The 72,089-nt window shown below is 44.1% G+C and overlaps 2 protein-coding genes across 3 annotated transcripts in view; one reads left to right on the top strand and one right to left on the bottom strand.

Annotated features, from left to right (window-relative positions):
* The window catches only part of NIT2 (nitrilase family member 2), a 21,636-nt gene extending 18,063 nt beyond the window's left edge, over positions 1 to 3,573 (top strand). The window contains exons 10-11 of one of the 2 annotated variants that reach the window (XR_012715037.1): positions 834 to 1,681; positions 1,723 to 3,573. Coding sequence is in view for 1 of the 2 variants with exons in the window: in XM_075263688.1 (XP_075119789.1) it covers positions 834 to 922 (89 nt within the window). In the remaining variant the exon portion in view is untranslated. Of the gene's footprint in view, positions 1 to 833 lie in introns of both variants that reach the window. The other variant, XM_075263688.1, reaches the window with a different exon arrangement.
* A 12,133-nt stretch (positions 3,574 to 15,706) lies between these two features.
* LOC142193625 (arylsulfatase H-like) lies at positions 15,707 to 67,935 on the bottom strand. The gene is made up of 8 exons (XM_075262614.1): positions 67,897 to 67,935; positions 44,306 to 44,434; positions 40,943 to 41,366; positions 33,892 to 34,028; positions 32,536 to 32,670; positions 30,083 to 30,245; positions 24,287 to 24,408; positions 15,707 to 16,056 (listed from the first exon to the last, which is right to left on the bottom strand). The coding sequence occupies exons 1-8, from the start codon at positions 67,922 to 67,924 to the stop codon at positions 15,707 to 15,709; spliced, it is 1,488 nt and encodes a 495-aa protein (XP_075118715.1). The 5' UTR covers positions 67,925 to 67,935.
* Between the last annotated feature and the right edge of the window lie 4,154 nt (positions 67,936 to 72,089).

Genomic DNA, 72,089 nt, shown 5'->3' with positions numbered 1-72,089 from the left:
GAGGCCTGGCAGGATCGTGGAGAGGTAAGTAACAGTGTTTATGTTTTTTTACCTCCCCCGGTCCGCCAATCATTATACTTGGGGGTCCGAAAAGACCCCCGAGTATAATGATAGCAGCGGTAGCGGCTGTCACCGGGCCCCTAATGTCCTGGGCCCTGTGGCAGCTGCCTCTGCTGCTATGGCGGTAGTTACGCCACTGTAAGTAAGACGTTTCCTCCCTATATACTCCTGTATCTCATTGGTAACATGAGTAACAGGCAGGGCATTCTTGGTAATAGAAGAACTTTTGCATCTTTCTAGGGTGACTACCCTACTGTATATATAGATATATTATAACAATCGACAATAGACATCCCTCCAAGGATTTGTCTGCTCCATATATGTTTTATTGTTGCATCAAGATCCATAAGACATCACTTCTGCCCCCTTGCACACACTTCTCTCCGGGTCTTACTGTTGGGGACTACTACAAGATATTCCCTTATCACGTAAGTAAGAAAATTATGATAAGAAGTTCATTCCTTACGGTTACCTGAAATTTAATATACAACTACTACTTATGGCTCACAATGTTATAATACAACATATGTGTCACAGACTAATTCTTGGAGTGCTCTACTGCCTTTATAACTTTTACTGGATGTCTGATTCTCTAGGCACACACTCTCCTTAATGTGTACGATTATCCCCTGACCCTGGTCTATAGTCTCTCACTCTGCCAAATCAGAATCCCTGCGCTATGCTGAGGAGGTCCAAAAGACCGAAACAGCGCTGTCCATAGCTGGGACATCTCGTTATATGTCACAGTAATGAATCTCTTTTCTGTTTTTTAGATTTGCAGTATCTGGCAGAGATTCGTCAGCAAATACCTATCCACACACAACGCCGCCATGATCTCTACAGTGTGGAAGAGAAGAAGTAGAACTATTCCTGGCGGTCTGCTCTCTATGTTCTCCACAGACAGCACACAGTCCCATTGATTTGAAAGGGTATGTGTAGTCACGCGAAATACAGTTTTTGGTTTTTTTTATGGACCAGACATGTCTATTGAAGTCTAGTTAAAAAGAAATAATTGATCCATTTTTCACAGATGTGCCATGGGCAGAGTGAGGAAATTTTTTTTTTTTTAAGACTGACCTTCCCTACACCAGTCTTAATAAATTACCGGGAGATGCAACTGAGATATTAAGATGATTTAACCTCTTAATTCTGGCACATATCGAGAGGTCTCGAAATCTACTCCAGTCACAAACTGGCATACATTTCAGGTATATCTCACACCAGTTTTCAGGTGTTAGTAAATCTGTCAGACCAATGCGTCGCCAACCCAGCCCGCCTTAATCTGACCCACTTTTCTAAAAAGTGTCAAGCGGGTTGGAAAATGGAGAAAATGTTACATTATGGCATAAACAGCCATGAGGCAAAATCCACTACTTTTGACCCAGATAACTGGCAGGATTTTTTTTTGTTTTGTTTTTGTAGTAATTTCCCACAAAGGCCTCCCTAAAATCAAAAGGACTGTGTGCCGTCTGTAGAGAACCTGCGTAGCTCATGTCCGTAATTTACAGACTTCTTAATCAGGTCAAATTCATTATCGCTATACTGATATTAACGAGGATGATTTGTTTGTTATTTGTGGAACTGAATGGTATATTCACAAGGCTATAGATTTTACTTCAATGTTACAGTCGTCTATTTCTTGTTTAAAAGGGTCATGCACAGGACTCCTGGTCTATACAGGTTATGTGTGCTACATACAGTGTCAGGCTGAGCCACCGAGTACCAGAGGATCATTTGACTGGTGCAGGCTCGAACACAATAACGTTCCAGCAGAAGACACCCAAATGTAACTATATTGTTTATTTAGTAGATGTTACTAGAGGGTTGCCCCCACAATCATTTTATCTGGTGGGTCCAGGAAAGTTTAGTCTGCACATAGTATACATCCTGACTACATTGCTCATGTTATTCCACTGACTACTGCTATATTTTTTAATGGCGGTATTTTTATACTGAGCATTGGATATTGAAGAGCTTCTGGGGGGGGGGGTAGAGTATTGTTGAATATATGACAAGTCCACAGTAAGATTTCTCCCCTAAACCACCCTAAGGGCTAGTTCACACGGCACGGATTTTGACGCGGAATCCGCCTCAAAAATCGGCCTCCTTATAATAGAGTCCTATGTAAACCGCTAGCGTTCTTTTTTTCCTCTAGCGTTTTTTTTCTGCTAGTGGAAAAAAGAAGCGACATAACCTTTCTTCAGGCAGATTCCGCCTGCAAAAACCAACGTGAGTCAATTGCAGGCAGAAAAACCGCTAGCGGTTTTTGGCAAAAAAACACTTCAAAAGTTTTTTTCAAGGTGTGATACTGGAGGAAAAAAGCCAAAACTAAAAACGCTCCAAAAACCGCCTCATGTCAAAAAACGCTTCAAAAAACCATTTCCTAATTCCTGAAGCTGATTTTTTTTCCTGACCAAATTCCTCGACACCTAACTACGTGTGAACTAGCGCTTAGATTGTTATTTATAGAACAGTTACGCAAGTACAGTTTCTTCATTTTTCTTCTACATACAGATATCTATGGCATACTTTGGGTTTGTGCATTCATGATAAGATGTGTCTGTAGTAGATTCTTGAGAAATGATCAGAAGTCTCAAAAAGTTCTCGGATTTGCCTCCACTTGATCGGTGTGGGGAAAGGGATCAACACTGTATAGGTCCTGTCGACACTTAAAGGGGTATTCCCATGTACATAATTATTTTTTAATTTGTAGATAATTAAAAGTTAAACATTTTTGCAAATATAAGTAATTAAATATTTTGCAGCGGTTTAAAGATTTTCTCTAAATATCTTGTGGTCACAGTCTGTTGTTTTGATTGCTTGCCATGGATACGACCATGAACGCAGAAACTTTCTAAGGTCAGAAAATCAGCCATGATGTCCTTATTGTGGCCGGATATCTTCTCATACATGTAGTGTCCCTGCCTGATAACCCAGGTACAATAAGAAAATCATAGCTGGGTTCCTGACAAGTCCCAGACCATAGAAAGTTTCTGCATTAGTGGTCGTATTCACTGGCAACCAATCAAGACAACAGACTGTCACCACTAAGATGGTTAGAGGAAATCTTTAAATCGTTGCAGAATTTTTAATTACTTATATTTGCAAAACTGTCTAACTTTTAATTCTCTACCAATATAGATATGATTATGTTGATGGGAATAAACCTTTAAGTCTGAAGATCGGTTGTGGTGTCAGAGGTGGGATTACTTGTGATCGTAGAGTGTTGACATATTCTAGGGATACACCGACACTTTATGAGATGGCAATACCCCATTTGGGGAAGTCTTTTTAAAGACGTTTTCCTTTACATCACTCTCTGTGAAGAATTCTGGTCCGTTCTAATTTCCCAGCTCCTTTTTGATTTACTGACCTATCTTGCCACGACTCTACGGGCACAATCTACACTTTCCTGGTGCACTAGTTTTTGGGGCATATTCCCTGCAGTCTGTATACTTGCCTGTTACACAGTTTTATTCTTATGGAAATCATGGTCAGAATTATTTTTTTTTAATAAAGTATACCATTAAATTATATTGTATTGTCGTCTGTGTTAAATGTATTTACAGACTTCTTACAACTGCCATAGGATATTTTCTTGCCGCTTCTTTTGGATCCTGGATTCTTCTCCCATTGAATTAAACAGCATTCATACAGCTGAAAAAAAAAAAAAAAGCCTCCTGTCCTATCTTGAGACAACATAAACCCTCCAAATCCTATGAAGCCAATGAGAAGCTGATTTACATTACCAGCTGCCATAAAACTCCAAAAGAAGCACCAAAAAAACTCACTAGATATGAAAAATTGCATTAAAAATGGAGCTAACTTTGCAGGTGCTTTTTCAGATCACCATGAGGTTAAGGTCCTATGTCATGGAAACGCATTTTTGGCTGTTGTGGAAATGCAAAGTGAATAGGATTTTGGATAATCTCTCCCACACATCTGGGTATAAAAAGCTGCGGAAAAACTGCTATTTCAAAAACGCATGCAATTTTGCCAAATGCAGCATATTAATTTTAACTGCACAATTGTAAGTGTTCCCTATAGATTTAATAGGGGAAAGAAAAAAAGAAGAGAAACACACAACAAAACTTAATGAAAAATGTTTTTGAAAAAAAAGCGGGGTCATCCAATAGATCTATCCCTGTAACCTGGTGAATAACCCACCTAACCCCAGTCCAGAAAGGGCGCAGGAGGGGACATCCCCACCAAATGTAGGCCATCGTGCCTTGATCAGATAGACATCTCCAGCACCTATCGGATGTGGAGGGATAAATAGCATTGAGGAGATCCGGAACTCTATACCATCTGGAGAGGATTTTATAGTTCGTCTCCTGAGCTCTGCAAGATATTGAGAACTTATGGCACGCAGTGAAGGCTGATGACCAGCAAGGATCCTTTTTGTCAGTGATACATAATGCAGTATAATCAAGTTAAGGAGAAGTCAGGGTATGCATTACATAGAAGGCATAGCAATAAGTAGAAAAAAAATCACCATGTAGGACAAAGATATATACATGAGCACGTTTGCAGTATACAGCTTATGACAAAAGCATAATGTCGATGGTCAGCATATCATAAGATAAACCTATATGACATAATATGCATAATATAAACGACCGTGGTTGGTAGCTGCCTCTGTTGCAATAGTGATGGGTAGTGAGGTAGCACAGAGCAGGGTCATAGTATAATACAGTATGGTAAACAGGCAGAGTGATACGACATGTTCTTAGTATGGGGAAACCTCCAGAATGCCAGTGTTAGGGCCTGCAAAAGATGCCAAATGTAGGTAAAGAAGCCAATGTAATAGAGTACACCCAGGGAGCCAGTCGGCTGCTTGGCGTGTGATGATAGCTGCAATTGTAGAGTGTAAGCACATGTCAGCGGTGTAGCGTGCGTCCTATTTGAAGGGCCGCGACATCATCTGTGCGCACTGCGCATGCGCACTAGTAGAACTCCCAACCTTAACCTCAGCTGCCAGGAGCGTTACGGAGACTGCGTAGCAGCAAGAAATAGAGTAAAGAAGTATGCCACAACAAATAGGCTATATAGGACAAAGTGAATAGGTAGAGAACGCTTTTTATATGGACAAATGTAGATGCTGTGGAGAATATCAACGTGGCTCCGTATAGTAAAGTTAAATTGAATAAGGAAAGAATAGAATGGATATAAATAGAATAAAATATCGGGATGAAATAATAGAGAATAAAGAGTGGAAACTAGAAATGAATGAGAAATAAGAAAGAAAGATAAAAAGTAAAGAATAAAAAATAAAGAATAAATGAAGGGAAGTAGGAAATGAAGAATAAAAAATAAAAGTCAAATAAAAAATAAAATAAAAAAATAAGTCAAACACACTTACTAGATACGTAGAAAATAACACCATTGATGCTCCTACCATGCAGGACTTGACAAAACAGGAGCCTATAACACCAGTCATTTATATCTTACCAAAGATACATAAACGACTCCAAGTCCCCCTTGGGCACCCCATCGTGGCCTCCAGTGACTCTGTCCTGTCCACTTTATCAATTTTTGTTGAAAAAAATCTTGACCCCACACATTAGAAATACCAGATCCTTTTTACTTGTAACCTCAGTCTTCCTTACACACATCAGGAGCATAGGCCCTATACCCAATGATGCACTGCTTGTTACATTAGTTGCATTCAAATCATTCGTGCGGGCAGTGCGCAGCAAGCACACGGAGTGCATTGTAGTCTATGGGGTCCGTGTGCTTTGACAGCACATTGTTTGCAATTGCGGTTGTATTCCGTCTGGGGGGTGTCCATGCAGAATACAAGCGCTGGTGTGAACCAACCGTTAGTGATGGCTTTCTTTTAGCTTTTCTGTATGTAAATCCCATTTTTGAAGAGTCCTGTTTATCACTCATTAAAAGGGCTCTATCAGCAAAACCATGCTGATAGAGCCCCACATATGCGTGCATAGCCTTTAAAAAGGCTATTCAGGCACCGTAAAAGTTATATTAAACTACCCCCCCGTTTTAAAATAATAACCTAAAAAAGAATGTGCTCTACTTACCGAACGTGCACGCTGGGCGGGCATTCAGGGTGTGTCTTCATCTTCTTCCCCGCCTCTTCTTCCTCCGATGTTGTCGGGTCCCGTCCTCCTCCGGCGCTTGCTCGCGGACACTGATAAAAAAAATAAATAGCCTGGGCGCATCCGCAGTAGCCGTAGTAGAAGCCGCGTGCTACTGCGCATGCGCCCAAGCTATTTTTTTTATCACTGTCCGCGAGCAAGCGCCGGAGGACGACGGAGGAAGACATCGGAGGAAGAAGAGGCGGGGAAGAAGCTGAAGACACACCCTGAATGCCCGCCCAGGGTGCATGTTCCGTAAGTAGAGCACATTCTTTTTTAGGTTATTATTTTAAAACGGAGGGGGGGGGGGGTAGTGTAATATAACATTTACGGTGCCTGAATAGCCTTTTTAAAGGCTATTCACGCATATGTGGGGCTCTATCAGCATGATTTTGCTGATAGAGCCCCTTTAAGTCAATGCCTCAGAGACTGCAAGAAGTTATAAAAGTCAGAGGTGGTGCAACAAAGTACTAGTGATGTATTGGAGCGTTATTTTGTTTGTTTGTTTTTATGATTCCATAATTTTTTCCTCAGAATTCAGTGATTCCATAATTTATTCCCTTTGCTTGTTCTAACAATCTAACTGTTACTGGCTACCACAATTATTTTTCTTGATTTCTTTTAGTGTTTCTTAAAGCCAGAAAGTTTCCATATGAAATTCCTTTAGTTTTTTTTCATGGCTGTGATCTGCTTTTTTTTTTCTACAAAATTAAACAACTGAAGGAACATCTTTAAGGACTGGTGATTCCATAATTTTTACCAGTGGTTGTAGTTGTATCCATTTACCATATTGTTCAGGATCAGCCACTAGATGGCGATCCAGCAAAGCTAAAACAATGGAAGAATTTTATATGGACATATTAATAATAGATACGGTATATATTTAATAATGTATAATAAAGTTATATAACCCTATCTACAAATTATATATCATCCCCAATGTTTCTTTTTAATTTACAAAGGTTGTCCTGCAAAAATAAATATTTTTTAAATAGTCCAGAAGAGGTGAAACAAATCCGATCATAGATCTGTAGCCAAGTCATTGTGACAATAAAAAGAGTGATGCTAAAATCTGTGATAGGATTCTGTGCTGCAATACAAAAACACCACATCTTATTATGTACAGTGTTGGCCAAAAGTATTGGCACCCCTGCAATTCTGTCAGATAATTCTCATTTTCTTCCAGAAAATGATTGCAATCACAAATTCTTTGGAATTATTATCTTCATTTAATTTGTCTTCAATGGAAAACCATAAAAAGAATTGTCAAAAAGCCAAATTGGATATAATTCCACACCAATACAAAAGTATTGGCACTGTTTGAAAAATCATGTGATGCTTCTCTAATTTGTGTAATTAACAGTACCTGTTACTTACCTGAGGCACCTAACAGGTGGTGGCAATAACTAAATCACATTTGCAGCCAGATGAAATGGATTAAAGTTGTCTCAACCTCTGTCCTGTGTCCTTGTGTGTACCACATTGAGCATGGAGAAAAGAAAGAAGACCAAAGAACTGTCTGAGGACTTGAAAAGCAAAATTGTGAAGAAGCATGAGCAATCTCAAGGCTACAAGTCCATCTCCAAAGACCTGAATGTTCCTGTGTCTACCGTGCGCAGTGTCATCAACAATTTTAAAGCCCATGGCACTGTGGCTAACCTCCCTAGATGTGGACAGAAAAGAAAAATTGACGAGAGATTTCAACGCAAGATTGTGCGGATGGTGGATAAAGAACCTTGACTAACATCCAAACAAGTTCAAGCTGCCCTGCAGTCCGAGGGTACCACAGTGTCACCCCGTACTATCTGTCGGCGTCTGAATGAAAAGGGACTGTATGGTAGGAGACCCAGGAAGACCCCACTTCTTACCCAGGGACATAAAAAAGCCAGGCTGGAGTTTGCCAAAACTTACCTGAGAAAGCCAAAAACGTTTTGGAAGAATGTTCTCTGGTCAGATGAGACAAAAGTAGGAAAAGGCATCAACATAGAGTTTACAGGAAAAAAAAGAGGCCTTCAAAGAAAAGAACACTGTCCCTACAGTCAAACATGGCGGAGGTTCCCTGATGTCTTGGGGTTGCTTTGTTGCCTCTGGCACTGGACTGCTTGACCGTGTGCATGGCATTATGAAGTCTGAAGACTACCAACAAATGTTGCAGCATAATGTAGGGCCCAGTGTGAGAAAGCTGGGTCTCCCTCAGAGGTCATGGGTCTTCCAGCAGGACAATGACCCAAAACACACTTCAAAAAGCACTAGAAAATGGTTTGAGAGAAAGCACCGGAGACTTGTAAAGTGGCAGCAATGAGTCCAGCCCTGAGTCCCATAGAACACCTGTGGGGGAGAGATCTCTTGATGGCAGTTTGGAGAAGGCCCCCTTCACATCTCAGGGGGGACCTGGAGCAGTTTGCCAAAGAAGAATGGTCTAAAATTCCAGCAGAGCATTGTAAGAAACTCATTGATGGTTACCGGATGCGGTTGTGCGCAGTTATTGTGTCTAAAGGTTGTGCTACCAAGTATTAGGCTGAGGGGGCCAATACTTCTGTCTGGCCCAGCGGTTTGGACGTGATTGAGGAACAAACATCCAGGATCATTGGAATCATAAACAGAACCTTGTCATTGGTGAAGCTGGGACATATCCATATGACAGGCAGGATTGGATTGGCACCAGGTGAATCCCCTCGCTGTATCTTAGTGTCCTGTTTATCACTTGGTTTAACATTATTTACTTTTTTCCCATAGGTATCTGAACCAACAACGCAGAACATACAGGGCTGTGACTCTACTGACTGAGCACAAGCTCTATTGGTTTGCTTTTTCTACTGGTTTTCTAGTTTTTTTTTTTTTTTTTTTTTTTTTTTTTTATACCCAGTTGTAATAGAATTGTACTACCCTACACAATGTATTGGTATATATAGAGATATCTCTGTATGACAGTACATTGTATACTTAATATATTCTATATAAAAAAACAAAAAAACTTGAGTCTTCAGTAGATGATACCTTTTTTAATGGCTAACTCATAATGATGACACCACACCTAGAGATGCTTAGAGGAATTACACGCAAATTACATCCACTACTGCAAAAAGACCACCGTCTAAAATCCATATTTCCAGACCCCCCTCTCCTGTGCTACAGACAGCCACCAAACCTCAGGAATATGGTTGTTAGCAGCTCACTGTCACCTCCAACTAACACAGGAACATTTCCATGCGGACAGAAAAGGTGCAAGACCTGCCCGCACATACTGACCACTGACAGGATAGAGATACCAAACTCTAACAGGGAATATAAAATCCCAGGTACATTCACCTGTAACACACCTAATGTAGTGTAATTAATAATATGCACCAAATGTTTCATTGAAAATCTGTATGTTGGAGAGACGGGTCAGAAGCTCAGAATGAGACTGAACGCACATCGCCATTCAATTAGAGAACTTAGAATGGACCTTCCCGTGCCAAAACATTTCTGCAATGAAGATCATAATATCACCAATGACATGAAAATTTTGGTTCTAAGGGCCCCTTCACATGGCGTAAGCACTCGGCTCATTCCGAGCCGTACACGCGAGTGCTTCTAAACACTTCCCATTCACTTCAATGGGAGCGCTCGTAAAGCCGGCTTTACGCGCGCTCCCATTGAAGTGAATGGGAAGTGTTTAGAAACGCTCGCGTGTACAGCTCGGAATGAGCCGAGCGCTTACGCCGTGTGAAGGGGCCCTAAGAGGGAATTTTAAATCCAGGAAGAACAGACGGATTTATGAGTACAGGCTGATGACCTTATTACTCTTCCCCCCTCCCTCCTAAAATTCTACTCCTAGTGTCCTTTTGTACATATATATGCATCCTTCAGAAATTGTTTTTAGATATATCTGAAGAAGAAGCCGAGAGCTTTGAAACGTTATATTCTGTCATCATTATGAGTTAGCCTTTAAAAAAGGTATCATCTACTGAAGACTCAAGTTTTTTGTTTTTTTATATCTCCTACCCACTGGCTAACACAGTGCAAAAACAAACATTTTCCTTATAATATATTCTAAGCATACAATGGTTTCTTTATATATCATATGTATGGAGGGAAAAAAAGTTTGGGATGAGAAAAATGTACTAATGTAACACTGTCATTTTATATTTCCCATACACCTTAAAAGCCTACTCCCACTTTTACTACGACTTGCCATTCGCGAATCACCCTGTGAAGGGGTCTCCCAGGTTGACCTCTCTGCAGGCCACAGAACTATCAGAGGCGAGGGCTAGGACGTAACCTATTGCTAGGAAAAAATTAAGTTAGTTCCAGATTAAGAATTTGGAAATGAGTGTCAGAAGATATTTACTTGTAATTGTATAGTAGGCTCTAAGAATGAAGATTACTGGTAGATCCTAAGGACCACAGTCCAACATTGGTGCCAGGTCATACTATAAGATTGATGGGACTACCCAATGATCTCTAGAATGATGGCCCTCATCACTATAACTGGGAGATAGTGGAGTAGATAGCGCGGGAAGGTGGCTGAGGGGGTGGCAGCCCCAGGCCTACTGACTCTGTGAGGCCCATGGGGCTGACATTAATACATGCTTTACTTTTAACTAGATTGGTGTCTGCAGACACCGCCTCCTGAAACTGTCTTGTGAACCGCAGATACATGATGTCTACTTCTCAGCACAGGCTGGTACGATAACATCACAGCATCACACCTCCTGACGTCTTGTGCATGAACAGGAAGGAGATGGAGGCTCCATTCACCAAAAGATCTCAGTTGTGGGTATTTTAATAGTAACAGGGGGACATAAGGAGGGAGAATTCTAACTATAAGGGAGAGTCCATTAAGTGGCATTATGACAAAAGCGGGGCTCGCTTATATAAGGGCTATTGGGGGTATTATACCTGCAAAGGATTTTATTCGTATATAAATGGTCGTTAAGGGGCATCATTTATATAAAGGGTCATTAGGAGCGCTGTATTTATGTCAGGAGTAATCAGGGGCATAATGTAAGGGGGCAATTCATTTAATTAAAGTGGCACTTAGGCTTTATTAAAGATAAGGCCCCACATAGTGGGCCACAGCAAAAGAGCGCTGTAGAAAAAAACGGTAACACATCGTGATTTTTCTCACAATGCTTTTCACAGGAGGTCTCTTCTTCAGACTTTCTGCTTCCATTATAGTTATAGGGAAGCTGCCAGTGTTTCCATAGGTATAATTGACATTCTGCGATTTCCAAAACCGTTCAGGTGTCCAGTGCACGTATTTTTCTGCAATGTGTGGATGGGATTTGCTGGTATCCCATCCACTTTGCAGGAACTGTAAAAAGCAGTGTATTTTTTGCCATGTTTCTGTTATGTGAGGCCTGACCTTAAGGAGTTTTCCAGCTTATTTTTATTGATGTTCTTGTAATGTCCCGGTACTGCTAGTCCAATTCGCTCTACTGCAGACCGAGATAGCATGGACATTTTCATATAAGGTAAATATTTTCCTCCCCCTTCATTCCTTCTATATATTTCTATTCTTCCAGAGCCAGCACACAGGGGGTCTATTAATGCGCCATCTTGTGGATGTTTTTGTGAACTGCACCTGCCTATACTTTGCCATTGTAATTTGAGTTGTTACTGTAAAGGGAGTGTCCATTATGATTAGCTGACCTCCAGGACCAATCAGGCTCCCTTGACTGGCCTGGAGGGAGAGTTGAGTGACCACCCCTCTAGAGGGGGTTGGGGACGTTTTTGGCTGAGTTCTTTTGTGTGGGGCTACAAGTCTAAGACAGGAGACAGCTAGCAGACTGAGCACATGGAGCATGGATGATGGCTGCCCACTATCAGGGTACACCAAGCAGAGATGCCTTCTCCTCTGTCCTCAAGGCCCTTCTCAGAGAGTGTTTTCCTCTGAAGCTCTAATCTTACAAGCGCTGAAGTTGATGGACTTGTCTTATCCGTACATCTGGGACCTCACACGTATATCTCTATCCAAGTAAGTCCTTGGGACAAATCTATAGTAAGAAACCCATAGCTAGTCTGGCAGAAATTGAGGGTCTCCCGCTGCCGAATTGTATCTGCTCTTCTATATACGTGTACCCAGTTTGTTGAGGACTAACCCCCTGGATACAGGCCATCTTTACAAGTATATACAAGTTAACTGCCAAGCAACTGCTATCCAAAGCATTCTGCCCCATCCTCTGCTAATTGGACACTACCTACAAAGATCGCTGTATTGTATGTGAAGAAGTCCTCCATATGTACATTTGTATTACTTTGTCCTGCTAGTAAAAAGAAAAGCAACGATTACCCCCGAAGCCTGGTTGTCTGTTGTCATTGTCAGATATCACGCAGGGGAGGGTAGTCGGGGACATCAAAAAGGAGAGTTTGTGCACATTTGGGACCCAGGATTAATCCCCTGAAAGTCGGCTACATCGGATATTACCTGTGATACCAGCCCTGGCCCTCCTGAGTGTTGCATTCTATCTTCTGAATAGATCATCAATAAGAGATAAGTGCCTCCCCACTGACCAGCTGTATGAAGGGGCTATGGTGCCTGTTTATATCACACGCTGTCTGTTTATAGTGACCGTGTGATGTAATTACAGTCTTGTCACATAGAAGTGTATAGGACCAGGCTGTAGTTACATTACATGGCCACAACGAAATGAATGACACTATGTTAACAGAGAAGCAATCACGGAGCTTATACAGGTACCACGGTTCATTCAAACAGCTGATCCTGGGGTCCCCGGTATTCGAACCCCAATAATTCACCCCTCCCCCCTGCTGAACCTCTAGCTACACATTTGCCTGGAGGAAAAATCAAAGGGGTATGTGTATGAATGCAAGTCAGTAAGGTATGAGGTCAGTGGCGTAACTAGGAATGGTGGGGCCCCCCCTTCTTGACCGACACCAAAGACCTTGATCAACCAACCCCCAACGCATTCCTGCGCGCTCTATTATGCCCCATAGTGGCCCCTGCACACACCATTATGCCCCATAATGACCACCCATGAACAATAATTGGAGACCCTGAAGCTAACCGCTTTTTAATGCGTATAGGTTTCTGTTTGGGGAGTGTCCAAACAGACTCCATGAACGGAAACCTGAACGCAGATGTGAACTGGGCCTAAACATCACATTATAAAATACAGTTCTAGTATGTATAATGGTAGACATGTATAGAAACAAATACAGATAGATAGATAGATAGATAGATAGACAGAAAGACATTGATATGCTGTATATACACACACATATACACATCTATTCACACACATACAGTGGGGCAAAAAAGTATTTAGTCAGTCACCAATAGTGCAAGTTCCACCACTTAAAAAGATGAGAGGCGTCTGTAATTTACATCATAGGTAGACCTCAACTATGAGAGACAAAATGAGAAAACAAATCCAGAAAATCACATTGTCTGATTTTGTAAGAATTTATTTGCAAATTATGGTGGAAAATAAGTATTTGGTCAGTAACAAAATTTCATCTCAATACTTTGTTATAGATCCTTTGTTGGCAATGACAGAGGTCAAACGTTTTCTGTAAGTCTTCACAAGGTTGGCACACACTGTTGTTGGTATGTTGGCCCATTCCTCCATGCAGATCTCCTCTAGAACAGTGATGTTTTGGGGCTGTCGCTTGGCAACACGGACTTTCAACTCCCTCCAAAGGTTTTCTATAGGGTTGAGATCTGGAGACTGGCTAGGCCACTCCAGGACCTTGAAATGCTTCTTACAAAGCCACTCCTTTGTTGCCCCGGCGGTGTGCTTTGGATCATTGTCATGTTGAAAGACCCAGCCACGTTTCATCTTCAATGCCCTTGCTGATGGAAGGAGGTTTGCACTCAAAATCTCACGATATATGGCCCCATTCATTCTTTCATGTACCCGGATCAGTCGTCCTGGCCCCTTTGCAGAGAAACAGCCCCAAAGCATGATGTTTCCACCCCCATGCTTTATAGTAGGTATGGTGTTTGATGGATGCAACTCAGTATTCTTTTTCCTCCAAACACATAAAGTTGTGTTTCTACCAAACAGTTCCAGTTTGGTTTCATCAGACCATAGGACATTCTCCCAATACTCTTCTGGATCATCCAAATGCTCTCTAGCAAACTTCAGACGGGCCCGGACATGTACTGGCTTAAGCAGTGGGACACGTCTGGCACTGCAGGATCTGAGTCCCTGGCGGCGTAGTGTGTTACTGATGGTAGGCTTTGTTACATTGGTCCCAGCTCTCTGCAGTTCATTCACTAGGTCCCCCCGCGTTGTTCTGGGATTTTTGCTCACCGTTCTTGTGATCATTTTGACCCCACGGGGTGAGATTTTGCGTGGAGCCCCAGATCGAGGGAGATTATCAGTGGTCTTGTATGTCTTCCATTTTCTAATTATTGCTCCCACAGTTGATTTCTTCAATCCAAGCTGGTTGCCTATTGCAGATTCAGTCTTCCCAGCCTGGTGCAGGACTACAATTTTGTTTCTGGTGTCCTTTGACAGCTCTTTGGTCTTCACCATAGTGGAGTTTGGAGTCTGACTGTTTGAGGGTGTGCACAGGTGTCTTTTTATACTGATAACAAGTTTAAACAGGTGCCATTACTACAGGTAATGAGTGGAGGAAAGAGGAGACTCTTAAAGAAGAAGTTACAGGTCTGTGAGAGCCAGAAATCTTGATTGCTTGTAGGTGACCAAATACTTATTTTCCACCATAATTTGCAAATAAATTCTTACAAAATCAGACAATGTGATTTTCTGGATTTGTTTTCTCATTTTGTCTCTCATAGTTGAGGTCTACCTATGATGTAAATTACAGACGCCTCTCATCTTTTTAAGTGGTGGAACTTGCACTATTGGTGACTGACTAAATACTTTTTTGCCCCACTGTACATTCATATACAACATTTACACACACCTATCTACACACATACAGGACTCACACAGTATATAAGACACTTAATGTAAATACATATACACATCTATACATATTTTATCCAAAAATATACTTACATTTGACTGCATGGCTGGGTGCCCAGGACATGGAGGAAACTTCTGTGCAGCTATGTCTGGCAGTGAAGAGAGCACCTAAACGCACAGGACTTCTCCTCTAGCACTCTGATACTGAGTAGGGGGAGGGGCGGCGGGGAGGGGCTGCTGTGTGCAGAAGCTTTTACAAGAAGCGATCGGCAGCCCCTGCATCTAGCAGTGATTTCTCAGCTGACGATCTTCTCCTTGTGGTAGGGAAAGTATGGAGCTCCTGAGGGTGTGGGGGCCCTTGGCAATTGGCCCCAGTTGGCCCCAACTCCCCCACCCCCAACGCCGGCCCTGGGGCCTGTTACTGGCTGGATTAAGGAAAAAAAAACCTGCAGGGGTAGCGGCTGTCACCGGGCCCCTAATGTCCCAGTCTCTGTGGCAGCCGCTACCACTGTTACCCCTGTAGTTACGCCACTGGAGGTTTAAACTGCGTGCAAATAAATACAAGAAAGACTAAAAATAAATATTTTTATAATTTTTTTTTAATGTTTTCACAGTTTGTATCGCCAGAATAATTTGTAAGTCAAACCCAAACCACATTATATTTCATATGGATAATTGTTTATTGCACCAACAGAATGGAAAGGTCCCACAGCACGGCTGCAGCCAAGGTTTCCAGCAATTGTTTAAGCCATACAGCTGCCGGGGCACCACATGTAGAGATGCATTATGGCGTGCTACAGCTTCTTGTACGGTTTGCAGCACCTCACCGTATAGTCCTGAATCATTAGGGAGAGGATTCTTCTCTGAAGGATCATTGGAGAGATTATAGAGTAGAGGAGGAACATGGTAGATTACTTTTTCCCCACTACAGGAACACAACTTAGAACCATAACATGCTCCAGCCCCTTCTGGGAACTTCGGAGAAATATAATGAACCTTCCAAACAATGTCACCTGATGATGAGAAAAATAGGTTATTACATTAAGTCAACAGTTGCTATTATTGGATCTTCATTGTTTATCTCTATGCAAAAATCTCTCCTGGTTGTATGATGGGCACACAGGAGCATGGTATGTTACAGGACACAACTCTGATACCCGTATTGTACTGCAGCCAGTCCTGCAGCTAAGTCCATTACATGACCAGTACAGGATTTAATTCACTGGAAATAACTATAGAAGTTTCCACTGTATGCAGGGCCGGTTTTAGACAAAGTGTGGCCCTGGGCAAAATTAAAAGTGGAGCTCCCCATATCCTTACATACCAACACCGTCATATTCAGTCATTTCAGAAGTCAGACCCCCGAGTATAATAACCGGAGCCCCAGGGGAGGTGAGGGAGCTCACCTCTCCGGGATCCAATGTTACTCCTAGGAGGCTTCAGGCCCATATGGTAATGTCCCATACGTCACATGGTCTGGGATATTACCATATAGCCCCAAAGCCTGTGATAGTAGTAATAGCCTGTTACTGCTAGCACAGGCTTTGGGCCTGTATGGCAACAGGCTGTTACTGCTAGAAAAGGCTTTGGGCCTGTATGGTAATTTCCCAGACCACGTGATGTCTGGGCATTACCATATAGACCCGAAGCCTGCTAGGATTAACATCGGATCCCGGAGAGGTGAGAAACAGTGTTATGTTCCCTCACCTCCTCTGGGGCTCCGATTATTATACTCGGGGGTCTGAAAAGACCCCCCGAGTATAATAATAGTTCTTGGGTGTGCAACCGTGTGGTATAATAGAGCTTGAAGGGTCTAGTGTGTTCCCTGTAACCTCTATTATGCCCCACAGAGGCCCCCTGCAACCTCTATTATGCCCCACAGTCTATTGTGCCACTGTGGGGTATAATATAGGCTGCAGGGGCCGCTTTGGGTTAAATAGGGGTTGGATGCGTGGAGAAGTGAGGAGTCAAAGATGTCTGTGTTGCAAACTTTACAGAGTGAAGTCACAGCTGGAAGAAGTGGTCATGGCGTTCCAAAGGGAAGAGACGGGAAATGTGGGAAGACGTCTCCTGTGAGTATTACTGCACAAAATATTACTACACTTTATTTTATTGTAATGTTACCGCTAGCACACCCAACAGTCCTCCCCTGCTGTCTGAGGCGGACGATCAAGAGATGAACTACACCCCCAATACGGTCTTTTGATCATCCGCTTCAGGCAGCAGAGAGGCTAGGTTCACCACTAGGCATAATAGAGGTTACAGGGGCCACAGTGGACCCTTCAAGCTCTATTATGCCCCACAGTTGCACACCCATGATCTATTATTATACTTGAGTTTTTTTTCAGATCCCCGAGTATAATAATCGGAGCCCCAGGGGAGGTGAGGGAACATAATAAACAATGTTACTCACCTCTCCGGAATCCAATGTGAATCCTAGCAGGCTTTGGGCCTATATGGTAATGTCCCAGATGTCACGTGGTCTGGGATATTACCATATAGGCGTAAAGCCTGTGCTGGCAGTACCATACGGATCCAAAGCCTGTGATAGCAGTAAAAGCCTGTTGCCATACAGGCCCAAAGCCTGTGCTAGCAGTAACAGGCTATTACAGACGTCTAAACCAACGCAGGAGAGGGCGGCTTGGGTTTTTTTAAGAGCGGCCTTCTCCTGCGTTACTTTAGACAAAAAAAAGTTTTAAAAAAATGCCGGGGCTCCCCCCCCCCCCCCTCTGGAGCACCACCTGGGCGGTCGCCTCACCTCGCCTCATTAGAGGTGCGGCGCTGCTTCTATACAAGGCTCAGACAGTACACAACCTCCACACTGTGACTACCTCCTTTACATTGTACAGTGAATCAAAGACAATTGCCGAGCACTGCACAGACTTCTAACCTAAAAAACATCACATCAATTAAAGGGTTTTCTGGCCCCAAATTGATTCATTTATACTGATAATCTATCTACAGGACAGATCGTCGGTATGTCAGTATGTAATCTGTCAGGGTTCAACCCCCGAACCCCACACATATCAGCTGTACTAACAGCTTCCGGGTGCCAGACGCTGCTAGTGGACAGGATGCTGCACCACTGCTATTCAAGTAATAGGAGTGGAGCTGCTATTACCCAGAACCACCACTATACAGTGGATGGCGCTACTGTGCCAGTCCTATTTCTTCAATAGTAGCAGTGCTGCATCCTGTCCACTGGCAGCTTTCAGGATGGACCGCGACAGATCACATACTGATGTCCTGTCCTGTGGATCCTGTGGACAGGTCATCAGTATTAAAAATCAGTTTGTGGCTAGAAAACTCCTTTTAAAATAGTGATTTAATAATACTCTTTCCTTCACTCAGGAATAACAGCTCCCTTTTTTGCCCATATGTAATAGAAATCACCACCTTTTGAATTATGAGTTATTATAGTGCCCCCTTATAAATAATAGCCCCTGCTTATGAATAATAGTTCCACCTTAGTAATAATAGTTTGTTCTTATAAATAATGCTCCCCCCATCAGAAATAGTTTCCCCTTATAAGTAATAGTTCCTTCTTACAAATACCCCCCTCCCCTTATAAATAATAATTTCCTCATCCTCATAATAATCCCTCTTTATTAACTATAATTCCCCAGCTGCTATAGTTCCCCTAGCCTTATTAATACTAGACCCTCGTAGGTCCCTTATTAATAACAATTCTCCCACTGGCCTTAGTAATAATAGCGCCTCAAAAAAATATAGCTTTATTAATAATAGATTCTCTTTATAAAACTTAATAAGGCTGAGGGAACTATTATTAATAAGCAGGGGCTAATAGTTCCCCTAGCTTTAGGCCTGGTTCACATCTACATTCGGTATTCCATTTGGTGAGTTTGCTTGGGGACTCCCGAACGGAATACTGAACGCATTAACAAGTGGTGAGCTTATGAAACCACACAGATCCCATAGACTATAATGGGGTCTGTGTGTTTTCCGCACGCTGTCCGCATGAGAGGCAGGGCCAGTTTTAGGCGAAGTGGGGCCCCGGGCAAAATTAAAAGTGGGGTCCCAAATGTTTAAATATTGTACCTACTACATAATCATATTGTTAATTTGATGTACTGCACTGCCCATTACTGCTGTTTACTAGAGTGTTGCTAAGGTCTTTAACCCCTTCCCGACATCCACCGTACTAGTACGGCGGGCGCCGGGTTTCTACTGTTTTACACAATAGACAACCAGCTCTAACGCCTCCGGTCGGTGTCTGCACCAATCGGAGGCATTAATCCCTCCAAGGCCTCGGTCAAAGCTGACCGAAGCACCATTTTCCCGTGCACAGGCCAGAGTATACCCTCAGGCCAGACTATACCCAGGTTTAAAGTGGCCTAGGCTAGATTATACCCCAGGTATACTTTGGCCTAGGCCAAATTATACCCCGGGGTATAAAATAGCCTAGGCCAAAGTATACCCCTCCAGGCCAGATTATACCCCCGGGGTTAAATTGGCCTAGGCTAGATTATACCCCGGGTATATTTTGGCCTAGGCCAAACTATTCCCCGGGATGTAAAATAGCCTAGGCCAAACTGTAACAGCATGTCCTGGTCCTCCTCCGTCCCTCCTCCATGTCTCTGCCAGCCACCATTTATCGCTTCTCTGGCTGCAACCTTTGAATTTTATGCAGTTTCCTATCTCCCTGGGGCTTCCAGGGCGCCTGATCAGTGCATGACACATCATGCACTGATCAAGTGAATCATAAACATTCGCCCCATGAAAAACCACCTTTACAAGTTTACGTTCCAGATGTTATAACTTTTCTTATAATATTAGCATTCAAGTTTTTCTGGTTAAGGTGTTATAATATTAGCATTCAAGTTTTTCCGGTTAAGGTATAATAATATTAGCATTCAAGTCTTTCTGGTTAAGGTATTATAATATTAGCATTCAAGTTTTTCTGATTAAGGTAACAAGTCTATGGGAAGGGGGGGGGGGGGGGGAATCAATATCCTCCCTTATTCTCTACACCTGGTGTAGAATTTTTTTTGCGCAATTTTTCCAGTATACACCAGGTGTAGAAATTAAGGTCAATGATACCCCAAATCCCTCAATGCTAATGATTTCATTGGGGTATAATATGACCTGAAAGTTATAAATTGGCCTAGGCCACTTTAACCCCAGATTCCATGTTAGATAGGTATAATCTGGCCTGGAGGGGTATAGTTTGGACTAGGCTATTTTACACCCCGGGTATAGTTTGGCCTAGGCCAGTTTATACCCTGGGGTATATCCTGGTCTAGACCAAATAATACCCGGGGTTAATCTGGGACAGGGTTACTCTGGCCTGTTACATCGGTAGCCTTGTAAAGGCTCCCTGGCCTGTCTGTAGTCACTTTTTTTTGCAGGCTGCTCTATGCAGTTAACAACGTGTATTGGCCAATACACTTGCAACTAGGGCTCCCCTGATCCGAAGCATCAGACCAAATGTCTGGTGCTGCGGATCCCGGGGCCCCTTTGGAGGCAATTGCCCAGCTTGTACCCCCCAACGCCGGTCCTAACTGTATGCAGGCAAGCAAAGATCTTTGAATTGTGAAATTGCAAAGAATCATCAAAAACTGATACAGTAAGTATATTGGAAAAATATCTATCTTTTCTATAAAACAATTTTATTTGCTGAAGCAAGAAAATCCCTTGGAGGCCTCCTACACATGATCATCTGGGTCAGTAAAAACAACACAGATGGCACGCGGATTGGTGTTCAGCGGCTCATGCAATTAAACGAATTGACAGATATAGGACCTGTTCCAAAATTTGCATCTTTTCAAGATGTGTGTCTGCGCCCAGTGAGATGCATGCGCCCATACTTTGATCCTCTATTGTGGATCCGCAAATATGGATCAACACTATATTTGTGTGCCTGAGACTCAACTCTGGTTTATTGCACCGGTGATAAAGTTCCATCTTTGGAGTCCCTTTTAGGTCGCAATTTGCTCGCAACGGAAATGCCACAGGAAAAATTGCAGCGTTTTACAGTATATAAGTTCTGTGAACTTTCTGTTTAAAGCGCTGCGGGAAGAACTGGGATGCGTTGCCGCCACAGTTTTTCCTGCAATGCTTTTTGTCTGCGGAACATCTTTAGCCTTGCTTGTAAGTTAGTATGGGACATATGATATATACATTTTAACCCCACCCATTTTTTATTTTTGGATTTTGTTTTATTACTTCATGTCTTCCAAAAGCCATAACTTTTCTATTGTCTTGTTCACAGAGTTGTCTTAGGGCTCATTTTTTGCTGAACAGTTGTACTTCATAATGATACCATGTAAATATTGTACGACGTACCGGGTAGCTGGAAAAAAAATTCAGAATGGGTGCAACTTGTGTGACCAAACTCTGTTCACCTAATATAGGTACCATAGGAAAGTATTGCATGGACCACTTTACTGGCAGTAAATTCATCTACAGTACAGCAACATAACTACTTTTACTTCAGTAGTAACCAAAGTATTAGTCTGTGGTCTCCTAGCATGCTCTAATGGTAAATAGATACCTCAGTCTCATTTGGTCGAGGTATCAAAAAGGTGAATCCCAGTAATCAGAGCGGACTCTGATCTCAGGAATTGCTGTCAGGTTTCCGCTGAGCGGCCACCCTGTACAAAGACCCAATGTCCATTGTAATAGTACAGTACAGTTCACAGCAGCAAGTATTTATTATGCAACAAAAGAACGCTAAGCGCTATTCACACCAGCAGGTATTTATTAAGTATTGCATCAGCATTATATTTCTATCAAGAGACATAAATGAAATCATTCCTACAACTTGTCTCCCATTGTAGGATCCGATAGGCTTCCCTATTAAATATGTGCTTGTTACAACTTGGGTTCTTCAGAGAACATTGCGTGCTGACTTAGAAATATAATGTGAAATCTGCCATTGTTTGTTCTGTCTCCACTATATGTTACCCTGTGGTGTGGTTTGAGTGTAATTTGACATGCAAATAAACAGGACACATCCCCAATTAGATTCTAGGATGACGTCTGTAGAATTAATTATGCCAAAAAAGTCTAGTAAAAATGCAAAGTACTGAAGCATTAAAACATAGATAATCACAAGTTCCGAGTGTCACACCCCGTTTACTGACGTGGATGCAAAATACGCCCTTCACACCCATTTTTTGTGATGTAACTGGCACATAAAGTGTCTATTTTACACATAATATAACCAAGGGCAAAACAGATCCAGAAGCATACTGCCAGGTTGGGAGAGTTGTCCCCTCTCCTTGATACCGGAAGGTCACCCCTTTTTTTAGGGGAGCTGCTCAGTCGTTACAGGAGAGTTAGCCAGTAGAGATGAGTGAACACTAAAATGTTCGAGGTTCGAAATCCGGTTCGAACAGCCGCACACTGTTCAACTGTTCGAACGGGTTTTGAACCCCATTATAGTCTATGGGGGGAAATGCTCGTTTCAGGGGTACGCAACATTCGATCGAATTCTACTTACCAAGTCCATGAGTGAGGGTCGGGCTGGATTCTTCTCCCTGCGCAGCGTCCTCTTCCGGCCTTGAATTCACTCTGCTAGGCATCGGGCCTAGGCAGAGCCGACTGCGCATGTCCACACTACAAGAAAATGTAAAGCGGCCATTTTCTTGTATCGCGCAGTCGGCTCTGCCCAGGCCCGATGTCTAAGCAGAGTGAATGTAGAGCCGGAAGAGGACATGGGGACGCTGCGCAGGGAGAAGACTTCTAAAGGTAAGAAGAACCAGCGTTGATTGGCAATGTATAGCATTCTGCCAATCAACGCTGGTTCTGCATCGAATCTTAACTTTGAACAGCAAGTAGTATTCGATCGAGTACGAGTATTTCGAATACCGTAGTATTCGATCGAACACCTACTCGATCGAGTACTACTCGCTCATCTCTATTAGCCAGTAATAACAGTAAATAGTTCCTGGCTGGCATGCTGATGGGGCAGCAGTATGTCACAGTAGGAACCTCTGGGGCAGTGCGGCATCATAAACAATGTGTACTGAATGTGAAAAGTTCAAAAGATGGAAAACGTAGTGAAGGAATTTTGTTAGGGCTGCTGTTTCCTTTAAAGAGGACCTTTCATCAGATTGGGCACAGGCAGTTCTATATACTGCTGGAAAGCTGACAGTGCACTGAATTCAGCGTACTATTGGTTTTCTTGATCTGTGCCCTGGGTAAAGTGCTATCGGTCCCGGTACTGTAGCGCTTTACAGTCAGAAGGGCGTTTCTGACAGTTTGTTAGGAACGTCCTTCTCCACAGCAGCGCCTATCGCGCTGTACAGTGTGAGCGGGGAGGAACGCCCCCTCCCTCTGCTCACAGTGCTTGTCCATAGACGAGTATTATCAGGAGGGGAGGGGGGCGTTCCTCCCCACTCACACTGTGCAGCGCGATAGATGCTGCTGTGGAGAAGGATGTTCCTGACAGACTATCAGAAACCCCCTTCTGACTTAAAGCGCTACAGTATCGGGACCGATAGCGCTTTACCCGGGGCCCAGATCGGGAAAGCCGATAGTGCACTGAATTCAGCACACTGTCGGCTTTCCAGCAGTATATGGAACTGCCTGTGTCCAATCTGATGAAAGGTCCTCTTTAAGACTCTGTTCTTAATCAATTTCCTAAGGCGTGGGAAGCCTCAGAATTATTAAGAGGCACCAATAATAACGCCACTCCTAATAATTTGGCTGCATCTCATGGTAGGAACCTGTGCTTCAGAATGTAAACCTATGCTATGCCAGAAGAAATGGAGAAGGATCGGTATCACAACCCGGCTTCAGCAAAATATAGCTTTTATTAAACGCATTATGCGTTGTTGTGACTTTTTATTTTTGTAATGGAATAAAAGCTATATTTTATTGAAGCCGGGATGTGATACCAATCCTTCTCCATTTCTTCTGGCATACCGATATATGGCTTCTCTTCAAGGCCCAAAGCCTGGATCGTGCACCCCGAAAGCTTCTGCATTTAACGGTGAGCCTTAGTCAAAGAAATCTCTTTTTTCTTTTGTTATAAACCTATGCTAGACAGGGACTTGTATACATTTCAGATATAACTTGTGCAAGTAAATATTAAATCTGTTGGGCCAAGGCATCCCCACCACCATCCCACTTTTATCATGTTCTAGTCACTTTTTTAAAGTAGTGAGCATAGAGGAAAAAGACCAACTGGTACGTCTGTGCCAAACAGGCACCACTTTTACACCAGGAAACTGGCGTGTTTAGTTTACGAATTTCCCCCATTATCTCTATACTTACTATTGGGCTGTTGCCATCGAGCTGCATGTAAGTGCTCATCACAGTAGTGAAACATAAATTCATGATCAGATTGAGCTACATGTCCTTGCAGAAGTGGCATCAAATCTTTGCCATCAATTATTCTGAAACAGAAAATGATATGTTATGATGTAATAAAAGATGACCGTGAATACTGCAATGTACGATGAATGAGATGGTTCTCACAGAGTACTCCAAGACTGCTAATGTTTAATGGAGTAGAGACACTTGTACTTGAACAGTTCTGAAATCTCTCATTGATGTAAATAAAAGGGCATGGGAAGGGAAAAAATAGATCAGAACAACACAGTATGCTGCATCTGCAGTCTATAGAGTGTTCACATTGCTTGGGGTGGTCTCATCTTTATAGTCACAGTTTACATGGTGATCTCGTAGATGTAATAACTAGAAATGAGTGAATAGCATTCGATCAAATAGGTATTCGATCAAATATTACGGTATTCGAAATATTCGTCCTCGATCGAACACCACGCGGTAACCCAGTAAAAATTCGATTCCCCTCCCACCTACCCTGGGGCTTTTTTTACACCAATAACTATGCAGGGGAGGTGGGACAGGAAGTTGGGTAACGTAGGCATTGAAAAAAAATCAGGTGACCTCCACTCTATAAGAATAGTGGGTGTCAGTTTCGGTTCAGGTGCGAGTGTGAATTAGACAGGGACAGACGTTCTGCCATTAGTTAGGCAGGAATCTTACACCAACAGCTCTTATAAGAGCTAAACTTACTCTACCACTGCTTGAAGATTGTATATACATCATCTGTATATATAATGTTTTCGCAAGGAATTTTCCCAAAAGGGCTCCAATTCTGTACCACCTTTTCCCCCAATCTACCTTTGCCATCTCTAGTTATATATGCGTTTTCAGCTCAGTATATACATCTAACAAACAGAGGTATTTGGCCATCTCTAGTTATATACGTTTTTTCAGGTCAGTAGACACTTCTAACATACAGAAGTATTTGGGTGCCATATACCTTGGCCATCTCCAGTTATACACTAGAAATGCATAAGGCTAGCCCAAAGGGATGGTGACGGGGGCGTGGAAATGCAGATGGGTGTCAAGGCCGCGGTCAAGCTACTGCGCATCCAATGCCTACTGGTGAGGGGCAGCCAGCATTGCGCTCATCCACAATCCCTGGCTTGATGGCAACATTAAGCAGGGTGCAGGGTACAACGCTGACGAGGCCCAAGCACCAGGAACAGGTGTTGCAGTGGCTAGCGGATAATGCTTACAGCTGCATTTCCACCAGCCAGTCAGCCACTACCTCCAGTCGTGTTCCTACCTAAGAGTCTGCCCCTCCTTCCTCCCAACATGCCCAATCTTCCCAGCAGAATCATCCTACTCTTGCCCCCAGCCAGGAGCTATTTTTGGGTCCTTTTCAACTCTTTGACTCTGTTCAACCACTTCCCGAATCCCAGGAGCTAACAGACGAATTTGTGTGTCCTGATGCCCAAACACTGGAGCATCCGCCATCTCCTGCCGATTTTGTGGTTGTGGACCAGCATTTCTCGCCCTCAGTGATGATGACGAGACACTTTTGCCATCAGGGCAGGCTGTTGTTATGTGCGGTGTGCAGGAGGAGGAGCAGAGTGAGTAATTGGAAGAGGAGGTGGTGGACAACGAGGCGACCAACCTGACCTGGACAGGGATGATGTCTAGCGGGGAAAGCAGTGTTGATGTGGAGGCCAATGCAGCACCAAAAAAGGTGGCTAGAGGCAGAGGCATGTCCAGAGGCAGAGGACAGTTGCTTCAGAGAAGCCAGGCCAGAGCCAGCAAGGCCCAAGATGTTTCCTGTCCTAGCCACTCGCGAAAAACTCCCTCATCCAAGCCACATTCCTCGATGGTGTGGAGATTTTTTAATGTATGCGCGGAGGACAAACTGAGTGTGGTTTTCAAACTGTGCACCTCAGAACTGAGTAGGGGCTCTGAGAAGAGCAACTTGACCACCTCAGGCATGCTCAGTCATTTGAAAGTCAAGCACTGGGCTGAGTGGCAGAGAGCAAACGCAGGACAATCGTCGTCCAGTGTTGCCGCTACTGCCTCTTCCACTGTTTCCAGTGCTGGCACTGCAGTCCAGACCACCAGCCAGGACACCTCCACATCTGCCTCTGCCACTTTGGGGACAACACCCTCATCCTCCCCTTTTCCTGCCTCTGCTCCTTCGTCTGCACCATCATGCACCTCTTCCCAGCAACTCACCATCTCCCAGGCGTTTGATCGCAGCTGAAGTACAGCACAAGCCACCCACATGCCCAAGCCTTAAACATCCACATCTTCAAACTGCTGGCCCTGGAGATGTTGCCGTTTAGGCTTGTGGAGACTCAGGCCTTCCGTGACCTGATGGCAGCTGCGGCACCTCGCTATGCCGTCCCTAACCGTCACTACTTCTCCCAGTGTCCCATAACATTAGGCGGGCCCTGAGTTCCGCGCTTTTCACTAAGGTCCACTTGACCGCTGACGCGTGGACAAGTGCATGCGTTCAGGGACGCTACATCTCACTCACAGCACACTGGGTGAATGTAGTGGAGGCTGGGACTGGGTCGCAAACTGTGGCTGCCTACCTCCTCTCCCTGCCCAAGATTCCTGGCAGGGGTTCTCACAAACCCTCCTCCTTCTTGTCCTCCTCTGCCGTAACATCGACTCCAGCTGTGAGCTGGAAACGCTGCAGCACTGGCATGGGGAGATGTCAGCAGGCTGTGCTGAAGCTCATCAGCTTGGGTGACAAATAACACACTGCCTTCGAGGTGAGGGATGCCATCCTAGAGGAAACGGCAATGGTCATGTGTGATAATGGCCGGAACCTGGTAGAGGCTCTGGAGCTTGCCAGACTCAAACATGTTCCATGCCTGGCCCATGTTTTCAACTTGGTGGTGCAAAGTGCAGTGCTTGTGTGCCCACTTTTGTAAGTCTACAGTAGCCGCTGCTAGCCTGAAAACCCTCCAGCAATGCCTACATCTGCCTGAACACACTGCGGATGGGGCGAAGGGGAGGAGGAAATGGAAAGTGACCCTTCCGGTTGGGGCAGCGAAGTCAGGCCGATTAACACTCTGGCACACATGGCTGACTTCATGTTGGGCTGCTTTTCCAGTGACAAACGCATTGTACACATCATGGAGAGCAACCAATACTGGATTTTTGCAATCCTCGACTCCCGGTATTAAAATAACATCTCGTCTTTCATTCTGGTAGAGGGGAGGACCAATTGCATAAATGATTGCCACAAGCAACTGATGCAGAATATGATGGAAATGTTTCCATCAACTCTCGCTGGCGACAGAGAGGAGAGTTCCTCCAAGAGGCTAACAACTGCCATCCGGTCCACACCCACCAGGGGAACACTCTCCAAGGTCTGGGACACCTTAATGGCATCCCCTCGCCAAACTACCTCCACTGAGGGGCCTAGTGTCACCAGGAGGGAAAAGTATATGCGCATGTTGCGTTAGTACCTGGCTGACCACAGCCCTGTTCTCTCCGATCCCTCTGTACCCTACACGTATTGGGTGTCAAAGTTGGACCTGTGGCTGGAACTTGTGCTTTACACCTTGCAGGTGCTGTCCTGCCCTGCCGCCAGCGTTCTATCTGAAAGGGTCTTCAGTGCAGCAGGTGGCATCATCACCGATAAGCGCAGACGTCTGTCAGCTGACAGTGCTGACCGGGTGACACTGATCAAAATGAACAGCCAATGCATTGACCAAGGATTTGCATCTCCACCAGTGTAAAGCACCCCAACATGAAGTTCCATGTATTTGCTCCAGCTCCTCCTCCTCCTCCACCATCAACGTTGAAGAACGACATTTAAAACCACCCCATTAAGGCTCACTTGTCCCAGGCGCATTCCAGAGGTGTTGGCATCATTTCCTGAGGTGTCATTGAGGACTTGGTGACTCCATTTAGTCGAATTTTGGTTTTCCCTGAAACAAGCATTTTTTTTCCATAGAATATAATGGGATTCAATATTTCATTGAATAGTCGAATATTGAGGCCTATTTGAATTGAATTTTGAAATTTCTAATATTTCACTATTCACTCATCTCTAGTAATAACTTAAAGGGGATCTGCCAAGAAAATGCTCTGATAGCTGAATGTATTATGTTCTCAGGTCCGGGGGGACTCAGTGGTTGTATCTCCACCAATCAGCAATTTAGAAGATGCATATTTTTTGTGTGTCACAACCCTTTTAAGAAAATGATTCATGTCATTTAGGACACAGTTTTTTTTTTTATTCCATTTTTGCCTAGTTGCATTCTGAATGCTGTAATTTTTATTTTATCTTTTCGCTAACATGGCTGTGTTAGGATATATATTTTTTTAATCCGTATAAAAAAAACTGCTTCATAATCCTCTTCCCACTTATTTTGATGATGGTTTAGGTTAGTTCACACGTTGATAGGTGTTGAGGAATTTGGTTAGGAAAAAATCTGCTTCAGGAATTAGGAAATGGTTTTTTGAAGCGTTTTTTTTTTTTTTTTTTTTGACTGAGGTGTTTTTTGGAGCGTTCTTTGAGGTGTTTTTAGTTTTTGTTTTTTTTTCCTCCAGCACAGTGTATGGACCTTGAAAAAATTGCTAGTGGTTTTTGAAGCGTTTTTTTTTTTTTTTTGTCAAAAACCACGTCAAAAACTGCAACAAGGTTTTTCCGCCTCCCATTGACTCCTGTTGGTTTTTTCAGGCAGAATCTGCTTGAAGAAAGTTCATGTCGCTTCTTTTTTCTGCTAGCGGATTACATAGGCCTCTATTTTGAGGCCTTTTTTGGTGGAGGATTTTGAGGCGGATTCCGCCTCAAATTCCTGACCAAAAAACTCAGTGTGAACTTACCCTTTCAAGTAGAATCCACCTAAGGGCTAGTTCACACGTAGGCAAAGGGGCGGATTTTGACAGCGGATTTCGCTTCAAAATCCGCCCCTTTACAATGGTGGTCTATGTAGACCACCGGGTTTTTTTTTCCGCTAGAGGCGGGCTGCCGCTAGTGGAGAAAAGAAAGGACATGCCCTTTCTTCAGGCGGAAGCGGCTTCCGCCCCCGGCAGCTCCCTCCTATGTCGGCTCATTCATTTGAGCCGACAGCGGAGGGGAAAGCCGCGACCGCGATGGTCGCGGCAGGCGGGTTTTGACAAGAGAGAAACTCTCTCTCGGTGTCAAAACCCGCGCGGGCAGTTCACGTGTGAACTGACCCTAAAACACCAGCAAGATACTACTTTATAAATTGATTGGGAAGCACAAAGGGAACATTATATAGGGAGCATTATATTATGAGGGAACCTAATGAGGATTTATACCATGTATGGAGCACTAAGGGGGCATTATACCATTATATAGTCACATTCTTCAAGAGAGCATGATAAGCATGTAACAGCAATATCTCGACACAGGAGCATTGTTTTGTAATTAAAATTTCCATATGAAAACTTATGTTTCACAAGATATAAGGGATACAACTAACATACATTCATGGGATAACCCCTTTAATCTATATACAGTCAACACCAGCAATTCATTGGGACTGTCAATCATCTACTAAAGAGACTCCACTGCTCTAGTAGTGCTGTGATTGTTAACTAATGTGGCCGCATGATCAAAGCACTGGAAAGATATAGTGCTGCGTACTAAGTACAAGCTTCCAGTACTCTACGACTTGATGCCAAAGGGTTAAAATTAAGGCTTACATTGCATAACCTTATTTACAGCTTATCTTGAGGTGGTATCCACCTGAGCTTCAAATTCCTCCATTTACGCTTAGCCACTGTTTTCTATTTTATTACCTGTCTTGTGGTGGCTTGCCTCCTCCAAGTTTAGTTACTGTTGGGTATATATCCATGAGGCTTGTTGGTTTATCAATGATAGTATTTGCAGGAAGAACCCCTGGCCAACGTACAATTCCTGGTACTCGAATGCTGCCTTCCAGTCCTCCCATACCTTTACCACCTATAGTGTGTACAGACCAGAAAACAAAGTATTTAAGGGGGTTGTCCACTTTCAGACCAATATTAAGAAACACATGTTATTGTTTGTACAGTAAAAAGATATACAATTTTCCAATATACTTTCTGTATCAATTCCTTACAGTTTTCAAGATCTCTGCTTGCTGTCATTCATTCTGTTACTTCTAGGAGATAAAACTCTGACCATGGTCATGTGATTTACGGTCCATGGTCAGAGTTTTATCCACTAGAAGCACACTTTGGATCAAGGGTTACCTATTATATACAGGTTCTAGTATCTGCCGTGTAGCTACTACCTTCAGGCTAAGCTGTTACCTTCTCCCAAAATCTCATAAAACATATTTTAAGGCCTCTGCTTCATTGGGGAGAGGTCACTCATATGACTGAGGCTCATGTGCTTCAATTTTTGGACTCCACGCTATGTAGTGATTAAAAAACAATGTTTTATGGCCATTTAAGTGTTCCTTGCTCTTTCTATGCATCTTAAGAACTTGTATGTGTTTTTGGGTAATTTTTTTAGCCTTTAAAAAACGATCTTAGAAAAAGAAAAAAATCCCATTGACTTGCATTAGGATCGGAATTGGGATCGAGATCGGGTTTAAATGGAAAATGATTGGAAATCAGATTTCAAAATCGATCCCAAAATCTCAAGATCAGCTCAACCCTATTAATATTGTATTTGTTTTGGATATTTTGTATATTGTATGTAAATCCTCAGATGTAAAGCACCATGGAATTAATATAATAATGTACAACACCGTGGAATTAATATAATAATATATAGCACCATGGAATTAATATAATAATGTACAGCACCATGGAATTAATATAATAATGTACAGCACCCTGGAATTAATATAATAATGTACAGCACCATGGAATTAATACAACAATGTACAGCACCATGGAATTAATATAATAATGTACAGCACCATGGAATTAATGTAATAATGTAAAGCACCATGGAATTAATATAATAATGTAAAGCACCATGGAATTAATATAATAATGTAAAGCACCATGGAATTAATATAATAATGTAAAGCACCATGGAATTAATATAATAATGTAAAGCACCATGGAATTAATATAATAATGTACAGCACCATGAAATTAATATAATAATGTACAGCACCATGGAATTAATATAATAGTGTACAGCACCATGGAATTAATGTAATACTGTACAACACCATGGAATTAATATAATAATGTACAGCACCATGGAATTAATATAATAATGTACAGCACCATGGAATTAATGTAATAATGTAAAGCACCATGGAATTAATATAATAATGTAAAGCACCATGGAATTAATATAATAATGTAAAGCACCATGGAATTAATATAATAATGTAAAGCACCATGGAATTAATATAATAATGTAAAGCACCATGGAATTAATATAATAGTGTACAGCACCATGGAATTAATATAATAATGTACAGCACCATGGAATTAATATAATAGTGTACAGCACCATGGAATTAATATAATAATGTACAGCACCATGGAATTAATATAATAATGTAAAGCACCATTGACTTAATGGTGCTCCATAAATAAATGATAATAATAATAATAATAATAATAATAACTTTTCCTGTCACAGGCACACCTTGTTTCACTTGTGAGGAGTCAGGAAAACGAACAATGACCGGCAACCATTTAAAGTGATACCGCTCATTTAATAAAATGCATGATCCAGTACAAAGAAGTCAAGGACATATTACAACAGGACAATGATTTGCAATCTGAACAGTTACCTAATCCTTGCCATGCCTATCTCAAGCAACTTGTCACTTTAAAACGTGGAAAATATTCTTCAAGGTGTGCATTTACATCACTTCACACGGTCATAACATATAGGTAATCCATATCAGCTTGGTGGGGCTGCTGCACCCTGCCCCAGTCAGTTGTTCTTAGCAACTATTCCACAGATAGTGGTGCAGGAATCAGACCGCTCCATTCTTTAGTGATAGTGTAGTGTAGTGGACAGACCAGGTTACTGCAGCTCCGCTCCCCTTCGTTTAAATGGTAGTTAAGTGGTTATTCAGTTCACCCCACTACACAAAGAACAGAGCTGTCTGCTTCCTGTTCCATTGCCTGCATATCAGCTAGTGAGAAATATTTGGAGTCCACAAGTTTACTTCTTATCAATGATATCAGTTAAAAATTACAATGTGAAGATTACTCAAAGTATAGGTCTAACTATGAATGTTAACATTCAAAATAGTCATTGTATTGTGCCGCATATCTGGCATCCTTACCTCTGTAAATTCCATTGCTGCCCCTTAGGTAAGTATTTCCACGCATTCCTTCCAAGTATCCACCATGGTCAGATGCAAAGTAAGTGAATGTGTTGTTTGTTAAACCTTCTAGATCAACAGACTCAAGAATTTGCCCTGTAATGTGGATGAAAAAATTGAAAATGCTATAAGTCTGTTAATTTTCCCACTATGTCTTAACTATACTCAGTATATCCGCTTTAATTTAAATAAATACATAAGATTTTGAATGTTCCGTGTCTGTGCCTGCCAGCGTTCCACCAATACAAGCAGACGCAGCCACTAAGTTATCTTTGATACATTTCATGTCATTCACTCTCCTCAATACTGATATACTTCCTACTGCTGCTGCTGGATTCACCCACAGGAAAGGTGTACTCTCTTTCTGTTACTTAAGATGTCAGTGTGCACACCTGTAATCCTTCCCCAACATGTCAGTCAGCGCTGCACCTCTCATGAGGCGACCTGAAGCGACCGCTTCAGGCGGCGCTATGCCAGGGGGCGGCATATTTGCTGACCTAAGCCAGTCCAGGACAAGCTGTCCTGGACTGGCTTAGCGTCACCGTCTCGGCAGTCCGGCATGGGAAGTGAGCGGTGGATTGGGGAGGCCCTGTGGACGCAGCGCTGCTCCACCGGCCTCCTCTCACACTTAGTAGAGAGCAGGTCCTCTCCCTGCCTGCTCACGTCGCCCCCTCCGCCCCGCCCCCTCCTCACCGCGGGGGGTGGGGTGGGGGTTGGGGGCGTCTTTCTGTCGTCCGCCTCAGGCGGAAAAAAGCTAGGTTCACCCCTGATGTCAGTCTTACCCTTAGTTCACATCTGCATTTGGTAATCTGTTCGGGGAGTCTGCATGGGGAATCCCCCGAACAGACTACTGAATGCACTGGCAAGCGGTGTGCAATGAAAGCACACGGACCCCATAGACTATAATGGGGTCTGTGTGCTTTCTGCGCGCTACCTGCATGAATCATGCGGACATGACAGTAGATCATAATCTACTTTTCTGTCCGCATGTACTTTTCTGCAACCTGGGACCTTAACCATAAATGGATTTTCCGGGACTTTTAAATTTAGAATCTATCCTCAGGATAAGCCATCAATGTTAGATCAATGAGTGTCTAACTCCCAAGACCCCCTGTAGATCAGCTGCTGGAAGTAGCTGTGGTATTACCTGCTATGCTTCTGAATGTGACGCCCAGAATGCTACAGCCTCTTCAACTAGCTGATCGACCAGGGGCCGGGGTATTATTGCTCCACCAATCTTCAATTGATGATTTATCCTAAAGGTCATCAAACCCTTTTAAAATACAATAATAATAATAATGTGTATATGGAACTTACCAATCATCCAGTCCATTTCCTCTATGTTGTCCCCATACAAGTCATGTTTGCTTCTCCCTCTGAACTTCTTCGAAGTATAGAGAGGGGTGTGGATATGAAGAAAAGATAGAAAAAGAAGAAAAGGTCCATCTTTATTCCTGAAACATAATAGAAGAAAGTATTTACTCAAACAATATACAGACTGTGTGACATCCATATAACTTATAGAGATTATTCCATGGAATATTATAACAATTGTATTGGTTGCAATTCTGTCAATATTATATTCATATACTGTAGATATTGATATAGAACTGTATCTATCCTGTTGTGCATGTGTCAGGATAGAATTGTTTGGGCGTGGCTCAGTGGTTAGCATTGCAGCCTTGCAGCGCTGAAGTCCTGGGTTCAAATCCTGTCAGGAACAACATCCGCAAGGTTTTTGTATGTTCTCCTCATGTTTGCGTGGATTTCCTCCCATTCTACAAAGACATACTTAAAAGGAAAAAAAAAGTAAATTGTGATCCCTATATGGGGCTCACAATCTACATAAAAAAAAAAATAAAAAAATTGTTTGCTCCTATGAGATAATGTCACCCACATTTACCAAGGAGTTTTGATATATCTGCATAAAATAATATGCATGTAATACAGAGTCAGGGATACTGGGTTGTCTAGGTGGCAACTCAAACAAGGGAAGTTCCGCAAATACTGAATTTTTAGTTCGCACCGAGTTTTTTGGTCAGGGTTTTGGCAGAAATCCGCCTCCAAACCCTGAACCAAAAAATGCCTCACCATTCAAAGTATGTAAATCGCTTCTAAGTTTTTGCTGCTAGCGTTTTTTTCTACTAGCGGCAAAAAAAAGCGAGATGTCCATTCTTTTTGAAGCCGCAAGCGTTTTCCAGCTCGCGGCTTCAATGCAAGTCAATGTGATCCGGTTTTTCCGGCTGGCGTTTTTTTGGTCAGGAACCTGAAGCGGAAATGGCAAAAACCAGATCATAAAACAACATCTCTCTATATTATAAAAATGAATTCTTGTCTGTCCGTCTGTCTGTCTGTTCTCTAATGCAAACCAAACGACTGGACCGATCTTCACCAAATTTCGTACAGAGATACTTCACACGCCAGAGGATTAGATACATGTGTCTGCACACAGTCCCACACACCAGAGGATTAAATCTGCGCTTTTGCACACAGTTCCACACACTGAAGGATTGGATACGTGCATCTGCACACGGTTCCACATGCCAAAGGATTGGATACATGCTTCTGCACACAGTACCACACACCAGAGCATAAGATATGCACCTCTGCACACAGTACCACATGCCGTAGGATTAGATACGCGCAGCTGCACACAGTACCACAAGCCGTAGGATTAGATACGCGTGTCTGCACACAGTTCCACATGCCGTAGGATTAGATATGCGCCTCTTCACACAATACCACACAGGGGAGGATTATATACGTGTGTCTGCACACAGTACCACACTTTGGAGGATTAGATACATGCCTCTGCACACATTACTACAAGCCAGAGAATTAGATACGCGTCTCAGCACACAGTACCACACAGGGGAGGATTAGCTACGCGCATCTGCACACAGTAGCACATGCCATAGGATTAGATACGCGCGTCTACACACAGTTCCACATGCCGTAGGATTAGATACGCGCATCTTCACACAATACCACACAGGGGAGGATTAGATACGTGCATCTGCACACAGTACCACAAGACCGAGGATTAGATATGCGTGTCTGCACACAGTTCCACATGCTAAAGGATTATATAAGTGTGTCTGCTCAAAGTACCACACGGGGGAGGATTAGATACGCACCTCTTCACACAACACCACACAGGGGAGGATTAGATACGCACATCTGCACACAGTTCAACACGCTAGAGGATTAGATACGCATGTCTTCACATAGTACCACCGCCAGAGGATTAGATACGCTCATCTACACACAGTACCATACGGGGGAGGATTAGATACGCGCATCTGCACACAATACCACACGCCAGAGGATTGGATATGCACATCGGCACACAGTTCCATACGCCAGAGGATTAGAAACGCACGTCTGCACACAGTACCACATGCCGTAGTATTAGATACATGCATCTGCACACAGTTTCACACACCAAAGGATTAGATATGTGCCTCTGCACACAGTACCGTATGCCAGGATATTGGATACATGCATCTGCACACAATACCACATGCCAGAGGATTGGATACGCGCATCTGCACACAGTTCCACACACCAGAGGATTAGATAAGCACGTCTGCACACAGTACCACATGCCGTAGGATTAGATACGCGCATCTACTTACAGTTCCACACGCCAGAGGATTAGATATGCGTGTCTTCACACAGTTGTACATGCCATAGGGTTAGATACATGCGTCTGCATACAGTACCACATGCTGTAGGATTAGATACTCGCATCTACACACAGTTCCGCATGCCGTAGGATTAGATACACGCCTCTGGCTTGTAGTCACGGGGAGGGTTAGATATACGTGTCTGCATACAGTACCACATGTCAGATGATTAGATACGCATGTCAGCACACAGTACCACACGCCGGAGAATTAGACACGTACGTCTATACACAGTTACACATGCTGCAGGATTAGATACGTGCGTATGCACACAGTACCAAGTGCCAGAGGATTAGATACACGCAACATCACACAATTCCACACGCCAGAGGATTAGATATGCGCCACTGCACACAGTACCACATGCTAGAGGATTAGATACGCACAACTCCACACAGTACCACATGCCAGTGGAATAGATACCAGCCTCAGCACACAGTACCACACACCAGAGGATTAGATACACGGCTCTGCACAGAGTACCACATATTAGAGTTTTACTCCAGGTTTCCATAGCAACTCAGCCATTTTTCTGTACTACTTTATGTCAGCTTTAAAAGGGCAGGGCGCTGTGGATGACACTGTTACACAAGGTCACATACACACAGCTTTACTCCAGGTCTCCATAACAACCGATCACAGGTTTTTTACTGATATCCGAAATGAGATACACATGATCACATGATGCTTATGGACATACGCACAAACGATATACAAAATACACCAGTGCAAAACTGAACAATTCTTATGGGGCCACTACACAAACAAAACATTAAATATACCTGTGCGAAGCTGGGTCCTCCTGCTAGCATATATATGTATATATTGTATTTTTCGGACTATAAGACGCACTGGACTATAAGACGCACCCAGGTTTTAGAGGAGGAAAATAGGGAAAAAAAATTTTGAAGCAAAAACTGGTAAAATATTTAATATATGGGAGTTGTAGTTTTGCAACAGCTGCAAGGCCACATTGACAGGTGACCCTGCAGCTGTACGGGGATGCATAGAGTGTTTTTTTTTGCGGGTCCAGAAGTACTTTTTAGTTATACCATTTTGGAGAATATCTATTGCTTAGATCACCTTTTATTGAAAAAAAAAACCCGGTGGTTTATTATATATGATTTTCTACTTTTATATATATATTCTAGGGACAGGAGGTGATTTATAACTTTTATTTATTTCATATTTTTAAAGCTTTTTTTTCTTTTTTAAACTATTTTATTCCCCCCCCCCCCCCCCCCCCGGGGCTTGAGCCTGCGGTCACTTGATTGCAAGTCCCATAGACGGCAATACAACTGTATTGCCGTCTATGGGACATTCTGTGTATTAGTATTACGGCTGGTCATAGACCCAGCCGCAATACTAATATATAGCAGTGACAGGCCTGGGAGCCTCATTAGGCTCCCGGCTGTCACCCGAACAGGTCGGCTCCTGCGATACCGCCGCTCAGGAGCCGGCCTGCAACTTTACAGGTACGGGGCCGGTGGGGACCGGTCCCGGGGGAGAAGAGGCCGCTGATACAGACTGCAGACCCGGCATCCGCTGTACTAGAGAGGCGGATGCCGGGGAGGGATAGACGCCGGGGCCTGAGACATCGCTGCCCTGCCCTGCATGAAGCCAGCGGCGGGGGGACGGAGGAGCTGCTGCTGGCTTCATGCAGGGCAGAGGAGCGCAGCGATGTCGCAGGCCCCGGCACCTGTAATGGCGTCTATCACTTGCCGGCTTCCGTCTCTCTAGTACAGCGGATGCCAGGCGCCACATTCGGCCTATAAGACGCACCCTTCTTTTCCCCCCAAATTTTGGGGAAAAAAAGTGCGTCTTATAGTCCGAAAAATACGGTGTATATATATATATATATATATATATATATATATACATATTAGTGTTGAGCGAATATTATTCGAATCCTAGGTCCTATAGGAATGCCTGGGAGCGGCCGATGGGGTTAAGCGCCGGCTTCCATGCATTCGTATGGGAGTGAGGTATTCCAAACTAGGATTGGAATACTACTCGCCCTCATGCCAAGCTCTGCCAAAATCTGCTGCTGGAGCTGACTTCTTAAGCCTCCTTGATGAGGAGACTCGCTGCCAGAACATCCCCAAAGTGTGGACTGGAGGGGGGGTGGAATGACAGGTCCCACTACCAACCTACCTGCCATTCCTAAAAATCCAGCCCAGTAACTGGAACTCTGAAATAACCCTCAGCAGACAATAGTTATCTGCTGAGAAATGTTCTTTCTGGAGCTTTCTCATCTCACCCATTTGAGTAGTCTGGGTGAGATGTACACCCCCTCCATTACCTGACCAGCGATCGGCTTACACTCTCTCTCTCTCTCTCTCTCTCTCTCTCTCTGTCTCTCTCTCTCTCTCTATATATATATATATATATACACAGTGCCTTGCGAAAATACTCGGCCCCCTTGAAATTCTCAACCTTTTGCCACATTTCAAAAATGTAAATTTTTGGGGACACAATTGTGAAGTGGAATGAAATTTATTGGATATCTTAAACTTTTTTAACAAATAAATAACTGAAAAATTGAGCGTGCAAAATTATTCGGCCCCCTTGCATTAATACTTTGTAGCGCCGCCTTTTGCTGCGATTACAGCTGCACGTCACTTGGGGTATGTCTCTATCAGTTTTGCACATCGAGAGACTGAAATTCTTGCCCATTCTTCCATGCAAAACAGCTGGAGCTCAGTGAGGTTGGATAGAGAGCGTTTGTGAACAGCGTTTTTCAGCTCTTTCCACAGATTCTCAATTGGATTCAGGTCTAGACCTTGACTTGGCCATTCTAACACCTGGATACGGTTATTTGTCAGCCATTCCATTGTAGATTTTGCTTTATGTTTTGGATCATTGTCTTGTTGGAAGATAAATCTCCGTCCCAGTCTCAGGTCTTTTGCAGACTCCAACAGGTTTTCTTCCAGAATAGTCCTGCATTTGGCTCCATCCATCTTCCCATCAATTTTAACCATCTTCCTTGTCCCTGCTGAAGAAAAGCAGGCCCAAACCATGATGCTGCCACCACCATGTGTGACAGTGGGGATGGTGTGTTCAGGGTGATGAGCTTTGTTGCTTTTACGCCAAACATATCGTTTTGCATTGAGGCCAAAAAGTTCGATTTTGGTTTCATCTGAGCAGAGCACCTTCTTCCACATGTTTGGTGTCTCCCAGGTGGCTTGTGGCAAACTTTAAATAAGACTTTTTATGGATATTTTTGAGAAATGGCTTTCTTCTTGCCACTCTTCCATAACAGCCAGATTTGTGCAGTGTACGACTGATTGTTGTCCTATGGACAGACTCTCCCACCTCAGCTGTAGACCTCTGCAGTTCATCCAGAGATATCATGGGCCTCTTGGCTGCATCTCTGAATAGTCTTCTCCTTGTTTGAGATGAAAGTTTAGCTGGGTCTTGGTAGATTTGCAGTGGTCTGATACTCCTTCCATTTCAATATGATTGCTTGCATACTGCTCCTTGGGATGTCTAAAGCTTGGGAAATCTTTTTGTATCCAAACCCAGCTTTAAACTTCTCCACAACAGTATCTCGGACCTGCCTGGTGTGTTCCTTGGTCTTCATGATGCTCTCTGCGCTTTAAACAGAACCCTGAGACAATCACAGAGCAGGTGCATTTATACGGAGACTAGGTTACAATACAGGTGGATTCTATTTCTCATCATCAGTCATTTAGGACAACATTGGATCATTCAGAGACCCTCACTGAACTGAACCGAGTGAGTTTGCCACACTGAAATTAAAGGGGACGAATAATTTTCCATGCCCCACTTTTCTGGTTTTTATTTGTCAAAAAAGTTTTATCCAATAAATTTAGTTCCACTTCACAATTGTGTCCCACTTGTTGCCGATTCTTCCCACAAAAATTAAAATTTTATATCTTTATGTTTGAAGCCTGAAATGTGACAAAAGGTTGAAAAGTTCAAGGGGGCCGAATACTTTCGCAAGGCTGCTCTGACGATGACTGGAGCAGCCGAAGTATCTCCTGTAGTAGTGGCACAGGTTGTGCGATGTTGTGACTTCATCATGCCACCCGTGCTATAACGTCCCATGCGTAGGTCTTTTGTGGTAGTTCAGGGACTTTTCAGTTCCCTGCTCTGTCACATTATTAAACTGTATCAGCGTGCATAGCCTGCCAGTACCTCTGTGTCGCTCCCGGGATTCAAGCCATCAGGCTAAAAGTGTGATGCTCCGGATCCCAGGAGCCCCTTTAGGGTAGGGGGCCCTGGGTAATTGCCCAGTTTGCCTTATCCAACACCGACCCTGGGTGTACCCATGTGTCCGCTGGCGGTCCAATCAGTCTTTAGTGGTGGCCCAGGGTGCATGATTTCACCAGGAGAGCTCTGGATACCATGGTGAAGCCCAAAAGTGGTAAGGGAAGGTGAATATTATTATTATTATTATTATTTTTTCACATCTTCCCTGGGTCTCTACCTATGAGGTCTGAAGCAACTCCAGAGTTTTATAATGTCACTTTCACAGTGACATAACTTTGGCTATGGTTGCCTTACAGAGCTAGAAATTGAATAGATAAGTTCCTACGAGCCCTAAAAGAGTCCTACACTATGCTTTAAGCCATTTTATGGTGCAGTTTGTACCAAACTTGATCAGCCCGAATCTAATCTTGAAACCATGAAATGTATATCAATGTAAGTTTTACCTGTTAATAAATGCCTTGGCCTCCTTCACTATTTGACCAGCTTTTGTTTCCAGGTCCATCGGCTGTTCAATTATTTCAAAGTTCCTCATCAATATGCAGTTCCAATATGGTACAAATGCAAAGGCTATGTACCAATACATGAAGTACAATGTGCCACATAGGGTGCCGGCCACAATAGGTTTCCAGGGAATGTTAATGAATTTCCACAACTTGCCTACTAGAAGTGTAAGCACTGTGATGAGGAAGACCTGCACCTGAAACCATAATGTTGTCTTAAAGCTTCTAATAAACTCACTTTCCCTTGATACTTCACAGTCATTGAATAAGGTGAAAGGCATGCCATAGAAATAATCAAAGCCGTGGTTTAATGGATGGTGGCAGAAATCATCCCTAGTGTTACAGTTTACTCCAAGATGCCATTTACCTGTTAAAAAAAATAAGAAATGTGTGTGATAACGGTACAGTACATTTATTTTACATCAATGAACCCAAAATTACATGGACCAGAATTATCAATAGATTGCATTTGTACAATTGAAATAGGTAGATGTCCAAAAATCAGTCTCAGGTCAGGATTTTAAGCTGTTTTGAAGGGCCATTTTCCAAATTGAATGTTCAACTGCAGTAGCCAGTGTAGGCGAAATCTGGTATTACATTTAGTCCATTCAAATTATTGGGTGACCACAAAATATGATGTATTATGTGCGGACATGCAGCTTGCACTAGTCTTAGAACTGTAAGGAGCATTTGAGAAATTCCATTAAAGACATCACTCAAATTAACATGAAATGTAATGCTACAAGATATACACAGAAATACAAGGCAAAGAAACGCAGATCCTAGCTCAGATCTGGAAGATTTCAGGAGTAGAGATGAGCGAACACTAAAATGTCCGAGGTTCGAAATCCGATTCCAACAGCCGCACACTGTTCGACGGATTTCGAACCCCATTATAGTCTATTGGGGGAAATGCTCGTTTCAGGGGTACGCAAAATTCGATAACATTATACTTATCAAGTCCATGAGTGATGGTTGGGCTGGATTCTCCTTGAAGTCTTCTCCCGGCGCAGCGTCCCCGCGTCTTCTTCCGGCTGGAATTCACTCTGCCTAGGCATTGGGACCTAGGCAGAGCCGACTGCGCATGCGCGGTCCGCTCTGCCCGGCCCGGCGCCTGAGCAGAGCCAACTGCGCATGTGAGGGCATGCCCGCGTATGCGCAGTTGGCTCTGCCTAGGCCGGATGCCCAGGCAGAGTGAATTCCAGCCGGAAGACACCGCGGGGACGCTGCACGGAGAAGACTTCTAAAGGTAAGAGAAGAACCAGCGTTGATTGGCAGAATGTATAGCATTCTGCCAATCAACGCTGGTTCTGCATCGAACCTTAAACTTCGAACAGCTAGTAGTGTTCGATCTAGTACGAGTATTTCGAATACCGTAGTATGCGATCAAACACCTACTCGATCGAACACTACTCGCTCATCTCTATTCAGGAGACGTAAAATCTATGAACAATTTGGATATCTGTGAATTTCAAGGGAAACTCAGAAAGTTATGTTTACATTCTACTCAAATAACATATGCTTGTAGGTCATACCTCAAGAAAAAGTAGCAATATTCACCTCACTGATTCCCTGCTGTTCCCATACCAATATATTTATTTATTTAGCTTACTTATATAGGGCTTACTTATATAGCCCCATATAGGGCTCATAATCTACATTCCCTATCATTAAGTCTTTGGAGTGTGGGAAGAACTGGTGGCAACCCGCGCAAACACTGGGAGAACATACAAACTCCTTACAGGTGTTATCCTTGGCAGGACCCAAGACCCCAAGAACCCAAGACTCCAGTGGTAACCACTTGAGCCACCATGATGCTATGCTATATTATGGATATTCTGCTTCCTGTTTTATCTCGACATACTGTTTACAGTGCCCCCACAAACATGGCAACTCTGCCTTAGTGGTAATCCTCCCCCTACGCAGTGGCTGGGCAGTGATGATAGGGATACAAGGATATGGAGGATGGTGGTTATAGCTGCCCTTGCTAAATGCAATAAATGAAATAGGCAGTTGACAGGTGTAGGTCACGCCCTTCTTTATTCCAAACTCAGACTCTTTGGTTAGAGAATTCAGTTACATGGGTGCCGAAGTAGCATTTTCTACTTTTTTTTTCCTTGAACCTTTCCTTTAGCTATTCTGGAAGACTAGCATCCAAGTCCCTTCTTGGATAGCTTTGTTTGCCATTCCAAGTCCCTTCTTGGACAATCCCCTAGGAGATCTGATCACAACTACAATATACTGCAATACTAATTTTGCACAAATATTTCTGTATATTGAGAATATCCATTCACCTATGTTCATTGCCTATGGCAGCCTGTTATAGAGATGGATAGAAAATAGGCCAGGGAGCTTTCAATAGGATTTTGTTCCAGAATATGGTTTTCCTGTTAAAGAAGAGCTTTCCTCTGGTACCCGCAGTATTATATGAATTCAGTGCACTGTCAGCTTTCCTGATGTGTGCCTGGGTGCAGGAGACATCATTGCCATTTGTTCCTGCACCAATAGCTCTCCACTGTCAGAAAGGCAGGCTTTGTCATCACTGAGTGGTAAGGGACACCCCCCCAACAGTAGCCGCCGGCCGTGATTGAACGCTTGTGTTTTTGCGGCCCCAGTCATGCAATGAATAGGAGCCTTAGAAGCACGGATGCAAAACCGGACAGTAACAGGACCTGTCCTGGGTTTTGCGGCACACACTATAATTCATGGTTTTGTGCATGGGCTGACAGAAATGAATGGGTCAAGGTACTATCTAGGAAAAACCCAGATAACACACTGAACAACGTCATGGTCGTCTGCAAGGGGCCTTAGTCCAAGTAATCAGCAAAATTTCCACAGGTGATTGGGTAAGTGGTCATTTCCTTTCTGTCAACTGAAGATACTGGCAGTGCAGGTCAGAACGATTAGGCACTATTTCTATGTAAAGGGGTTGTCCAAGCTAAAAATTTTATTTTTTAATTAGGTTGGGTAGGTTAAAAAAAAAATTATAATCACCTTTCCCCGTTGCTCTGGTGCCTCTGGTCCAGTCCTGCATCGCCGTTGTTGTCTTTCTGTGGAAGTTCCCACCGCATGTGACCCGAGACATCACAGTTGGCGAAGACTTCCACAAAAGGAGGACCAAAGCGCTGGAGGACACTGAAGCACCGGGGACAGGTGAGTATGTTTTTTGGTTTCTTCCCACCTTCCCAATAATATTTTAGCTTGGACAACCCCTTTAAGTCATAAATAAGCTTTGACGTGAAGTTTAAATACTGGTTTATGATTTTTTTTTGTTTCTTTTGTTTCAATACTTAAATTATTGCTCACCAATGAGTCCTGTAGAATAACCTTGCTCCTTTAAGATTTTGGCAAATGTTATTTCATTTGTGGGAAGTCCTCCAGACGCAGCAGTCCACAGTATCACCTTCTTTTCAACCTCATCATGGCCGGTCATACCTAATTAAAAAAAAAAGTGTCAGGCATTCAGGGTTATGGTTATCAAGTTCAATACAAACAAAATATTACTTGAATGTGAATGTTACAGGGAATGGCCAATCTATTGATGTGCATTTAACTCAGCAACAGTATTAAGAAAAAGGGGTCCAAGGGTTCAGTGTGAAAAGTTATAATGAAAAGATTCCAATATACTCTCTGTGCCAATTCCTCATGTTTTTCTTGATCTCTGCATGCTGTCTTTTTTTTCCGTGGATAAAAAAAAAAATCAGTCCATGGTCATGTGATATACAGTCAATGGTCATGTGATATACAGTCCATAGTCATGTAATATACAGTCCATGGTCATGTGATATACAGTCCATGGTCATGTGATGTACAGTCCATGGTCATGTGATGTACAGTCCATGGTCATGTGATGTACGGTCCATGGTCATGTGATGTACGGTCCATGGTCATGTGATGTACGGTCCATGGTCATGTGATGTACGGTCAATGGTCATGTGATATACAGTCCATAGTCATGTGATATACAGTCCATGGTCATGTGATGTACAGTCCATGGTCATGTGATGTACAGTCCATGGTCATGTGATGGACACACAAGTGCAGCTTGTTACAGCCATCTGTTATGAGCTGTGCACCTGTGTATCCATCACAGGACCATGGACTGATTTTTAACCACTGAAACAAAACAGCAAGTAGAGGAAACTGGTACAGAAAATATTAAGAAAAATTGTAATAACTTTCATTATACAAAGAATAACATTTATACAACCCCTTTAAGGCCGAGGCCTCACGGGAAATGCCGCGATTTGCCTGGGAAAAATTGCAGCATTTTACAGTAAGTGCAAAGTGGATGGGATTCTAGTGAATCCTATGCCCACCTTGCGGTAAAAACGCGGGGCGGACACGCCGCGATTTCCAAAACCGGCAAGGTTTTGGAAATTGCAGAATGTCAATTATATCTACGGAAACGCCAGTGGTTTCCCCATAGATATAATTGTAACAGAAATCCGCGGAGAAAAATCTTAACACCTGGAATTATGAGTCCTTGCATGAACATAATTCACCCCCTACATCAGATTGACTCCAGGTGACTTCAATACATGACACCCCCCCCCCCCCCCCAAGTTGTCACCCCTATAACCTAAATTTTATTGCCCTACTAGATATAATTGTAATTGCTGTATTGGATATAATTGTAACAGAAAGTCCGCAGAGGAAAACTCATCGAACTTTCTGTTTAAAGTGCTGCATGAAGAACTGTGATGCGTACCCGCCGCGTTTTTTTCCCATGGGGCCTTAGCCTTTGTGTGACTTTCACACACGCTTTGTTTTTACGGTGTTCACTCTGCAGCCAAAATCTGTATTCCATCGTATGATTCCAAATTTATATAGTTTTTTTTTTTTTTAACAATTTAACTCTTTAAATAAAATCCAAAATGTGCAAAAAGAAAAAAAAAATTCTTGGAGTTGCTATATTCTTACACACATACATTTTTTTTTTTTTTTTACATAAGGCGCCATTTTTTGCTAGCCAGATGCACGTTTTAGTTATACTATTTTGGGGAATGTCTGTTGTTTTGATTGCTTTTTATTCACATGTAAAGTAAGTTGGCGGTTTGGCCCTTTTTATTTTTTCCCGCCACGGTGTTTGCTGTATGGAAAAATATTTTTATATGTGTGTAGACCAGCCATTTTTGGAAGCAGGGATGTCCAATTTGTTTCGTATTGTTTTTTTTTTTTATTTCAAATTTAGGGATTCCATATATTGTAATACAAGTTTATTGCAGGCTATCGGAGATTAACTACATAGCTGTTGAGGCTGATCATAAATTAGCCCCAATAGCTATAATACATTGAAAAGCTTGGGAGTCTTCATTAGGCACCAGGCTGTCAAGGAAATAGGACGGCTCATGCGATCTCACTGCATGGGAGCCGCCCTGAAAGGTACAGGGCTGGTGGGGTACAATACAGCGGAGACCTGGCAGCTATGGCAGACAATGTGCAGCAGAGGCCATAAATCCATTATTAGAGATGAGCGAACAGTGTTCTATCGAACTCATGTTCGATCGGATATTAGGCTGTTCGGCATGTTCGAATCGAATCGAACACCGCGTGGTAAAGTGCGCCATTACTCGATTCCCCTCCCACCTTCCCTGGCGCCTTTTTTGCTCCAATAACAGCGCAGGGTAGGTGGGACAGGAACTACGACACCGGTGACGTTGAAAAAAGTAGGCAAAACCCATTGGCTGCCGAAAACATGTGACCTCTAATTTAAAAGAACAGCGCCGCCCAGCTTCGCGTCATTCTGAGCTTGCAATTCACCGAGGACGGAGGTTTCCGTCCAGTTAGCTAGGGCTTAGATTCTGGGTAGGCAGGGACAGGCTAGGATAGGAAGGAGAAGACAACCAACAGCTCTTATAAGAGCTAAATTCCAGGGAGAAGCTTGTCAGTGTAACGTGGCACTGACGGGCTCAATCGCCGCAACCCAGCTTTCCCAGGATCCTGAATGGAATACACTGTCAGTGTATTCCCGTATACCCGATATATACCCCCGATACCCGTTCCAACGGTGTGCCCCCCCACCTTCACCCCAGAAATACCCTGCAAGTCCCCTAGCAATAGGATTGGGGCTATATACACCCACTATTTTTGCTACTGCCATATAGTGCCATTGTCTCACTGGGAATTCAAAGAATATATTGGGCTTACATATAACTTCAATTCCAGGGAGAAGCTTGTCAGTGTAACGTGGCACTGACGGGCTCAATCGCCGCAACCCAGCTTTCCCAGGATCCTGAATGGAACACACTGACAGTGTATTCCCGTATACCCCATATATACACCCCAAATCCCCGTTCCAACGGTGTGCCCCCCCACCTTCACCTCAGAAATACCCTGCAAGTCCCCTAGCAATAGAATTGGGGCTATATACACCCACAATTTTTTGCTACTGGTATATAGTGCCATTGTCTGACTGGGAATTCAAAGAATATATTGGGGTGACGTGCACCCACAATTTTTGCTACTGCTATACAGTGCCATTGTCTCACTGGGAATTCAAAGAATATATGGGGGTTATGTGCACCCACAATTTTTACTACTGGTATACAGTGCCATTGTCTGACTGGGAATTCAAAGAATATATGGGGGTTATGTGCACCCACAATTTTTAATACTGGTATATAGTGCCATTGTCTGACTGGGAATTCAAAGAATATATGGGGGTTACGTGCACCCACAATTTTTACTACTGGTATACAGTGCCATTGTCTCACTGGGAATTCAAAGAATATATGGGGGTTATGTGCACCCACAATTTTTACTACTGGTATATAGTGCCATTGTCTGACTGGGAATTCAAAGAATATATGGGGGTTATGTGCACCCACAATTTTTAATACTGCTATACAGTGCCATTGTCTGACTGGGAATTCAAAGAATATATGGGGGTTACGTGCACCCACAATTTTTAATACTGCTATACAGTGCCATTGTCTGACTGGGAATTCAAAGAATATATGGGGGTTACGTGCACCCACAATTTTTAATACTGCTATACAGTTCCTTTGTCTCACTGGGAATTCAAAGAATATATGGGGGTTATGTGCACCCACAATTTTTACTACTGGTATACAGTGCCATTGTCTGACTGGGAATTCAAAGAATATATGGGGGTTACGTGCACCCACAATTTTTAATACTGCTATACAGTTCCATTGTCTGACTGGGAATTCAAAGAATATATTGGGGTTATGTGCACCCACAATTTTTACTACTGGTATATAGTGCCATTGTCTGACTGGGAATTCAAAGAATATATGGGGGTTATGTGCACCCACAATTTTTAATACTGGTATACAGTGCCATTGTCTGACTGGGAATTCAAAGAATATATTGGGGTTATGTGCACCCACAATTTTTAATACTGGTATACAGTGCCATTGTCTGACTGGGAATTCAAAGAATATATTGGGGTTATGTGCACCCACAATTTTTACTACTGGTATATAGTGCCATTGTCTGACTGGGAATTCAAAGAATATATGGGGGTTATGTGCACCCACAATTTTTACTACTGGTATACAGTGCCATTGTCTGACTGGGAATTCAAAGAATATATGGGGGTTATGTGCACCCACAATTTTTAATACTGGTATACAGTGCCATTGTCTGACTGGGAATTCAAAGAATATATTGGGGTTATGTGCACCCACAATTTTTACTACTGGTATATAGTGCCATTGTCTGACTGGGAATTCAAAGAATATATGGGGGTTATGTGCACCCACAATTTTTAATACTGGTATACAGTGCCATTGTCTGACTGGGAATTCAAAGAATATATGGGGGTTATGTGCACCCACAATTTTTAATACTGGTATACAGTGCCATTGTCTGACTGGGAATTCAAAGAATATATGGGGGTTATGTGCACCCACAATTTTTAATACTGGTATACAGTGCCATTGTCTGACTGGGAATTCAAAGAATATATTGGGGTTATGTGCACCCACAATTTTTACTACTGGTATATAGTGCCATTGTCTGACTGGGAATTCAAAGAATATATGGGGGTTATGTGCACCCACAATTTTTAATACTGGTATACAGTGCCATTGTCTGACTGGGAATTCAAAGAATATATTGGGGTTATGTGCACCCACAATTTTTACTACTGGTATACAGTTCCATTGTCTGACTGGGAATTCAAAGAATATATGGGGGTTACGTGCACCCACAATTTTTAATACTGCTATACAGTGCCATTGTCTGACTGGGAATTCAAAGAATATATGGGGGTTACGTGCACCCACAATTTTTAATACTGCTATACAGTTCCTTTGTCTCACTGGGAATTCAAAGAATATATGGGGGTTATGTGCACCCACAATTTTTACTACTGGTATACAGTGCCATTGTCTGACTGGGAATTCAAAGAATATATGGGGGTTACGTGCACCCACAATTTTTAATACTGCTATACAGTTCCATTGTCTGACTGGGAATTCAAAGAATATATTGGGGTTATGTGCACCCACAATTTTTACTACTGGTATATAGTGCCATTGTCTGACTGGGAATTCAAAGAATATATGGGGGTTATGTGCACCCACAATTTTTAATACTGGTATACAGTGCCATTGTCTGACTGGGAATTCAAAGAATATATTGGGGTTATGTGCACCCACAATTTTTAATACTGGTATACAGTGCCATTGTCTGACTGGGAATTCAAAGAATATATTGGGGTTATGTGCACCCACAATTTTTACTACTGGTATATAGTGCCATTGTCTGACTGGGAATTCAAAGAATATATGGGGGTTATGTGCACCCACAATTTTTACTACTGGTATACAGTGCCATTGTCTGACTGGGAATTCAAAGAATATATGGGGGTTATGTGCACCCACAATTTTTAATACTGGTATACAGTGCCATTGTCTGACTGGGAATTCAAAGAATATATGGGGGTTACGTGCACCCACAATTTTTAATACTGCTATACAGTGCCATTGTCTGACTGGGAATTCAAAGAATATATGGGGGTTACGTGCACCCACAATTTTTAATACTGCTATACAGTTCCTTTGTCTCACTGGGAATTCAAAGAATATATGGGGGTTATGTGCACCCACAATTTTTACTACTGGTATACAGTGCCATTGTCTGACTGGGAATTCAAAGAATATATGGGGGTTACGTGCACCCACAATTTTTAATACTGCTATACAGTGCCATTGTCTGACTGGGAATTCAAAGAATATATGGGGGTTACGTGCACCCACAATTTTTAATACTGGTATACAGTGCCATTGTCTGACTGGGAATTCAAAGAATATATGGGGGTTACGTGCACCCACAATTTTTAATACTGCTATACAGTTCCATTGTCTGACTGGGAATTCAAAGAATATATTGGGGTTATGTGCACCCACAATTTTTACTACTGGTATACAGTGCCATTGTCTGACTGGGAATTCAAAGAATATATGGGGGTTATGTGCACCCACAATTTTTAATACTGGTATACAGTGCCATTGTCTGACTGGGAATTCAAAGAATATATTGGGGTTATGTGCACCCACAATTTTTACTACTGGTATATAGTGCCATTGTCTGACTGGGAATTCAAAGAATATATGGGGGTTATGTGCACCCACAATTTTTACTACTGGTATACAGTGCCATTGTCTGACTGGGAATTCAAAGAATATATGGGGGTTACGTGCACCCACAATTTTTAATACTGCTATACAGTGCCATTGTCTGACTGGGAATTCAAAGAATATATGGGGGTTACGTGCACCCACAATTTTTAATACTGCTATACAGTTCCTTTGTCTCACTGGGAATTCAAAGAATATATGGGGGTTATGTGCACCCACAATTTTTACTACTGGTATACAGTGCCATTGTCTGACTGGGAATTCAAAGAATATATGGGGGTTACATGCACCCACAATTTTTAATACTGCTATACAGTTCCATTGTCTGACTGGGAATTCAAAGAATATATTGGGGTTATGTGCACCCACAATTTTTACTACTGGTATATAGTGCCATTGTCTGACTGGGAATTCAAAGAATATATGGGGGTTATGTGCACCCACAATTTTTAATACTGGTATACAGTGCCATTGTCTGACTGGGAATTCAAAGAATATATTGGGGTTATGTGCACCCACAATTTTTACTACTGGTATATAGTGCCATTGTCTGACTGGGAATTCAAAGAATATATGGGGGTTATGTGCACCCACAATTTTTACTACTGGTATACAGTGCCATTGTCTGACTGGGAATTCAAAGAATATATGGGGGTTATGTGCACCCACAATTTTTAATACTGGTATACAGTGCCATTGTCTGACTGGGAATTCAAAGAATATATTGGGGTTATGTGCACCCACAATTTTTACTACTGGTATATAGTGCCATTGTCTGACTGGGAATTCAAAGAATATATGGGGGTTACGTGCACCCACAATTTTTGCTACTGCTATACAGTTCCATTGTCTCACTGGGAATTCAAAGAATATATTGGGGTTATGTGCACCCACAATTTTTAATACTGGTATACAGTGCCATTGTCTGACTGGGAATTAAAAGAATATATTGGGGTTATGTGCACCCACAATTTTTACTACTGGTATATAGTGCCATTGTCTGACTGGGAATTCAAAGAATATATGGGGGTTATGTGCACCCACAATTTTTACTACTGGTATACAGTGCCATTGTCTGACTGGGAATTCAAAGAATATATGGGGGTTATGTGCACCCACAATTTTTAATACTGGTATACAGTGCCATTGTCTGACTGGGAATTCAAAGAATATATTGGGGTTATGTGCACCCACAATTTTTACTACTGGTATATAGTGCCATTGTCTGACTGGGAATTCAAAGAATATATGGGGGTTACGTGCACCCACAATTTTTGCTACTGCTATACAGTTCCATTGTCTCACTGGGAATTCAAAGAATATATGGGGGTTATGTGCACCCACAATTTTTAATACTGGTATACAGTGCCATTGTCTGACTGGGAATTCAAAGAATATATTGGGGTTATGTGCACCCACAATTTTTACTACTGGTATACAGTGCCATTGTCTGACTGGGAATTCAAAGAATATATGGGGGTTACGTGCACCCACAATTTTTAATACTGCTATACAGTGCCATTGTCTGACTGGGAATTCAAAGAATATATGGGGGTTACGTGCACCCACAATTTTTAATACTGCTATACAGTTCCTTTGTCTCACTGGGAATTCAAAGAATATATGGGGGTTATGTGCACCCACAATTTTTACTACTGGTATACAGTGCCATTGTCTGACTGGGAATTCAAAGAATATATGGGGGTTACGTGCACCCACAATTTTTAATACTGCTATACAGTTCCATTGTCTGACTGGGAATTCAAAGAATATATTGGGGTTATGTGCACCCACAATTTTTACTACTGGTATATAGTGCCATTGTCTGACTGGGAATTCAAAGAATATATGGGGGTTACGTGCACCCACAATTTTTGCTACTGCTATACAGTTCCATTGTCTCACTGGGAATTCAAAGAATATATGGGGGTTATGTGCACCCACAATTTTTACTACTGGTATACAGTGCCATTGTCTCATTGGGAATTCAAAGAATATATGGGGGTTATGTGCACCCACAATTTTTAATACTGGTATACAGTGCCATTGTCTCACTGGGAATTCAAAGAATATATGGGGGTTATGTGCACCCACAATTTTTAATACTGGTATACAGTGCCATTGTCTCACTGGGAATTCCACAAATAATTTGGGGATTCATTCACCCTACATCTCAGGCTCTTGCCATATTCACCCAGGTTGTCAGTGCTGCACCAGCTCGTTCCCAGACAGCTCGGCCCGAAAAACACGTTACCTATATAGAGGATTTGGACAATGAAGACAACATGTTCTAAATCTAATGTCTGCACCTTCTCCAGAATTAAAATAAAGGCAGCGTTTAACTTTCAAATAGCACTGCACAAAGGAAGAGCTTATCAGCTTGTCTCATGACATGCTACTGAAAAGTTTCATTTGTGTATCTTAATGTAAATATAGTTGTATAAGCTTTTTGGGTTTTAGGCACTGCCAAGTTATTTATTACCACCCGCTCCCTTATAATGATGATGACGCCAAAGTCACTGTGGGTGTTCAGAGCTCACAGCTTTGGGTGACATTTGTCTTGCTCTCTGTCGGTACCAGCTGTCTTTTTGGATACCGTAAAGTTATGTTGACTTTATTAACAGCTATAGAAGCTTTAGCCAGGTTGTGACGGTGTGTAACCCTAACAACACTAAGTGGGATACACATTAATAGTCAGTCTATGTACGCTAAACGTATCACTGAAGTAATTTTTTTTCCCTCTCCCCTAATATAAGAAAGGAACAGACATTAGACCTAGACCGGGGTTCGAGGCTTGAAAAAATCCAGTATTATTTGTTCTTCATGATGTGAAATATGTGTTGAAAAGCAACCCAAGATGAAGTCAGCCATGTGTGCCAGTGTGTTACTTGGCATGCCTTTGCTGGCCCCAACTGTAAGGGTCACTCTCCATTTCCTCCATTTTCCACTCCCCTTCACACCATTTGTGGTGAAGCAATGGGATGCACTGAAGTGCACCCTCTAGCCTCGTGTGGGATAGGGACATCAGATGCCACTCCAACCCCCTCGTCTTCCTCCGCCAGCCAACGGTGCGAAGATGAGAGGAGTGTGCTCTGAATGTTTTCTGCCTAGAAGAGGCTAGTTCTCACTTACGAAAATGGCCCCACTTTGACCTGTATATCAGGCACAATGGTGTAGGTTTCAAAGAAACATGGCACCAACAAGTTGGAAAACGTGGGCCATGCGTGGACCGTGTTTGAGTCTGGCAAGCTCCAGATCTGCTACCAGGTTCCAGCCATTATCACAGGCGCAAAAATGCCAGGCCCCAGGTGTAGCAGGGAAAAAAAAATGCCATCTCAGCCAGGATGGCATCCCTGACCTCGGAGGCACTGTGCTGTCTGTCCCCCAAGCTGATCAGTTTCAGCACGGCCTACTGACATCTCCCCATGCCAGTGTTACAGTGTTTTCCGCTAGTAGCTGGGGTGGAGGTTGCAGCTTCGTAGGGTTTCAGTCTACTCCTGCCATGAATTTTGGCCTGGGAGAGGAGATAGGCCACCCCAGTTTGCACCCGGGGAACAGACTCCACCACATTCACCCTGCCTGTCATTAAAGATAAGCACTGCAGCATCCCTGACCACAGGCGCTTGTCCATGTGTCGGTGGTCAAGTGGACCTTGCAGCAAAGCGCAGAGCTCTGGGCCCGACTGATGTTATGGGACACATGCAGGCGCAAGGCAGAGACAGCACACCAAGAGAAGTAGTAACGGCTAGGCCCAGCATAGGGAGGTGCCCCAGCTGCCATCTGCTGACGGAAGGCCTGGGTCTCCAGAAGCATAAACAAACACCAACATCTCCAGGGCCAGCAGTTTATCGATGAGGCTGTTACAGGCTTGGGCATGGGGGAGGGTTGTATTGTACTTCTGCCTGCAATGAAAAGCTTGGGAAATGTGGAGTGGCTGGGAAGAGGCGCATGATGGTGCAGGCCAAAAGGGCGCATGAGGGTGAACTCCCCAATGTGTCAGAGATAGGTGTGTAGGTGTCCTTGCATCATATACTTGCACCATATTTGGCTTTGGAAGTTAATTTTGTGCCAAAAAGTGGTTAAGACAGCGATCCCTCAGCTACTCCCGTTACACTGTCTATTGAAGTTACCATCTGTGGAAGTGGACCACCATTTCTAAGATCCCAAAGGAAGCAGGCAAGAGATGTGCAGTTCAGAAAAAAAGATGAGAAAATAAGTTTAGGCTGTAGAGCACAGAGGGATCGGAGAGGACAGAGCTGGTGTCGGCCAGGTATTCCCACAACATGCGCCTATACTTGTCCCTCCTGGTGACACTAGGCCCCTGAGTGGCAGTAATTTGTCCAGGGGGGCCATTAACGTGTTCCAGACCTAGGAATAAGTCTTCCAACAGGGTAGAGTTTTGCATGCCTTTGCTTCTACCCACTGTTTTTGCTGCTTAGCTTCCCTCCACATCTACTCTGCTTTCACCCCTAAACATCACCCCAGTTTATGCCTTTGCTTCTACCCAGGTTTTTGTTGATTTAGCTTCCCTCTACATCTACACTGCTTTAGCCCCTAGACATCACCCCTGTCCATGTGGGGTCGGTGGCCTCGTCATCCACCAACTCCTCTTCCAATTGCGCACTGCCCCCTTACTGCAAACCGCACATGACCACAGCTTGCCTTGATGGCAACTGTGTCTCATGATCCCCACTTAGGTCCAGACAAGTCGGTGGCGGGTCCAAAACCCCAAAATTGGAAGGAAATGGCAGATGCTGCAGTATTTCTAACACCTGTTCCTGGTGCTCGGGCCTGGTCTGTGTTGTACCCTGCACCCTGCTTAACGCATCTGCCATATCCGAAGTTGTGCTGAGCGCATGCTAATGTTTCGTGCCAGTGCAATGGATGGGATGGGATTTCACATAAGTCTGCCACCCATGGCCACTCATGGTTGAGCAACTGAGGGAGTTGACTTTGACAAACCCGAGGGTTTTGGAGTTGGAACTACATCAAAGGTCTGTGCTGCTCACACACTCTGCTCAACACATGATATGTTTAGTGCCAGCAGTGTGGAGACGTCGCACAACAGCCGTTGTTCCAGCAGGTACAGGCGTTGTAGGAGTGCATAGAGGCTAGCAGCGGCAACTATACACTTTAAAAACTATCCGCACAAGCGCCACACTTTCACCAGTAGCTCAGGAACATTGGGGTACCTTTTTCAAAAGATTAGCAGCAATGAGTTAAAAACGTGGCCCAGGCATGGAATATGTTGCAGGCTGCCAAGCTACAGAGCCAATCCCAGGTTACGGCCATTATCACACATGACAACATGCCTGGGCCCAGGTGCAGTGGCAAAAACCACATTGCCGTCTCATCGAGGATGGCATGACTCACTTTGTAGGCAGTGTGCTGTCTGGCCCCCAAGCTGATGAGCTTCAGCACGGCCCGCTGACGTCTCCCCACACCAGTGTTGCAGCGTTTCCAGCTCGTAGCTGGGGTCAATTTAACAGCGGAGGAGGGTGGTGTTTCAGCCCTCCTCCCAGGAATGTTGTGTGGGGAGACAAGTCAGGCCACCACATTTTGCGACCCGGTCCACGCCTCAACTACATTCAACCACTGTGCCCAAATTGAAAGGTAGCGTCCCTGTCCGCATGCACTTGTCCATTCGTAACTGGTCACATGGAACTTTAGGGCTAAGCGCTGAATTTAGGGACCGCCTCATGTTTGGGGGAAAGTGCTGGTGTGGACGGCACAGTGCGGTGGCGCAGTAGACACTCTGCCCAAAAAGGGCAGAGTGTCCCCCAGCCGGGATTCCAACATCTCCTGGGCCAGATTTCTTGAGATGAGGCCGTTGAAGCCTTGGGCATGTGGGTGGGTTGCGCTGTACTTTAGCATGAAATGAAAGGCTTGGGAGATGGGGAGTTGCTGGGAAGAGGCGCATGATGGCGCGGGCAAAAGGAGAAATGGCAGGAAAAGGTGAGGATAAGGGTGAACTCCCCAAAGTGTCAGAGGCAGATGTGGAGGTGTCCTGGCTCCTGGTCTGGACTGCAGCGCCAGCCCTGTCAACAGTGGAAGAGGCAGTGGCCGCCAGGCCAAACGACGATTATCCTGCGCTTGCTCTCACCCACTGAGCCCAGGGCTTGCCTTCCAAATGATGGCACCCGCAAGAGGTGGTGAGATTCCTCTCCGCAGATCTCCAAACCATCTTGGACTTGCAAATTGCACTAAATTTGTCATGTAACTGACATGTATATGATGAGTCTATCCATTGTCTGTTCATTTTGGTGAAAGTCAGCCTGTCAGCTGACAGACAGCTGTGCTTGTCAGTGATGATGTCACCGGCTGCTTGTACCCCCAGTTTTTGCTGCTTAGCTTGCCTCCACATCCACACTGCTTTTGCCCCTACACATCACCCCTATCCATGCCTGTGCCTCTAGCCATAAGTCTGCCACCCATGGAAACTCATGGTGCAGAAAGTGAGGGAGCTGACTCTGAGGAACCCTTGGGTTTTGTAGCTGGTACTCCATCAAAGGTCTCTGCTGCTCACACACCCTGCTGAACATACGGTATCTAGGGTTAGAGCGTGTGGTGACCTCGCACAACAGTAGGTGCTTCAGGCAGATGTAGGCCTTGCTGGAGTGTATTGCGGCTAGCTCCAGGTACTGTAGACTTGGGAAAGTGGGTGTCCAAGTGCCGCACTTTCACCCTTAGCTCAGCTAATTTGGGGTATGTTTTTAAAAATCATTGCACCACTACATTGAACATGTGGGCCAGGCATGGAACGTGTTGGAGGCTGGCAAGCTCCAGAGCCCTCCAACAAGCTAAAAAACCTGGCCCCAGGGGCAGCGGGGATAAACAAATTGCCATCTCATCCAGGATGGCATCCCTGACCTCAGAGGCAGTGTGCTGTCCGTCTCCCAAGCTGATGAGCTTCAGCCCAGCCTGCTGACGTCTCCCCACACCAGTGTTGCAGCGTTTTCAGCTCGTAGCTGGGGTAAATCTAACAGCGGAGGAGGAGGAGGGTGGTGTTTCAGCCCTCCTCCCAGGAATGTTTTGTGGGGAAACAAGTCAGGAAAATTCTTGAAACGGGAGAGTTTTGCATCTTTGCCCTTGCTGCCTATGGACATCCCTTTGCCTCTAGCCACCATTTTCCCTGCTTTGCTTGCCTCCACATCCACACTGCTTTTGCCCTTAGACATCACCCCAGTCCATGCCTTAGCTTGTACCCCCAGTTTTTCCTGCTTAGCTTGCCTCCACATCCACACTGCTTTTGCCCCTAGACATCACCCCAGTCCATGCCTTAGCTTGTACCCCCAGTTTTTCCTGCTTAGCTTGCCTCCACATCCACACTGCTTTTGCCCCTAGACATCACCCCAGTCCATGCCTTAGCTTGTACCCCCAGTTTTTCCTGCTTAGCTTGCCTCCACATCCACACTGCTTTTGCCCCTAGACATCACCCCAGTCCATGCCTTAGCTTGTATCCCCAGTTTTTCCTGCTTAGCTTGCCTCCACATCCACACTGCTTTTGCCCCTAGACATCACCCCAGTCCATGCCTTAGCTTGTACCCCCAGTTTTTCCTGCTTAGCTTGCCTCCACATCCACACTGCTTTTGCCCCTAGACATCATCCCTATCCATGCCTCTTCCCCTAGCCATAACTCTGCCACCCCTGGAAACTCATGGTGCAGAAACTTTGGTTGCTGACTTTGAGGAACCCTTGGGTTTTGTAGATGGAACTCCATCAAAGGTCTGTGCAGCTCACACACCCTGCTCAAGATATGGTATTGTAGGGTTTCAGCGTGTGTGAATGACGGACAACAGCCTGTGTTTGGACAGATGTAGGCCTTGCTAGAGTGTTTTTAGGCTAGCAGCGACTCCTGTGCACTTGCAAAAGTGGGCGCACAAGCGCCGCATTTTCAACAGTAGCTTCGGTACATTTGGGTATGTTTTTAAAAAACTTTGCACCACTAGGTTAGACGTGGGCCAAACATGGAACGTGTTGGAGGCTGGCAAGCTCCAGAGCCGCTACCAGGTTCCAGCCATTATCACAGGCGTAAAAATGCCAGGCCCCAGGTGTAGCAGGGAAAAAAAAATGCCATCTCAGCCAGGATGGCATCCCTGACCTCGGAGGCACTGTGCTGTCTGTCCCCCAAGCTGATGAGCTTCAGCACCGCCTGCTGACGTCTCCCCACACCAGTGTTTTAGCGTTTGCCGCTAGTAGCTGTGGTGGAGGTTGCAGCGTCGTAGGGTTTCAGTCTACTCCTGCCATGAATTTTGGCCTGGGAGAGGAGATAGGCCACCCCAGTTTGCACCCGGGGAACAGACTCCACCACATTCACCCTGCCTGTCATTAAAGATAAGCACTGCAGCATCCCTGACCACAGGCGCTTGTCCAAGTGTCGGTGGTCAAGTGGACCTTGCAGCAAAGCGCGGAACTAAGGGCCCACCTGATGTTGAGTGACACGTGCTGGTGCAAGGCGGGGACGCCACACCGGGAGAAGTTGAGACGGCTAGGGACGGCATAGTGAGGTGCCACAGTTGCCATCAGGTCCGGGAAGGCGGGAGTTTCAACAAGCCGGAACGCCAACCTCTCCTGGGCCAGCAGTTTAGCGATGTTGGCGTTCTAGGCTTGCGTGGGTGGGTGGTTAGCGGTGTATTTCTGCCGGCGCTCCAATGTCTGAGAGATGGTGGGTTGTTGTAAAGAAGCGCCTGATGGTGCCTTTGATGGTGCAGGAGAAGGAGATAAGACAGAAACAGGGGAGGATGAGGGAGAAGTCAACAAAGTGGCGGAGGCAGATGAAGTGATGTCCTGGCTCGTCCTCTGGAGTGCATCGCCAGCACTGTGAGCAGAGGCAGTGGCATGAACGGCGGGCGACGTTTGTCCTGCCGTTGCTGCCTGCCACTGATTCCATTGCTTGGATTCCAAATGACGGTGCATTGAAGTGGTGGACAGGTTGCTCTTCTCAGGGCCCCTACTCGATTTCGAGAGGCAAATTGTGTAGACGACACTATATCTGTCCTCGGCGCATTCCTTGAAAAAACTCTACACCTTCAAGAAACGTGCCCTCGATGGGGGAGTTTTTCTGGGCTGGGTACAAAAGGGAACATCTTCGGACATTCCGGGTCTGGCCTGGCTTCGGCAAAGCAGCTGACCTCTGCCTCTGGACATGTCTCTGCCTCTAGCTACCCTTTTTGGTGCTGCACCTGCCTCAACATCCACACTACTTTCCCAGCTTGACATCTGCCTTGTCCAGGTGGGGTCGGTGTCCTCGTCGTCCACCACCTCCTCTTCCAACTCCTGTCTCGCCTCCTCCTCCTGCACAATGCGCATGTCAACTGGCTGCCCTGACAGCAACTGCGTCTCATCGTCGTCGATGAGGGTGGGTTGCTGGTCATCCGCCACCAAATCGACCGGAGATGGAATGGAGGAGACTCTAGTGTTTGAGCATCTGGACACAGATACTCGTCTGTTAGGTCCGTGGAATCGCGAAATGGAGGGGCAGGTTGCGGTACAGTCAAAGGAAGGGAGAACAGCTCTGGGGAGCAGGGACAGTTGGGGTTATTGTTCTGAGAAGATTGGGAATTTTGGGTGGAAGGAGGACAAGACTGTTGGGTAAGAGGAGGTAGAGGCTGACTGGCTGGTGGACAATGTGCTTTAAGCGTTATCCGACAGCCATTGCAAGACCTGTTCCTGGTTCTCGGGCCTACTAATCTTTGTACCATTCAGCCTAGTTAATGTGGAACTTTTGTGCAAAGCGCAGAACTTAGGGCCCGCCTGATGTTAAGGGACACACGCTGGTACAAGGCTCAACTCACCCTAAGTGCCAAAAACACTGCTGGTGCAAGGCTCTACTCATGCCAAGGGCCTCAATCTCTGCTGGTAGCTCAGCTTAAGGTCATGTAACTTTGTTTGGAAGGGCTCATGTTAAGGGCTAGAAAAGTGAATTTTGGAAGGTCTTACCACATCACACACACACACACACACACACACACACACACACACACACACACACACACACACACACACACTCAAAATGACAGTTAAGGGTGAGGGCTTTTGGAATTCCCATTGCCTATTCCATTTGTGGTTGTCATGGGGAACGTGATTTAAAGGGGTGGTTGTTACTGTTTGTTGAGCTTAAATTGGGGTTTGTGTCCATCCATTTGGGGAGTAAAGAAGGTTTCCAGGTATTTTCCCACTTTGATAGAGGTTTTTTTGAATGTGGAAAGTGTGTAGTTGTTAGGCTGTGATGTTGGGGTAATAGAGGGTCTTTGGTGTGTTAGATGCCCCCAGACATGCTTCCCCTGCTGTCCCAGTGTCATTCCAGAGGTGTTGGCATCATTTCCTGGGGTGTCATAGTGGACTTGGTGACCCTCCAGACACGGATTTGGGTTTCCCCCTTAACGAGTATCTGTTCCCCATAGACTATAATGGGGTTCGAAACCCGTTCGAACACACGAACATTGAGCGGCTGTTCGAATCGAATTTCGAACCTCGAACATTTTAGTGTTCGCTCATCTCTATCCATTATCTATATGCAAGGAGCATCCTACTCCACCTCTCTGTTCTGGGTGTGAGATCAATATGAAGATGGATATCATGTAAATAAAACATTCAGATTGAAGATAAGGAGCAGGATAACAACTTAATAAGTAGTGAATGAAACAGATCTCCTTGATAAGATATATTACAAAGTTTCTTATAGTCACACGAGCTACTCATTTATAAAACGTTTAGAACCAGAGACTTTTTATTTAGCAACCAGTGCCAGACAGCTGCTGCCAAAGCAAATCAAATCATGGGCTGCACTAACAGAGGAATACTCAAGAATATAGTTATGCCTCTATACAAATCACTGGTCTGGTAACATGTAGCATACTGCGCACCTGTTCATAGGAAGGATAGCTGAACTGCCGTGGGTGCAGAGGTTGTATAAAGTTAATTAAGGGGATGGGTGGATTAAGGTAAAAAGACAAGTTTTCAAAGTGTAGAGGAAAAAAGGTTTTACTATAGCCATAGGCTGGGATTATTCACAGTAAGAGCGGTGAGATTATGTGATCAAGACTGGTAATAGCAGCAGTGGCCACACTGGCCAACAATGATTCATCACTGTGCAGTAGCATCATGGTGCCACAGTACAGGTGTCAGAAACAGGGCCTTTTTTGGTCACCTGTTCAGCACCTAACTTGTGAGTGACTATTGCTAGCCAAAGACTAAGTGCTCTCAATGAAATTTCATACCACCACAAATGTTTGGTATAAGAATCTCTTTCTTAGTCTGAGCAGTGCACACAAAGAGAGAGAGAGCTTTATTATGCATCAAGGTTTTTATAGCCACATACAGGAAGTAAACAAACAGCAAGCTCTGATTGGTTGGTCGAGATATCCGCCTCCTGTGACATCAGCTCCAGGGCACTACCTCCAGGAAGTGATGTAGCTCCTTGCCGTGTGGCTTATCCGATGTCATTTCCTGTGGGAGTGACTTCTTGTCATGTGATTCTGTGATATAGTTCCTGTGGGTGAGCCAAGTCCTCCCATGCTTCCATGGGAAACCCTGTATAATCTCCCTGTGTCCACATGTTTAGGCCTACTCCTGAGCACAGTATAGAGGCCATGACCCACAGGAATGTCTTTGCAGCCTCACAATCCTATGCGTGCATTACAGTATATACATATAGTCTAGTATACAGCTTTGATTTAGCTATGACCTCCATCCACTCCCAGCCACTAGATGTGTGGGGGCTTTGGGTTAATTGAATGTTATCTGTTCATGCGCCACAACAGCCTAACTTGTTTTTCCACTTAGAGATGCTCATTGTCTTCAGCCAAATGGAGACTGCTCAAGTCAGCTGGGGGAGGACTACTATCTCCAAAGACAATAGATTACAAGATGCCAGGAGGGACATATAATTTTAGTTTCAACCTGGGACAAAAAGGCATATTATAGCTATATCATTATCATTATTATTATTATTTATTTATATAGCACCATTAATTCCATGGTGCTTTACATTTGGGGGTTACATACAATATACAGAATATACAGGTAGATATAATACTAACAATGACTGACTGGCACAGTGGGGTAGAGGGCCCTGCCCGCGAGGGCTTACAATCTATGAGGGAAGGGGGTAGAGACAGAAGGAGAGGGGGGAGACTGTACAGATGGGGGTGCGGTGATAGTGTTATTGGAGTTTGTAGGCCTTCACTACTGTTGCTCCAGTTCAATGTCCTTTAGGTGTATACCATCCTTCACAGCAGCATCCGATTGTCCCCCTGTAGCTGGTAGTGCCTGACCGCTGCTGCCGCTACTGGTACTATCAGTGTCATGTAACGTTATCATGAAGGATCTGTTGTTTAAGACTTTATAATCCACAATTAAACATTAAACCCAATCTGAACAAAGATGTTATCTAGGGGAGGGGGAGTTACACAATAGCAGAAACCTGACACCGCAGGGAACTAGCAAACTGTACTACAACTCACAAATCACATGAAAATTGAATGAGAATGGGTTGACATCCTCTTGTCACATAATATCATATTCAGTTTGAAACATAAATACAGTAGTTATACTGCATTTAGTTTTAAGGATAACAATGTTTTTGTGATTCATATATTTACAACCTTCACACAGGGAGAATAAAAAAGATTGGTGAGAGGAGAGAAAAAAACAACCCCCCCCCATAGCACAGCTGGTGGTCCCACTATGAATACTTACTTTAGACATTTGATTTAATGCTTTTGATCTCTCATAATGGTTATGTACCAGCACATTATCTGGTGAAGTGCACCAAGCATGAATTACCAAGTGTAAATCTGCTGCTTGGGTTCTAGAAATGTCCAGATGTGCAAAATGTATGTGAAAAATGCAGAGTTATATTGTGGATATTTGGAATATTAATATACATTATACTCCTAAAAGATTTTATTTTTTATTAAAGAGACCTTAATAATGACACCTCGAGCTGCCACAATGCCTCGAGTTTGCTACATCACATAGTTTGGGAGTGTCCTCTGATCGCGGGTTTCTGGAGAGAGGTCTGGGTGTTGACAGATACTTTTTGAACTTTTCCTTCAGGGAGTTCCCCTGGATTCTCTCATGTATCTCCTGATTCTCCCTCCCAGACATCTGGGTAAGAAAACGTCAAATATTTGTATGTACTTTTGCACAGCAGCTAAGACTCTAATTGCGAAGAATTTGCAGAAGGACGACACCTTCCTTGTTCTCTGAGTTACTGGCCAGAATGCAAGCCGGCTGGCTGCATAAGCTAGCTGGATATTGAGCGGCTGTGGTGTCCAGGGATTTCCCTTCCCCTTCCCCTCAAGGGCTTACCATTCATTGGTGGCTCGGGGAGGGGTCATGGCCGCCCACAGGCTTAACCAGGCAGTGCTGGGCGGGGAAGTTCTCTTGGATCCCTGCCAGCGCTGACAAAGCAACTTGAAGGACAGGAGACCTGCTCAGAGGGAAGGCCAAGCCGGCCCTGCCCTGGCACTGGCAGGATCTACAAGACCAGGAATAAGGAGCAGCCAGCCGGCATCGGCAGCTCAATAAGCTGTCACATAAAAAAAAATAAAAAAAATAAAAAAGGAGTAAGGGAAAGGGTAAGCAAGCTGGCTGGTCCCCCCTGCTCCAGTTGAGCGAGGCACCAGTACAGGGGCTCCTTTTCCACTTCTAACATCTTCCAGATGCCCAAGAGCCGGCTGGCTAGCTTCCCCCTCCTCTAATGTTTTCTGCTTCTAAATGGCGAAAACACTTAGATGATAGTTTATGTTGTTCAGCCTAAGCTTGTCCCCAGGAGAGGTAGAAATTGCACAAGTGGTAGGGAGAGGCCCTTACAAAATACTTTTGTAATTGACCTGGCAGAACTTGCTAAGTCACGGATAGTAGCAAATTTACAAAGTTGTAGTACAGTTTGCTAGTTCCCTGCTGCAGTGGCGGATCCAGGGTTTGCGGGGCCCTGGGCAATTGACTTTGGCGGGGCCCTACTTACTGGGGGTCTTGCACTTCTAACCTGTACTTCCCAACTGTTGAAGACTAGAAAGAGGGAACAAAACGTGTGGCGCGCGCAGCACGCCGCAACAAATTAGCCCCGCCCACTTTTATGGTGACTCCACCCATTCTCATTCAATTTTCATGTGATTCCACACAGTATAATCCTCCTACAGTCACCCGTAAATTATATCTCCCCCCCATTTTCATATACACCCTTCATCTACCTCTAGTTTCATGTCCCCCCTCTATCTCTGTCCCCAGTTTCATGCCATTCTCCCCCTTTATCTGCCCACAGTTTCATTTCCCCCTGTCTCTGCCCCAGTGTCATGCCGTTCTCCCCCCCTTCATTTGCCCCAGTGTCATGCCGTTCTCCCCCCTTCATCTGCCCCAGTGTCATGCCATTCTCCCCCCTTCATCTGCCCCAGTGTCATGCTGTTCTCTCCCCCTTCATTTGCCCCAGTGTCATGCTGTTCTCTCCCCCTTCATTTGCCCCAGTGTCATGCTGTTCTCTCCCCCTTCATCTGCCCCAGTGTCATGCCGTTCTCCCCTCTTCATCTGCCCCAGTGTCATGCCATTCTCCCCCCTTCATCTGCCCCAGTGTCATGCTGTTCTCCCCCCCTCCATCTGCCCCAGTGTCATGCCGTTCTCACACACACTCACCATTCCTCGTTCCCTCGCAGCTCCCTCCTCTCTCATACACATATTGTAGCCGCGATGTGATGACGTCATCACATCGCGGCTACAAATGCCGGAGGCCCGGAGCTCAGCGTTAAAGCAGGAGCTGAGCTGTGACAGCTCCGGCTTTAAACGCCTATGCATTCAGCTCATCGGCGTCCTACCGCCGATGAGCCGAATACATAGGCGTTTAAAGGAGGAGCTGTCAGCTCCTGCTTTAACGCTGAGCTCAGTTGGAGTCGGGACATGCCGACCGGGACCATTTTGTTAGGTCCCGGCCGCGCCGCGGGGCCCCGCTGAGCGCGGGGCCCCGGGCGGTTGCCCGGCTCGCCCGGCCCTGGATCCGCCCCTGCCCTGCTGTGTCACGTTTCTTCTATTGTGTAACTCCCCCTCCCCTAGATAACATCTTTGTTCAGATTGGGTTTAATGTTTAATTGTGGATTATAAAGTCTTACAACAGATCCTTCATGATAACGTTACATGACACTGATAGTACCAGTAGCGGCAGTAGCGGTCAGGCACTACCAGCTACAGGGGGACAATCGGATGCTGCTGTGAAGGATGGTATACACCTAAATGACATTGAACTGGACATTTTTGTAGTGGAGCAACAGTAGTGTCACACCACATACAAACACTGGGCGGAGTAGTGGTCAGACACTACCAGCTTGAAGGGGACAATCGGATGTGACTGCGAAAGGATGGTGTATACCTGAATGATATTCGGTTGGACATTTTCTTTTGGGGATCCAAGATAGCAAGGGCGCTGTTCCTGCTCAGGGGGGGTCGGACCTTGTTGTAGGCTTACACCGAGATCCGGTGGCAGATTAGTAGGACCTTGGCCCCCTTTCTCAGCGATGAAGAGGACCAGCGACATGCCCCACCGGAGACAAATCCAATGCGTGCCCACCAGGAAGTGGGGCACTTGGGGGCACACACCACAATGTTTGCTGAGGAGGAGGGTAACAGGGTCACTGTATATGTTAGATATATACAGGCTGGGGCAAAAGGTATGAACCGGTTTTAAAGGGATATACAACAAAAACAACTCAACTTACAGAAATTATGTTTATATTGCTTAATTCAGTTCAGAATCTAGTTTTTTTACATTAAGAGTTGCTGTTGAACCAGTTTTTTCCAATGTCCTAGCCCATCTAGGATTTCAATGGCGAGATTGAGGCAAATGTTCCCCCAGCGCCTCGTCTCTGTGAGGGGTGACGTGGAGTGGCCTGCGCGCTCACCAGATTTGAGCATTTGTGACTTTTACCTTTGGGGATACCTAAAGGAAAAGGTTTTTAAAAATCGTCCACATACCCTGGAAGAACTTAAGGACAGAATCAGGGAGGAAGTTACGGCAATACCCATCCAAATGTGCAGAAGAGCTGTTGAAAACTTCAGAATTCGCCTTCAAGAGTGTATCACTGCTGACGGCCGCCATCTTCCTGATATCATCTTTAAATCTTAATGTAAAAAAACTAGATTCTGAACTGAATTAAGCAATATAAACATAATTTCTGTAAGTTGAGTTGTTTTTGTTTTATATCCCTTTAAAACCGGTTCATACCTTTTGCCCCACCCTGTATATGCGATATATATGTAATAAAGCTGTGGCCGACCCCACCCATTCAAAGGTAACTTAGTCCGTATTTATGTGATCATCACACACAAAGGGGTTTTGGTGGAGGGGAAGGGGTTGTTTGGTCCAGGTAAGTGCTCAATACGGCCGGTCTGAAGGACGTCCGCAGCCTTGAGTTTTTGTCTGCGGGTTTCAACAGCACTGTAGACGCATTTCAGGGCATTTGGACCCCTTGGGACATGTATTGCATTCTTAATGATGTTTGAATGCAGATTCTCCATTCCCCCCTTTCTCCCTGTCCTGGTTGATTTCTTCCCCTCCTTTATTGGTCTCTTGTTTGCAATTTATTGTCTTTGTATCCTGTCTGGGAGTTTGGCGCTCACCTCCTCCTATTGTTTACACCTCTTCATCTTTTTATTCTGTATGCTAAAATTTCTCTTAATAAAAATGACAGTTTAAAAAAATACTGAATCCTCTACTTTGTTAGGGCTCGTTCACATCTGCGCCCGGTCTCCGTACTTGAGGTTTCCGTTTCCTGCCTAAAACAGAGGCAGGAGACGGAAACCTGCAGGAGACTTTCTCACCCATTCATTTGAATGGGTGAGAAAGCTGTCCGGCCGTGCGCGGCAGTGAGCGTTTTGCGCTCTCCGCCGCGAAACCGGGTTTTATAATCCGGACACAGAGTCAGACATGCAGTACTCTGTGTCCGGATAAAAAAATCCGGTTTCGCGGCGGAGAGCCTAAAACGCTCACCGCCGCTCACAGCCGGACCCAGTCTATGGTTTCCGTCTTCTGGCATGCAGAAGACGGAAAGCACAGAACGGAAAGAAGAACGCAGGTGTGAACCTAGCGTCAGCAATATATTGTTATTTTGGTAATGCATCTTGTGCTTATGGCTGCCGGCCTCAGTTAACAGTAATGGAGGAAAGTAGACCACTATAAAACACTGTATACTAATGGCAATTTATTAGGTACGCCATTGTTTTCCACAATTATGCACCTAGAGGCAACATAGGAACATACAGAACTAGAGGTAAAACTTACAAATATGTATTTATTACCTGTTCTGATAGGATATCGGCCAGTCATGAACGCTGATCTACTTGGGGAACATAACGGAGCTGCAGATATGTGATGAGTTAGCTTTACACCTTCTCTGGCCAGTCTATCGATGTTGGGAGTTCTGAAATGACATGAGAATTTAGATTGTTCTTTTTTTTTTTTTTTTTTTTGTAAATCATCTTTTTATTTTATTATTTTATAAACATTTACAGCTCAAGAAACAAGGCAAAACTGTATATCATGCACATCGAGAAAATGTCTTCACAGATGCAACATATCTACATCACGGGTATTAATAGTCAAAGTAGGCACTTGAGTGCCGACAAAATAACAGCAAATAAGTATAAACAAACAATCAGTATATTGTACGGTTTGTAAAGTCAGTGAGGGGTGTGAAAGAAGGGGGAGATGGGGGATAAGAAAAGAAAGAGAAGGGGGTGGAGGGGTGAGGGGGGCATACATGTTGAGAAAAGAGGTGCAATATCAAATGCTGCTAGCCATCAACTGATATTTTGGTTCTCCTGTAAGTCAGCCATGGCGACCAGATTTTCAAAAATCTATCATGTGAAAAATTTGCCCAGCTTGATAATTCCTCAAACCTCACAAGTTGGTCAACTTTTTGAAGGAAATGTTGCAAAGCCGGCGGTGTGGTTTGGAGCCAGTGGAGTGGAATGAAAGATTTTGCTATTTCAATAAGATGAGTTGCAAGATTTTTCTTTGAGGGTTTCAGATCTAGAGAAGGAGCTGAGAGACATATCAGCGCCGGGCTCAATAGTAAGTTCTGATGCGTGACCTCTTGGATCACATCTTGAATTTGCGTCCAGTAGTCAGTTATTTGGGCACAAGACCACCATGTATGTTTGTAAGTGCCAATTTCAGCGCCGCATCTCCAGCAGAGATTCGAGTTAGCAAGGCCGTGTCTATGCAGCCACTCAGGGGTTTTATACCATCTGCTAAGTAATTTGTAGTGCATCTCCTGTAGTCTTGTACAGGTTGAAAAACCATGTGAGTTCTTCAGGATCTGAACTTTGTCTTCCTCTGAAAATGTGATCTGGAGATCGCTTTCCCAAGCAGTAAGAAATTTCGGCGGGCTATATGTTTTCATGGAGTGCAAATAATTCTTACAGGCAGATAGGGTTCTCAGGGGCTTAAATGGAGACAGCAAAGCTTTTTCTACTGGTTTTGTGTCTCGGAGCAAATTAGGTGAGGTTGAAATTTTTTTCAATGTTCCGGTGAAGTGTGCATAATGCAAGAAAGAGATAGGATATTTTGGCATAAGTGTTTGCAAGTCCTCCAGCGAAATTGGGCCAGATAGGGAGAAGAGGTCTCCCAATTTTCGTCCCTCTAGGTTAGTCCAAAAGTCACTATAGGGCTGAGGACCGGGGTGTGAGAGGTGTGGAGTCAAGGATGCAGGCATGACTTTCGAAGGGAGCAGGTTCAGCTTAGCTGCGACTTCTCTCCAGACCGAACAAGGGTCTTTAAGAAGCAGATCAAAAGAGTCACCACGGAGAAGGTTAAGATCGGGCAACCACAGATGTCGAGTGGTCTCTTGACCATATGTGTCTCGGACTAGCGTAATCCAGACGCTCAAAAAATTCGCTTTGTACATAGTGTATACATCAGGAAACTGTATTCCACCGTCCACTTTTCTTCTAAGCAAGAGCTGATGAGCCAGTCTCGCCGGTTTGTTTTTCCATACGTACTGTCTGAAAGCCGCATGCATTTTTGTGAGGTACGAGTTCGGCAGTGGTATCGGAAGCATTCTTAACATATATGTCAGTTTGGGGACAATATAGGTCTGAAGGACATTTTCCGGCCAAACCATGAAATGTAGGGAAGGTCATAAGAGTCCAGCAAGGCCAGAATCGTTTTCAGTAAAGGTAGGTAATTCCTAGCAAACAGGTCATCAATTCTTGACGTGAGGTGGACTCCCAGGTACTTAATCTCTCTCGCGGCCCATTTGTACGGGGAGTTTAGTTTAGCAGGGGCTACTACTTCAGGAAGGAGTGTTACATTAAGAATTTCGGATTTAGCAAAATTCACTTCATAGTCCGTTAGCACACTATAGTGTTGCAGAAGCGATGTTAAATGGGGCAGACCATCTTGAGGATTTGTGATTAGGAACAATACGTCGTCCGCAAATGCAACAGACTGGAGGTTATCATTATTTACTGGGAAGCCACAAATGTTGGGGTTTTGTCTTACTGCACACAGAAGGGTCTCTAGCGTTAAAATGAAGAGGGTTGGGGAGAGGGGACAGCCTTGACGTGTTCCATTTGCGATGTTAACGCAATTCGACAGTAGGCCATTCACTTTTATCCTAGCATGTGGTTGCGAGTACATAGACATAATAGCTGATACAAAATTGTCTGGAATGCCAAATTTCTGCAGGGTAAGTGTCATAAAGCGCCAATCTAGACGGTCGAATGCTTTCTCAGCATCTATGCTGAGGAGCAACAGAGGTATTTTATTTTTATGTGCCATTTGGATAGCATGCAACAAGCGTCTTGAGTTGTCTCTACCCTCCCTTCCTTTCACGAAGCCAGATTGTTCTTTATTTACTAGGCCAGGTATTAAAGGTTGCAGCCGTAGAGTAAGTATTTTGGCCCACAACTTTAAATCTACATTCAATAATGATATAGGGCGGTAATTGCTGCACAGTCTACTATCTCTACCTTCCTTGGGGATAAGACTAATCTGCGCCTCCTGAGATTGTTTTGCCCACTTACCACCCTCTTTCTTTTTTGCATGCAAAGGATTAGAAGAAGAGGGGCAGTGCTTTGCTTTTATAGTCAAATTTACTGTTCTCCTCTTCTGTGTGAATACTGAATGCTTAGTATTGCCTCTAGATTGACTGGTATGGAAGTCTCAATAAGTTTCTGCTGCCAGACGTCTAACTCTGTGGACCCAGGAATGGAGAAGACATCCAGAAGAAGTGGAACAAGATTAGGGCTATGTCAGGCCTGGTTCACATCTATGTTTGGTAATCCGTTCAGGGAGTGGAATAGACTACAATGGAGTCCGTGTGAACATGCGAACAAAAAAGTACTTCATGAACTACTTTCTTGTCTGTAAGACTCGTACGGACACTGTGTGGAAAGCACACGGACCCTATTATAGTCTATGGGGTCCAATGTGTTATTCCATGCGGACTTCCCGAACGGATTACTGAATGCAGATGTGAACCAGGCCTTAAGTGGTAGAAGCAGGCATGTTATAAAATAAATGAGCTTGGATGAAATACATAGCATGGTAATAGCATATACACATCACTATGCATTGTTTTCAGATTTCCAAGCCTATAAGGTACCTCGATAAACATCCAATAATTCCCCATAACGACAACATTCGAAACCTACCATTTACAGAGAATAATAAAAATAACTAAATATATCATAAGTAGAGATGAGCGAACACTAAAATGTTCGAGGTTCGAAATTCGATTCGAACAGCCGCTCAATGTTCGTGTGTTCGAATGGGTTTCGAACCCCATTATAGTCTATGGGGAACAGATACTCGTTAAGGGGGAAACCCAAATCCGTGTCTGGAGGGTCACCAAGTCCACTATGACACCCCAGGAAATGATGCCAACACCTCTGGAATGACACTGGGACAGCAGGGGAAGCATGTCTGGGGGCATCTAACACACCAAAGACCCTCTATTACCCCAACATCACAGCCTAACAACTACACACTTTACACACTCAATACCACCTCTCTGACAGTAGGAAAACACCTTGAAACATGTGTATTTGGCACTTGCAGTGAGGAGAGCTTGTCACCAGCAGTGAATTTGGCCCTTGTAGTAAGTTGAGGTTGGCACCAACATTTGTTTTGAAAATCAGGGTGGATTGAGCCTCTAACCAGCAGAGTTTGGGCAAATTCATGGTGGAGGGAGCCTCTAAACACCCCAGTTTGGGCAAATTCATGGTGGAGGGAGCCTCTAAAAACCCCAGTTTGGACCAATTCATGGTGGAGGGAGCCTCTAACCAGCCCAGTGTGGGCAAATTCATGGTGGAGGGAGCCTCTAAAAAACCCAGTTTGGACCAATTCATGGTGGAGGGAGCCTCTAACCAGCCCAGTTTGGGCAAATTCATGGTGGAGGGAGCCTCTAACCAGCCCAGTTTGGACCAATTAATGGTGGAGGGAGCCTCTAACCAGCCCAGTTTGGACCAATTAATGGTGGAGGGAG

Source organism: Leptodactylus fuscus, chromosome 2, assembly GCF_031893055.1.
Source record: "Leptodactylus fuscus isolate aLepFus1 chromosome 2, aLepFus1.hap2, whole genome shotgun sequence".
NCBI lineage: Eukaryota > Metazoa > Chordata > Amphibia > Anura > Leptodactylidae > Leptodactylus > Leptodactylus fuscus.
This window is presented reverse-complemented; position numbering and strand designations above follow the sequence as displayed.

Excerpts from the sequence above, each read along its gene's own strand:
- LOC142193625 (XM_075262614.1), bottom strand. The coding sequence starts at position 67,924 with ATGACTGGCCGATATCCTATCAGAACAG. Across the intron at positions 41,367-44,305 it reads TTATTCTACAGGACTCATTG|GTAAATGGCATCTTGGAGTA; the intron begins GTGAGCAATAAT and ends TTTTTTTAACAG. Across the intron at positions 24,409-30,082 it reads GGCAAGCCACCACAAGACAG|AATAATTGATGGCAAAGATT; the intron begins GTAATAAAATAG and ends TTTCTGTTTCAG.